The 64,342-nt window shown below is 38.3% G+C and overlaps 2 protein-coding genes, 1 long non-coding RNA gene and 1 pseudogene across 4 annotated transcripts in view; 2 read left to right on the top strand and 2 right to left on the bottom strand.

The window, feature by feature from the left end:
- Window positions 1-2,257, top strand: part of BLNK (B cell linker) — an 84,294-nt gene extending 82,037 nt beyond the window's left edge. For both annotated transcript variants that reach the window (XM_017879915.1, XM_017879924.1), the window contains exon 17: window positions 1,871-2,257. In XM_017879915.1, coding sequence (XP_017735404.1) covers window positions 1,871-1,990 — 120 coding nt within the window. In that variant the 3' untranslated portion in view covers window positions 1,991-2,257. The remainder of the gene's footprint in view (window positions 1-1,870) is intronic.
- A 1,485-nt stretch (window positions 2,258-3,742) lies between these two features.
- LOC108534522 (nucleophosmin pseudogene) lies at window positions 3,743-4,711 on the top strand (annotated as a pseudogene).
- A 22,005-nt stretch (window positions 4,712-26,716) lies between these two features.
- ZNF518A (zinc finger protein 518A) lies at window positions 26,717-36,026 on the bottom strand. Its single transcript, XM_017879902.1, is given in 4 exon segments — window positions 26,717-29,845; window positions 29,848-34,059; window positions 34,062-34,254; window positions 34,406-36,026. Coding segments are annotated over 3 exon segments (4,440 nt in total). The 5' UTR covers window positions 34,129-34,254; window positions 34,406-36,026; the 3' UTR covers window positions 26,717-29,684.
- Window positions 36,027-57,016: 20,990 nt separating this feature from the next.
- The window catches only part of LOC108534528 (uncharacterized), a 9,398-nt gene continuing 2,072 nt past the window's right edge, over window positions 57,017-64,342 (bottom strand). The window contains exons 2-6 of the long non-coding RNA XR_001887000.1: window positions 64,137-64,203; window positions 61,049-62,158; window positions 58,494-58,578; window positions 57,517-57,582; window positions 57,017-57,074 (exon numbers count right to left, since the gene is read on the bottom strand). This is a non-coding gene — a long non-coding RNA (uncharacterized LOC108534528). The remainder of the gene's footprint in view (window positions 57,075-57,516; window positions 57,583-58,493; window positions 58,579-61,048; window positions 62,159-64,136; window positions 64,204-64,342) is intronic.

The following is a 64,342-nucleotide window of genomic DNA, read 5'->3' as shown; positions in this document are numbered from 1 at the left end:
AAAAAAAAAAAAAAAAAAAAAAGGATTATGTCCCCTATACACTGAACATCTGAATGGAAAATTAAAGTGTTGGTTACATGATGTCAATCATGTGGATGTTTTTCTAAAAGTCTGTGTGTATTTGTGTGTATATGGCTAGAAAAAGTAACCAGTTCATTAACTATTTAACTTTTTATGCAGCTATTTTGGCATTGTGTGATACAGCATTGAGTAATTTTACAGTTTTGACAATGGTCTGCTTTATCTTATTGGCCATGAGATGTTGAGTTATCAAATGAGTTGTTTTTCTGTCCACAAATATGCTGAATGTATCTCTCAAATACACTGTATTAATAAAAACAGAAAAAAAGGAGAGTGAAGGGAAGCTGTAACTATGTTATGCCCAATTCTTTTTAAAATTAAATAACAAACATTCTTCAACTTTATTCCCTACTTCAAATGTTTCAACTCAGCTCAACTCTCTACTGTAAACACTTCAATCCCCAAACACCACAACAAAGCAATACTCACAAATATTCAGGGACTAGAGGGACAGAACGAGATATTTGTGTAAGTATAGCAATCCTCTCCTATGCTTTCTAGGTTCAGGACACACTTTTTCCCTTGTAATCCACTTCAAAGAGATTGCGCTATTTCATTTTCTGGCCCTTTAGTCCATACATTTAACTTTCAGCTGCATTTGGTTTAGCAACATATTATGCCAAACAAGCAAACAAGCAGAATGAATGTTTTATGGGATTTATAACGAAAGAATTTCATTGGCAATTGCAAGATGGCTGAATGATTGAATAGGAAGTAAAGAATAAAGACTAAAGGTATTTGAAAGTCCCTGTCTCTTACCTCTCTCCCTGACTGAATATTCAGCTAGCCAATTATCTAAAAGACAACTGGTATTTCATTTGAAAATGTTGGCCAATATTCTGAATATTTTACTTTAGTCGATATGTAGATACTTGGAAGTCATCCAAACAATTAATAAATGCTTAAAATTTTTACTCCAGATGTTTGTCTTTATCTAAAAAATGGAGAAAATAAAATCAGTTGATGGTAACTGCTAAACTCATGGCACTGTTGTAAAACAATCACCACTTTTAAAAAGTGATTCTAAATACATTTAGTGAGTGTGAACTTGTAGCACTTTTGTATACTCGATGCATTTCATTTCATGATCTGTGTTACATTTGTTTTTATCTTTCCTTCAAAACTTTAATTATTTTTCAGAACAAAATTTGTGATAATTTTAAATTAAAACCCATAGACAACAAGGATCAAAATTTGGAAAAATAAGTATGTAAGGAGAGAGCCTAGCATGAAATTTCATTATTCATTAGGCACTAAGTTAACTCTAAGCTTACCAGGAACCAAGTAAAAGTGGAAATATGAAGGTTTCTAAAGCTTTATTTGTTTAAAAAAGAAAACAAGACATAAATTTGTTTAGGAAATGACTGTTCCCTTGTACTAAATTCTAAGGTTAATTTATTACATCAGTTCTTGTATCTGAGACTTGTGCAAAGTAAGAGATGATCTATGTTTTGTAAAGAATGTAGAAAAATACATTGTATGATAGTTTTACATTTCACAGTAAATGAAAAGCAATATATTATGATATTTTATCATAACTCAGTTAAGTAATCTAAGTAGCTATGCTAATTGAGGCTGTCAGTGTGTTTTTCTTCATACTTAATACAGCAAAATCCAAAGTCTGCCACCTTGAAGGTTATAGCCTTTGTTAAACTAGGTTTTTTCATGCATGATGTCAGCTGGGGCGTAATAACTTTTACTAACTTGAGAATGAGAGAAGATGGGAGGAGTGGAGCTCAAAGTTAACACAAATTCCAATGTATAATTCATCTGTGTTTTCCTCCTCTAGTACTTTGGAAGTGTTGCTGAAATCATCAAGAATCATCAACATAGTCCTTTGGTTCTTATTGACAGTCAGAATAACACAAAAGATTCCACCAGACTGAAGTATGCAGTTAAAGTTTCATAAAGGAAAAAAAAAAGATCAACAACATTGCTTCAGACATTTTCCCTAAGTTTCTCCTTTTGAGAAAAAGTCCCAAAACTTCATATTTTGGATTATGAATCATCCAGTAATAAAATGGAAGATGGAGTCAGCTATTGAGTGGTCATCCATTTCTTTTTAAGAAGCTCACATGGACTTGTTCTACCTATTGCCTGACCTGATGAACTGTTAGTATCTGGTGAGGCTGAGTTATCATGCTACTAATATTTTCCAAATAAATATCTTTATTTTAAAAAATAAGTGTAAAGTATATTATCAAAATAAGAAAACAATGCTCTTGCATAGAACAAAGTGGCTAGAAATTTAAACCTCCACAATGATTATTGGTACACTAATGTAGCTGGGCTCACCACTGCCAACGCTTGATAATTAAATCTTGGTTAAAATTTTAATTTGTAGAAAATAAGGTACTACAGGTAATGTATGATATCTGTAAGTATAGGCAAGAAGGATGTAATGGTTCCTTTTTGTGAGCACTCTCAACCATGGGAGATACATATGGATATGAACTTTCTATAAATTCTATAGAATTGTCTAGGATTATGCTGTTAGTTTTGCTTACTAAAGATAATTATACCCTCTTTGATCTGCATGTCTATCAAATAGAACCTAAACGTGATATGAGGTTTGTATTAGTCCATTCTCATGCTACTAATAAAGACATACTTGAGACTGGGTGATATACAAAAAAAAAAAAAAAAAAAAAAAAAGAGGTTTAATGGACTCACAGTTCCACATGGCTGAGGAGGCCTCACAATCATGGCAGAAGGCAAAGAAGGAGCAAAGGCATGTTTGACATGGTGGCTGCACAAGAGAGAATGTGCAAGGGAACTGCCTTTATAAAACCATCAGATCTCATGAGACTTATTCACTATCACAACAACATGGGAAAACCCGCCCCCATGATTCAGTTACCTCCCACCAGGTCCCCCCGCATGGTATTTGGGGATTATGGGAGCTACAATTCAAGATGAGATTTGGGTAAGGACACAGCCAAACCATATCAAGTTTCCAAGTGGAGTGACAGCAAAGCTAGACTAAAAGCCAGTTCCTAGAGAAATAAATATCCCACAAAACAAAGGCAGAAAAGCAGACATTGGTGAACACCAAGGAATAAAAGATACCGTCATGGAGAATCAGGTCCGAGGTCTTAGATCATCCCAGAAATGTATCATACTTTGTCATATATTTCTACTGTGTACTTCAGACAGCACTGAAATGATAAAGCAGCTAATTAAGGCTAATAATTAATTGGGGAACACACTCGGCCACTGCATAAGATAGCAATCTATGGAAGTATTTTGAAAGGCTAGAAGGTAATAATTTCAGAGTAACTCATGACTCAATTGTAAAGATAATTGTATATTTAAATGTCATACTATTACCACCTATGTTATGGATTGAATTGTGGTCCCCCCAAAAAGATATGTTGAAGTCCTAATCCATAAGGCCACGTATCTCAGAATGTGACCTTATTTGGGAATGAGGTCTTTACAGATGTAGTCAAGATGAGGTCAGTAGGGTGGGCCTTAATACAATGGTTGGTGTCCTTATAAAAATAGGAAATTTGGATGCAGGCAGAGAGAAGACTATATGAAGAGAAGAGACACACATGAAGAATACCACTGGTGACTCCGTCCTGTATGGCTGTTCTCTTGAGCAGTGGTTGTTTATCTCTTCTGCTTTCTCTCCCACCTAAATGTGTGCCGCCACCCGATGGAAGATTCGATGGACATGGATATGAGCCCCACGAGGCCCAGAACTATCTTTTCAGTTTTGAACTAAAGGCTGACAATGATTATCACTTTAAGATGGATAATGATGAAAATGAACACCAGTTATCTTTAAGGACGGTCAGTTTAGGGGCTGGTGCAAAGGATGAATTACACATTGTTGAAGCAGAGGCAATGAATTATGAAGGCAGTCCAATTAAAGTAACACTGGCAATTTTGAAAATGTCTGTACAGCCAACGGTTTCCCTTGGGGGCTTTGAAATCACACCACCAGTGCTCTTACTGTTGAAGTGTGGTTCAGGGCCAGTGCATATTAGTGGACAGCACTTAGTAGCTGTGGAGGAAGATGTAGAGTCAGAAGATGAAGAGGAGGAGGATGTGAAACTCTTTAAGGATATCTGGAAAGCAGTCTGCCCCTAGACGTGGTAGCAAGGTTCCAGAGAATAAAAGTAAAACTTGCTGCTGATGAAGATAATGATGATCAGGAAATTGAAGAAAAGCACCAGTGAAGAAATCTATATGAGATACTCCAACCAAAAATGCACAAAAGAGTCAAATTAGAATGGAAAACACTTAAACCCATCGTCAATACCAAGATCAAAAGGACAAGAATCCTTCAAAAAACAGGAGAAAACTCCTAAAATACTAAAAGGGCCTAGTTCTGTAGAAGACATTAAAGCAAAAATGCAAGCAAGTATAGAAAAAAGTGGTTCTCTTCTGAAAGTGGAAGCCAAGTTCATCAATTATGTGAAGAATTGCTTCCGGACAACTGACCAGGAGGCTATTCAAGATCTCTGGAGTGGAGGAAGTCTCTTTAAGAAAATAGTTTAAACAATTTGTTAAAAATTTTCCATCTTATTTTATTTCTGTAACAGTTGATATCTGGCTGTCCTTTCTATAATGCAGAGTGAGAACTCTCCCTAACATGTTTAATAAATGTTGTCCAGGTTCCATTGCCAAGAATGTGTTGTCCAAAATGCCTGTTTAGTTTTTAAAGATGGAACTCCACCCTTTGCTTTGTTTTAAATACATATGGAATGTTGTGATAGGACGTAGTGGTAGCAGTGGTCAGACATGGAAATGGTGGGGAGACAAAAATATACATGTGAACTAAAACTCAGTATTTTAATAAAGTAGCACGGTTTCTATTGAAAAAAATTACTACATGAAGATGAGGGACTGGAGTGATGCATCTATAGGCCTGGGAGCTGCAAAGATTGCCTGCAAACCATCAGACGCTAGGAAGAGGCAAGAACAGACTTCCTTTCAGGTTTTAGAGGGAGCATGGCCCTGATGGCACCTTGATTTTGGACTTCAAGTGTCCGGTACCTGAAGACAATAAATTTCTGGATTTTTAAGCCACCCAGTTTGTTATGGTGGCCATATAAATCTAATAAAATTTATATGCATTTTTTTACATTCAGGTATATAGGGATTTGGGAAATTTTGTATGGAAAGGTTTTTTTTTTCTCCTTTTAGGAAAACCATTGAATCATTTAGAATGTACTAGAAAGGATGAGTCACAATTTAAACTGGGAAACTGGGGTAATTTTTTGGTAAAGCAGAGCATCTGTTTGTAGTATGTGGTATCAGCTCTCTAGTTTCAGTTTTCCTCAGTGTTACATGGAATTATTTTCTATTTAAGTAAATCCTCATTAATTCCCGCTACCACAGCAACCCTGGCTCCATAACAACCTCTTCTGCCTCATTCCTCCTCTCCTCCTCCAAGTGTCCTACTCCAGCTAGGTGATCAGCATAGCCGTTAAGATTATACTAATCCTCAGTTGGTTGATATTCAGTACTGTGTGGTGGATTTCTTGGAGCAGAGGTTGGGAGAACTGAGAGATAGGCCATTCTCTGCTAAGGGCTCTACTTCTCCCCAGCTGGGAGAAATACCCAATCCAACATACCAGTCTTTTCCCTCATCTTGCAGAAGAGTCCACTGAGGGTGATCCTACCTGCTTCTCTAAAGCCCACCTCTGCAGGTGATATTCTTGATGAGATTAGAAAAGTCTTTAAGACGCTGGGCATGGTGACTCATACTGATAATCCCAGCAGTTTGGCAGGCCGAAGCAGGTGGATCACTTGAGGCCAGGAGTTCAAGACCAGCCTGGTCAACACAGTGAAATCCTGTCTCTACTAAAACTAGAAAAAATTAACTGGGCATGGTGGCACTCGCCTATAATTCCAGCTACTACTCAGGAGGCTGAGGCATGAGAATCACTTGAACCCGGGAGGCAGAGGTTGTAGTGAGCCAAGATCATGCCACTGCACTCTGGTCCGGGCCACAAAGTGAGACTCTGTCTCAAAATAAATAAATAAGAAATTTCAAAACACCTGTCTGTGATCTCAGTGTCTCAATGGCTGAAAAACAAATGGTTTTGCATGAAGAAATTTTCAGGCAAGCTCAGAGGTGGAATAGGAGACACTAGTCAAGAAGTACATGTGTAGCAGCTGAAGAAGGAAAAAAAAAAAAACAGTTATTGTTCTCCGTTGCAAAGTAGATTGCAGCTATAGTAGTAGGAAGGCTGTTCAAGGTTGTTCAAAAGGACAATAGACATGAAAAAGCTAGGTCTGTGACCAGCACAAGCCTGAATTGTGTTATCATGAGTTAGCCAGGGCAATGGTTTGGAGACCTTGCACTCTGGGAGCTAAACTACTCTTACCATAGTAGCTGGGACAGTCTTGCCTAAAAGGAAGTCCCAAAGCACAGAATTCAGCGATGTGAGACAAAACCAGCACCACGTGAGACATGTTCTTAAAACAGGGCTGAATTCCTCTCCTTAAAAATGGTCTTAAGACACCATATAACTCAGCTTCTATTTCTAGGTAAGGGTAAACAATGTCTTTCCAGCGATGACTCAAGAGCTAAAGTAAGCTAGTTGTGCCTGATAAACATTACCTTCTAGTCCCCTAACCAAAATCTTCTTTGCAGACATAAAAAATGATCTGTGGATAACTCTTCAAATGAACCCATCTATAAATATTTTAGAACACTTAGTAATTATAATTATGTATTAGGAAGATCTCAAATATTCTCTCTACATCTATGATTCTTAATCTTTTAGTAGTTACAAAATTCTTTGAGAATCTGATGAGAACTATGGGTCTTTGGCCTGAGGAAAAATTCATTTATGTATATACACAGAAACTCACATCAAATATCATGAGATTCCTGGACCTCTGGGGGACTATCCATGGACAAAAGGTCCAAACATCCAAGACTAAGGACTCAACATTTTTCTTAACCTTTGATGCATCAAGATAGACATATTATTCTACTAAATATGTGAATGAGTCTAAAAGTAACTCCTCCATTAGACAAGAAGGAGGATACTGCTGTGGTCTAGGGCAAGTTATTTGGTGTGAGTTGCAATAATTCTAATCCCAGCTTTACCAATAACAGACTGTGTGAACTTGGGAAAGTTATTTGTCTTGTTTCTCCATTTGTAAAATGAAGATAATAATGCAACCTAGGCCAGGTGCAGTGGCTCGCGCCTGTAATCCCAGCACTTTGGGAGGCTGAGGCGGGCGAATCACGAGGTCAAGAGATCAAGACCATCTTGACCGACATGGTGAAACCCCGTCTCTACTACAAATACAAAAATTAGCTGGGCATGGTGGCATGTTACCTGTAATTCCAGCTACTCAGGAGGCTGAGGCAGAAGAATCACTTGAATTCAGGAGGCGAAGGTTGCAGTGAGCCAAGATTGTGCCACTGCACTCCAGCCTGGCAACAGAGAGAGATTCCGTCAAAAACAAACAAAAAAAAAGCAACCTACTTTATGTTATTGTTCGATGGGGATATTAAGAATTGTAAAAGCTGCTCCATTCCAAGATGGCAATAGGAAGAGCTCTAGTCTGCAGCTCCCAGTGTGATCGATGCAGAAGAAGACAGGTGATTTCTGCATTTCCAACTGAGGTACCTGGTTCATCTCACTAGGACTGGTTGGACAGTGGGTGCAGCCCATGGAGGGTGAGCCAAAGCAGGGTGGGGTGTCATCTCACCCGGGAAGTGCAAGGAGTCAGGGGATTTCCCTTTCCTAGCCAAGGGAAGCTGTGACAGACTGTACCAGGAAAATCGGGACACTGCCACCCAAAAACTGCACTTTTCCAATGGTCTTAGCAAACAGAACACCAGGAAATTATATCCGGTACCTAGCTCAGTGGGTCCCATGCCCACAGAGCCTTGCTCACTGCTAGCACAGTAGTCCGAGAGCTAACCGTGAGGTGGCAGCCTGGCTGAGGGAGGGGCATCTGCCATTGCTGAGGCTTGAGTAGGTAAACAAAGCCTACTCAAGCCCGGGAAGCTCAAACTGGGTGGAGCCCACTGCAGCTCAACAAGTCCTGCCTGCCTCTGTAGACTCCACCCCTGGGGGAAGGGCATAGCTGAACAAAAGGCAGTAGAAACTTCTGCAGACTTAAACGTCCCTGTCTGACATCTATGAAGAGAGCGGTTGTTCTCCCAGCATGGCGTTTGAGCTCTGAGAACGGACAGACTGCCTCCTCAAGTGGGTCCCTGACCCCTGTGTAGCCTAACTGGGAGACGCCTCCCATTAGGGGCCGACTGACACCTCATACAGCTGGGTGTCCCTCCAAGATGAAGCTTCCAGAGGAAGGATCAGGCAGCAATATTCGCTGTTCTGCAATATTTGCTGTTTTGCAGCCTCTGCTGGTGATACCCAGGAAAACAGGGTCTGGAGTGGACCTCCAGCAAACTCCAGCAGACCTGCAGCTGAGGGTATTGGGAGAACCCACTCCCAATGTTTAACGTGGGTTCTTTTCTATTTCCTAAGTGTCTTGGCTGGTTTGAGAAATAAAGGGAAAGAGTACAAGAGAGAGAAATTTAAAGCTGGGTGTCCAGGGGAGACATCACGTGTCAGCAAGATCTGTGATGTTCCCCAAGCCGAAAAGCCAGCAAGTTTTTATTAGCGATTTTCAAAAGGGGAGGAAGTGCACGAATAGGGTGCAGAGATCACAGAGATCACATACTTCACAAGGTAATAAAATATCACAAAGCAAGTGGAGGCAGGGCGAGCTCACAGGACCACAGGATGGGGCGAAATTAAAATTGCTAATGAAGTTTTGGGCACGCACTGTCATTGATAACATCTTATCAGGAAACAGGGTTTGAGAGCAGACAACCTGTCTGACCAAAATTTATTAGGCGGGAATTTCCTCATCCTAATAAGCCTGGGAGCACTACAGGAGACTGCGGCTTATTTCATCCCTTCAGCTTCGACCATAAAAGGCAGCACGCCTTAAAGGGGCTGTCTATAAGCCTACCTTCAGGGCGCATTCTCTTTCTCAGATGTTCTTTGCTGAGAAAAGAATTCAGTGATATTTCTCCTATTTGTTTTGAAAGAGGAGAAATATAGCTCTGTTCTGGCCGGCTCACTGGCAGTCAGTTCGAAGTTACCTCTCTTGTTCCCTGAACATCACTGTTAATCCTGTTTTTTTTTTTTAAGATGCCCAGATTTCGTATTGTTCAAACACACATGCTCTACAAACAATTTGTGCAGCTGACACAATCACAGGGTCCTGAGGCGACATTCATCCTCCTCAGTTTACGAAGATGATGGGATTAAGAGATTAAAGTAAAGACAGGCATAGGAAATCACAAGGGTATTGATTGGGGAAGTGATAAGTGTCCATGAAATCTTCATAACTTATGTTCAGAGATTGCAGTAAATACAGGCATAAGAAATTATAGAAGTATTAATTTGGGGAACTAATAAATGTCCATGAAATCTTCACAATTTATGTTCTTCTGCCACGGCTTCAGCTGGTCCCTCTGTTCGGGGTCCCTGACTTCCTGCAACATGACGGGCCTGACTGTTCAAGGAAAACTAACAAACAGAAAGGAATAGCATCAGCATCAACAAAAAGGACGTCCAAACCAAAATCCCATCTGTAGGTCACCATCATCAAAGACCAAAGGTAGATAAAACCACAAAAATGGGGAGAAACCAGAGCAGAAAAGCTGAAAATTCTAAAAGCCAGAGTGCCTCTTCTCCTCCAAAGGATTGCAGCTCCTCTCTTTGCCAGCAACAGAACAAAGCTGGATGGATAATGACTTTGACGAATTGACAGAAGTAAGCTTCAGAAGGTCAGTAATAACAAACTTCTCTGAGCTAAAGGAGGATGTTTGAACCATTTCAAGGAAGCTAAAAACGTTGAAAAAAGATTAGACAAATGGCTAACTAGAATAAACAGTGTAGGGAAGACCTTTAAGGACTTGATGGAGCTGAAAACCATGGCATGAGAACTATGTGATGCATGCACAATCTTCAGCAGCCAATTTGATCAAGTGGAAGAAAGGGTATCAGTGATTGAAGATGAAATTAATGAAAAGAAGTGAGAAGCTTCGAGAAAAAAGAGTAAAAAGAAACAAACAAAGTCTCCAAAGAAATGTGGGACTATGTGAGAAGACCAAACCTACATCTGATTGGTGTACCTGAAAGTGATGGGGAGAATGGAACCAAGCTGGAAAACACTCTTCAGGATATTATCCAGGAGAACTTGCCCAACCTAGCAAGGCAGGCCAACATTCAAATTCAGGAAATACAGAGAACACCACAAAGATATTCCTCAAGAAGAGCAACCCCAAGACACATAATTGTAAGATTCACCAAGGTTGAAATGAAGGAAAAAATGTTAAAGGCAGTCAAAGAGAAAGGTCAGGTTACTCACAAAGGGAAGCCCATCAGACTAACAGCAGATCTCTCAGCAGGAACTCTACAAGCCAGAAGAGAGTGGGGGCTGATATTCAACATTCNAAACAACCCCATCAAAAAGTGGTCAAATGATATGAACAGACACTTTTCAAAAGAAGACATTTATGCAGCCAACAGACACATGAAAAAAATGCTCATCATCACTGGTCATCAGAGAAATACAAATCAAAACCACAGTGAGATACCATCTCACACCAGTGAGAATGGCGATCATTAAAAAGTCAGGAAACAGGCTGGGCACAGTGGCTCATGCTTGTAATCCCAGCACTTTGGGAGGCCGAGATGGGCGGATCACGAGGTCAGGAGATCGAGACCATCCTGGCTAACACAGTGAAACCCCGTCTCTACTAAAAATACAAAAAACAATTAGCCAGGCGTAGTGGCAGGCGCCTGTAGTCCCAGCTACTCAGAAAGTTGAGGCAGGAGAATGGCGTGAGCCCAGGAGGTGGACCTTGTAGTGAGCTGAGATTGCACCACTGCCCTCCAGCCTGGGCGACTGAGACTCCAACTCAAAAAAAAAAAAAAGTCAGGAAACAACCGGTGCTGGAGAGGATGTGGAGAAATAGGAATGCTTTTCAACCATTGTGGAAGACAGTGTGGCAATTCCTCAAGGATCTAGAACTAGAAATAGCATTTGACCCCACAATCCCATTACTGGGTATATACCCAAAGGATTATAAATCATGCTACTCTAAAGACACATGCACACGTATGTTTACTGCAGCACTCTTCACAATAGCAAAGACTTGAAACCAACCCAAATGTCCATCAATGATAGACTGGATTAAGAAAATGTGGCACATATACACCATGGAATACTATGCAGCCATAAAAAGGATGAGTTCATGTCCTTTGTAGGGACATGGATGAAGATGGAAACCATCATTCTGAGCAAACTATTGCAAGGACAGAAATTCTAACACCGCATGTTCTCATTAATAGATGGGAAGTGAACAATAAGAATACTTGCACACAGGCAGGGAACATCACACACTGGGACCTATTGTGGGGTGGGGAGATGGGGGAGGGATAGCATTAGGACAAATACCTAATGCTAATGATGAGTTAATGGGTGCAGCAAACAAACATGGCACACGTATATATATGTAACAAACTGCGTGTTGTGCACACGTACCCTAGAACTTAAAATATAAAAAAGAAAAAAAAAATGAAAAAAAAAAAAAAGCTCAAGGCTGGGTGCAGTGGCTCACACCTGTAATTCTAGCACTTTGGGAGGCCAAGGCAGAGGATCACTTGAATTCAGGAATTTGAGACCAGACTGGGCAACATAACAACACCTCAGCTCTACTAAAAAAAAAAAAAAAAAAAGCCAGGTGCTATGGTTCATGCCTGTATAACCAGCACTTTGGGAAGCCAAGACAGGCAGATCACCTGAGATCAGGAGTTCGAGACCAACCTGGTCAACATGGTGAAACTCTCTCTCTACTAAAAATCAGCCAGGCATGATGGCAGGTGCCTGTAATCTCAGCTACTCAGGAGGCCAAGTCAGGAGAACTGCTTGAATCCAGGAGGCAGAAGTTGCAGTGAGCCGAGATTGTGCCACTGCACTCCAGCCTGAGCTACAGAGCAAGACTCCATGTCAAAAAAAAAAGAAAGAAAGAAAGAAAAAGAGAAAGAAATGAAAGAAAGAAGAAAAAAAAGGGAGGAGGAGGAGGAGGAGGAGAAGAAGGAGAAGAAGAACAAGAAGAAGAAGAAGAAAGAAGAAGAAGAAAGAAGAGAGAGAAGAAGAAGACGAAGAAGAAGCAGGAGGAGGAGGAGAGGAGGAGGAGAGAGGAGGAGGAAGAAGAATTGTAAAAAGTTCAAAAGTGTTATTTTTTCATTCAACCAGTGAACATTTATTGAGCCTGCTGTATGTCTGTCAGTATGTATGTTAGCTTCTGTGTGGAAGTGTTTGTGTTTTCATTCCTCTTAGAAAAAATATCTAGGAGTATAACCCTGGGTCAAAGAGAAAGTACATGTTTATAAGAAACTGCCAAAATGTTTACAAAGTGGATGTACTTTGGATAAACTCTACAGGGACCTCAGCAATGTATGAGAGTTCAGTTTCTTCACACCCTTATCAGTACTTGATATTGTCAGTTTAATTTTAGCCATTCTACTAGCTGTGTAGTAGTATCTTATTGTGGCTTTAATTAGCATTTTTTGATGATTAATGATATTGAGTATCTTTTCATGTGCCCATATATCCTCTTTTTTGAGGAATCTGTTCAAATCCTTTGTCTATTTTAAAAATTAGGTTGTCTTTTCATTAAATGGTAAAAATGTTATATTTTCTAGATACAAGTCCCTTGACAGACATATGTATTGTGAATATTTTATTTTTCTTGCCTGGAGTAAACCCTACTTAACATACAGAATCCATTTTATATATTGCTGGGTTTTTAATGCTAATATATTAAGGATTTTTACATAGACATCCATAGGGAACACTGGTCTGTAGTTTACTTACAATGTCTTCATCAAATTTTAGTATCAGGATAATGCTGGACTCATATCTTCATTTTGTCTTCATTCTTAAAACATGATTTCACTAGACATAGAATTCTAGGATGACTTATTTTTCCCTTCAATATTTTAAAAATATCATTCCACTATCTTCTGAATTGCATATTGTCTGATGTAAGTCTGCAGTAACTCTTATCTTTGTTTCTCAATACATATGTGTACTTTCTTCCTCTGGCTTCTGTTAAATTTTTATCACTTGCTTTCAGAAATGTGATGTTTTTTGTTTTTGTTTTTGTTTTGAGACAGAGACTCACTCTGTTGCCCAGGCTGGAGTGCAGTGTGGCATGATCATGGCTCAGTGCAGCCTCAACCTCGTGGGCTCAAGTATTCTCTCACTGCAGCCACTGAAGTAGCTGGGACTACAGGCATGCACAACTGCACCCAGCTAAGTTGTTTTTATTGTTTTTTGTTTGTTTTGAGACAGAGTCTTGCTCTGTCGCCGAGGCTGGAGTGCAGTGGCACAATCTCAGCTCACTGCAACCTCTGCCTCCTGGGTTCAGGTGATTCTCCTGCCTCAGCCGCCTGAGTAGCTGGGATTACAGGTGCCTGCCACCACACCCAGCTAGTTTTTGTATTTTTAGTAGAGATGGAGTTTCACCATGTTGGCCAGGCTGGTCTCAAACTCCTGACCTCAGGTGATCTGCCTGCCTTGGCTTCCCAGTGTTGGAATTACAGGCATGAGCCATTGTGTCCACCCTTGTTTTGTTTTTTGTAGAGCCAAGGTCTCACTATGTTTCCCAGGTAGTCTGAAACTCCTGGCTCAAGTGATCCTCCCATCTCAGTCTCTCAAAATGCTGGGATTATAGGCACTCAGCCAGAAATATGATCATGATGTGTTTGGGATGGTTTTCTTTATGCTTTTCCTGCTTGGGCTTCAGGTAGCTTCCTGGACCTTTAGGTTTATCATTTTCATAAAATTTCGGGAAAAATTTGTTATTATTGCTTCAAATTTTTTTTCTCCGTTTTCTCCTTTTCTGGGACTCCAATTACATAAATGTTGTACTACTTGATATTGCCCTATAGTGTGGCATTCACGGAAGTGTACAGCTTGGATCTCCCTTCAAGAAAAAATTTATAGGCTGAGTGTAGTGGCTCACATCTATAACAGTGCTTTGGGAAGCCAAGGCAGGGAGGATCACTTGAAGCCAGGAGTCTGAGACCAGCCTGGGCAATGTAGACCCTGTCTCTACAAAAACTTAAAAAATAATAATAACCAGGCAGGGTGCCATGCACCTGAAGTCCTAGCTGCTCAGAAGGCAGAAGGATTGCTTGAGCCCAGGAATTTGAGGTTACAATGATCGCACTGCACTCCAGCCTGAGAGACAGAGTAAGACCTATCTCTAAAAAACAAAAGAAAGGAAGGAGGAAGGAAGGAAGGAAGGAAGGAAGGAAGGAAGGAAGGAAGGAAGGAAGGAAGGAAGGAAGGAAGGGAGGGAGGGAGGGAGGAAGGGAGGGAGGGAGGGAGGACTTGTAATTCAACTGCAAGGAGTGCAATTAGGTTGACAGCCTCTAGCTATTAGGGCTTTCAGAATCTGTCTCAGGATTCAAGCCAAATATAAGGTCTTCCTGAGTACCCTTCAGTCTACATTTTTGATCAACATGGAATTCTTCTAAAAGACAGACTGTGACCTGAAATACCCATTGGGTTGGCTGACTGTATATGAGATGCATGACAATCTGAGACTCTCTATAACCAATGTAGTTTCCACTCACCAACCCCTTTCTTTCCCCAGTTATCAGACCTGCCTTATGGTTTGCAGGCTTTTCTTACTCAATTATCCTCCCTCCCCTTTAAATTTTCCCAAGCATTACTGTCCAATAAACCTCTTGCATTCCAAACTCCATGTCAGCATCTTATCCAGAAGACCCAATTGACAGAGTTAGTACCTAAAGTAGTCCAATAAAGCAGGAAGTAAAGACGAGGTTTTGGGACCAGATTACTCATTACCCAGCAGACAATGAGAACCTATCCTGTGGGTATGTAAGGCATGAATTGCCCCAAGTACAAAGTGGTGGCCCAGATACTAATGTCTTGCAGTGATTTATTTTTATATGTCCCCAGGCTTGATTTACTAGTTTTTATTGCACCTATATTCATAAGGAAACTTTCTTTAGATGTCTTTGTCTTGCCTCATAGAATGAGTTGGGAAGTGTACATTTCTTAGTCAGCTCTGGGAGGTATAACAAAATATTGTCGACTGAGTGGCTCAAACAACAGGCATTTATTTCCCACAGTTATGGAGGCTGGGAAGTTTGAGACCAGGTGGCCAGGATAGATGGGTTCTAGTGAGGCCCCTCTTCCTGCCTTACAAATGGTGACTTCCTGTTGTATCCTCATGGCAGAGAAAAAAAATTTTGGTGTCTCTTCCTCTTCTTATAAGGGCAATAATTCCACTGTGAGGGCTCTATCTTCATGACCTCACCTAAACTTAAGTATCTCCCTAAGGTCCCACATCCTAATACCTTAATTGGAGGTTAAGGCACCAGTATATGCATTTGGGATCTATCTATCTATCTATCTATCTATCTATCTATCTATCTACCTACCTACCTACCTACCTACCTACCTATCTTTCTTCTATCTATCTATCATCTATCTGTCTATCTATCTATGATTTTTTTTGGTAGAGTTTACTAATGGATTCTGAAGTCATCTAAACCTGGGTTTTTCTTACAATTTTGGGGGAATAATTTCAATACCTTACTTGCCATAGGTTTCTTCTGATTGTATATTTCCTCTTGAGCCATTTTTGTAATAGATTTTGTATCTTTCTAGGGATTTGTAAATTTCATCTAGGTCATCTAATTACTGGGCAGTCAATTGTTCATAGCATTCCCTTAGATTCATTTTCATTTTTCAAGAGCAGTAGTATTGTCCACTCTTTCATTCTGATTTTAGTAATTTGAGTCTTCTCTCTTGATTTTCTCAGCCAGTCCAGCTAAACCTTGTCGATTTTGTTGACCTTTGATAAGAACCAAATTTTGGTTTCCCTAATGTTCTCTATTATCTATTCTCAATGCAATTTCCTTCCACCTCGTTTTTATGATTCTCTTCCTTTTGCTTGCTTTGGGTTTAATTTGCTCTTTTTTTCTTGTTCCTTAAGGTATAAAGTTATGTTATTAATTTTAAATCTTTCTTCTTGTTTATTGTGGTAAATATTCATAAAATTTACCATTTTAGCCATTTTTAAGTGTACAGTTCTGTGGCACTAAGTTTTTTTATTTTTTAAATGTACTCACAGACATCAATTTCCCTCTAAGCACTGCTTTAGTCACATCTCACAATATTTGGTAGGTTTTTTCTTTTATTAACCTCAAAAGAGTTTGTTATTTGACTCATTGATTATTTATGAATATTGTTCAATTGCCATATATTTATGAATTGTCAAAATTTTCTTTAAGTTCTAATTTAATTCTATTGTGACTGGAGAACACACTTTGTATCATTCCCATCCTCTCAAATTCATTGAGACTTGTTTTATATGGTATATCCTGGAGAATGTTCCATGTACTTTGGAAAAGAATTATCTATTCTGCTGTTTTGGAGTGGATTTCACAGATACAGTAGATCTAGTTGCTTTTTAGTGCTGTTCAAGTTTTCTATTTCCTTGCCAATCTTTTGTTATTCTATTCATTTATGCAAAGTGGAGTATCAAAGTCCCCAACTATTATTCTTTACTTGTCTACTTCTCCCTTCAATTCTGTCAGTTTTTGCTTCATGGATTTTGTGGTTCTGTTATTTGATGCATATGTGTTTAAAATTATTATAGCTTCCTGATGAGTTGACACTTTTATTATTATAAAATTTCCCTCTTTATATCTAGTAATGTTTTTTGAAAATAAATTTTTGTTGTTTCATCCCCTCAGTCTATGGTATTTTGTTATGGCAGCCCAAAATGACTGAGACAACATGTTTCTCCATTTTTAAAATTTCAACCTATGAATATCTTCGAGTCTAAAGTGTAACTCCTGTAGACAGAATGATTTGTTCAGATTCAAGGGACAAAAACTAGAACTGTCATCTCCACAGAGGGTGCTGGTGAAATCAGCTCTCTCCGTCAGGGGTTGTAAAAAGCCCTGGTTTGTATCAGCTGCCAATTTCCATAATATACAGTTCTCTCTTAGCCTCCATGGGGGCTAGCCACCAAGAGGTTCTAGGACCTCTTGTGGAAACCAAAATTACGGATGTTCAAGTCCCTTATGTAAAAATGGCATACTATTCACATATAACCGACAAATATCCTCCTCTATACTTTGATCTCCAGATTACTTATAATATCTAACACAATGCAAATGTTATCTAAATAGTTGTTATACTGTATTGTTTAGGGAATAAGAAAATAGTCTGTACATGTTCAGACACAACCATCATATGCCTGACTACATTTTTGATCCATGATTGATTGAATCTGCAGATGTAGAACCTACAAACATGGCGAGTTTACTGCATATGAATGTTACTTATCCAGTCTGAAAATTTCTGTCTTTTGATTGGACTGTTTAATTCATTCACATTTAATGTTATATTAACATGGTTGGATTTATGTCTACCAGTGTGCTTTTATTTTTTATATGTCTCATTCTTTTTTTGTTAATTTGTTTCTCCTTTACTGTCTTCTTTAGCTATTTTAAAACAAATTTTAATTCCTTTAATGATGTTTTGAGGAATTTTCTTAGTGGTTGCTCTAGGGCTTCTAATATGCATCTTTATCGGAATCTACTTCAGATAAATACAAACTTAATTCCAGTGAAATATCAAAACTTTACTACTATATGGCTCTATTCCCTCCCCCACCCCATTATTGTTATACACAATAGGTTTACATGTTACAAACCCAAGAATAAATTGTTATACTTATTATATAATTTTTTTGTCTTTTAAAGGTAATTTAAAAAGAACAAGTACGTGTTTATAGTTTTTCATATGAGCCTTCTTATTTACTATTATGACTTTTTTCACTTCCTCCTGTGAATTTGAGTTACTATCTGGTGTCATTTCCTTACTGCAAAATAGCTTTGTTCCCATCTACTTTCCTTGTGTTGTTACAACGTTTCCATTATTGGCCCCAAAATACAATGATATGCATAATGCTTTATTTGATTGCCTTTTAATAAGAGAAAGGAAAATGAAGATGCAATGATATTCTCTTTTATACTTAATTACTTTTATGTAATGTCTCTTTTTTCCTGTGAATTCAAATTATTGTCTGGTGTCATTTGCTTTCAGTTTTAAAACTTTTAGTATTTGCTGAAAGGTAGGTTTGCAACCAATGAATTCTCATTTTGCTTATTTGAAATATCCATTTTGCTTTCAATTTTGAAAGACAGTTTTGTTTCTCTTTCAAAACTTTGAATATGTTATCCACTTCTCTTTAGCCTCCTTGGTTTTGCTGAGAAGTCAACTATTAATCTTATTGGGGATTCCACGCATCATTTTTCTCATGATAATTTCAAGATTTTTTTTTCTGTCTTTCAACATTCTGACGATAACATGTCTACTTATGAATCTCTGCATTTATCCTACTTGGAGTATGTTGAACTTCTGGAAATATGTTTTTCACCAAACTTGGGAAGTTTCTAGTCATTATTTCTTTGACTACTTAAAAAAAATTTCATTACACGTATGTTGCCCTTAATGGTGTCCCACATTATACGTGTCTCTGTGTGAGTTACTAAGATATCATTTGCACACCATATAATTCACACATATAAAATGTATACTTCAATGGTTTCTTAGTAAATTCCCAGAATTACACAACTATCACAATTTTAGAACATTTTTATCACTCCCTGTCCTTTAGCAGTCCCCTATGTATTTCCTTTAAATGCTTTTAGCTCTAAGCAACCACTACTAATCTACTTTCATTCTTTCTAAATGCGCCTGCTGTTGACATTTCATATGAATGAACTCATATGTTTTTGTTACTGGCTTCCTTCACCTAACCTAATGTTTCCAACATTCATCCAAGTTGTAGCATAAATTACTACTTCATTTATTTTTTTATGATTGAATAATATTCAATTGTACATATATATCACATTTATTTGTATATTCATCAGTTGATGGACTTTGGGTTATTTCCACTTTACGCCACTATGAATAATACTGCTACGAACCTCCTTGTATAAATTTTTGTGTGAACACCTGTTCTAAATTATTTGGGGTATACACTTAGGAGAAGCAGCTCTGGGCCACAGGGTAACATTACATTTAACCTATTGAGAAAGTCCCATACTGTTTTCTGAGATGATTGTACCATTTTGCTTTCCCAACAGTGTATGAGGGTTCCAAACTCTTCCTGGCCTCATCACCTGGGTTTTTATTTTCTCAACACCCATCCAAGAGGGTATAAAGTGGTATCTCACGTGATCTTGGTTTTCATTTCCCTAATAACTAATGATGTTGAGCATCTTTTCAGGTGCTTTTTGGCCATCTGCATGTCCTCTTTAGAGAAATGCTATTCAGATCTTTTGCCCACTTTAAATTGGGTTACATGTCTTCTAAGTTGTAAGGGTTCATTATTCTAAATTAAAATGCATAATCAGATGTATGACATACAATATTTCTTCCCAATCTGTGGGTTGTCTTCACTTTCTTGATGATATCCATTAAAGCAATAATTTTTTTCAAATTTCAATGAAGTTAAATTTATCTATAATGTGGTGTCAGTGAAAACAGCAGAGTAAAGACTTTGAAACTCTGCCCTAACATAAAAGCAATTAAAAGTCTGGCAAAGAAACTGTCAGAATCAACTTTTTTGGAACTTTAGAAACTAATCAAAAGCTTTCAGCATCCCAGGAAATGCTTACCCAAGAAAAATGGCTGAATCTCAGAACAACAGCTTTGTGGTATTTTAAGTTACTCTAGTCTCATTCTCCACTCCTTACCTCAGCAACAGCCCTGAAAATAACAGCCCTCATTCCCAGTACTAGAGGAAGAACAGACTTCAATCACAAAACACTTTAACTATTTATACTGACCTGTCTGGTGGCTCCCTGGAAGACCAGCTCAGAAGGCCTGTCTTTATTTTGCCTAACTTGGAGTTGGTCCAGAGCTAAAGTTGCTAACTAGGGGTAATGTTTAAAATATTAGCAGGCAAATGCTTTAATTGCTGATGCCTGGGGTGACAGACAACAACTGGGACAGGCAATAGAATAACCAAAAAGCTTGGAAGAAAAGCCTGGGAAATGAGATGTCCACAGGGACTTTGGAAAGCTTTAACATATTCCTGAGAATTTAGAAGGTCACACTCATGCCCAGGGCCGTATGTGTGCTAAGAAAAGATGTGAGAAGGCCCTAAACTCTCACAATGGCCACTCTGGAGGCTGAAGGTGAAGGCAGAGTTGTAAGCCACCTGGCTGAATGTTGAAGATGTGTCACGAAAACACACAAGTCCCTTAGCAAACACTGGAAGATTTATTCATTCCAAGAGTTTATCTCTGTCTACTTATTAGTTGACCATTAAACTCACAGAACAAAGACTTTCATGGCCACAAATGGCAAAGAATACAAGCATTACAAAATCAGTTCAGAAAAGTCACTAGACAACAAGTACAAAATGCGGTAAGAATAACAAACCTGAGAGATCGGAGGGGAGAATCTGATTTTCAGTTGCCACATTACAAAATTCACACTTTTAAATTATTCAACAACAAAAAAATGAGATATGTAAAGAGGAAAGTATGACCCATACATAGAGAAACAAGCAATAAACAGAAATTATCCCTAAGGCATCGTACATTTTGAACAAAGACTTCAACTCAGTTATCTTAAATATGTTCAACGAACTAAAACAAACCATGTTTAAAGAACTGAAGAGAAATACAGCTCAACCAGAAAGAGAACATCAACAAAGAGACAGAAATTATTAAAAGAACCAAATTGAAATTCTACAGTTGAAAAGCACAGTAACTGAAAAATAAAAATTCACCAAAAGGGCTCAACAGTAGATGTAAGCAGGCAAAACAAAGAATCTGTGAACTCTAAGACTGATCAGTTGGCATACAGTCTGAGAAATAGAAATGAAACCAAAAAATGAACAGAGCCTGAAAGACCTGTAAGATACCATCAAGAATACCAGCATATGGCCAAACACAGTGGCTCACACCTGTAATCACAGTGTTTTGGGAGACCAAGGTAGGAGGATCCCTGGAGGCCAAGAGTTCAAGATCAGACTGGGCAATAAGCAAGATTCTATCTGTACAAAATTTTTTTTTAAAAGTTAGCTGGGCTATTTGGGAGGTTGTGGTGGAAGGAATGCTTGAGCCTAGGAGTTCAATGTTGCAGTGAGCTATGACTGTACCACTGCACTCCAGCCTGGGCAACAGAGCAAGAACCTGCCTTTCTAAAATAAACAGTAACAATACCGGCATACGCATAAGATGAGTCTCAGAAAGAGAGAAAAAAGATAATTCATCAGGAAGAATATCTGAATAACTGAAAACCTCCCAAATTTAATGAAATAAAAAAGAAATTTAATGAAAAACATTCATCTACCATTCTACAAAGCTCCAGAACCTCCAAGTAACATAAACTCAAAGATATGGACACTGGCACATTATAATCAAACTGCTGAAAGACAAGGACAGAAAGAGAATCTTGAAAGCAGCAAGAGAGAAAGAAGTGAGTCATCACATCCAAAGGACCTCAGGAGAATTAACAGCTGATTTCTCATTAGAAATCACGGATGCCAGAAGGCAATGGAATGACATATTAACAGTGTTGAATGGAAAATTAAAAAAAAAAAAAAAAAACTATCAACCAAAATTCTATATCCAGCAAAGCTATTCTTTTAAAAGAAAATTAAGATATTCATAGACAGACAAAACTGAGTTTGATGCTAGCAGAATTGCTCTACAAGAAAAAAAAAAAGCTAAACGGAGTATCAAGCTAAAATCAAAGAACCCTAGACAGTAACTCGAACCCACACGAACGAAAAAAACAAAAACAAAACAAAACAAAAAAACAACACTGGAAAGACAAATATATTCACCAGCACAAATAAACATAAAAGAGTCTTTTAACTTGGAACACAAATGCTTTATTTAAGGGTGCATCTCAATTCCCATGTGGTGAGCAAAAAATAAAATAAAGGAGCAGATCCTGGCACACCATTCCCATTGGCCAAGTGGTTGAACCCTGCATCCAAGACCCAGTGAGCAGCCAAGTGAGGTGCAACCTCTGGGCCTCTCACTCTGACTCCAACAGAATAAGCACGTTGCCCTTGTGCATGGGGCTTTTTACATGGCAGATTTTGGAGCAGCAAGACAATGTATATCTGTTTGTAACTCTTGTTCTTCCCTCCTATCTGATTTTTAAAACTGCATAATTATAAAACTATGTTGATGGACACATAATTATTATAAAGATGTAGTTTGTGACAATAACAGCATGGGCAGAATGAAAAGTATATAGAGCAAATTTTTCACTATTGAAATTAACTTGAAATTAATCTGAAACAGATAAAACAGACTACTTTTACAATCTCCTGTAATAAAATGCTGTCTTTTAAAACAAATTATCTATTGCATTTTTTTTTTGTTTTGTTTTGGTGTAATAGCTAAGAAAGCTTTGCCTAGAGAATGATCACAAATATTTGTTTATATTTTTTGTAAGAGTTTTACAGTTTTTGCTTGTATTTAGGTCTATGATCCACTTTGAGTTCATTTTTGTATACATAGTGTGAGGAACATTTTTTCTTCAAACTTATTTTTCTGTTTCACGTTGCATGTCTTCTATTAATCTATCTGCAGGTTTGCTGATTCTATCTTCTGCCAGCTCAAATCTAGTATTGAGCCTTTCTAGTAACTTTTTAAATTGTAGTTATCGTACTTTTCAACTTCAGAATTTTCATTTAGTTCTTAAAAAAAAGTTCTCTATGTTCTCTACTTGGTGAGACATTAGAATACTTTCCTTAATTCTTTACACCTGGCTTTCTTTAGTTCTTTGGGTTTATTTATTTATTTATTTTGAGGTGGAGTCTCACTGTCTACCAGGCTGGAGAGCAATGGCACGATCTTGGCTCACTGCAACCTCTGTCTCCTGGATTCAAGCAATTCTCCTGCCTCAGCCTCCTGAGTAGCTGGGACTACAGGCACCCAACACCATGCCTGGCTAATTTATTTTTAGTAGAGGTGGGGTTTCATCATTTTGGCCAGGTTGGTCTCAAACTCCTGGCCTCAAGCGATCCACCCACCTCAGCCTCCCAAACTGCTGGCATTACAGGCATGAATCACTGCACCCAGCCTCTGATCACATAACAGCTGTTTAGCATTTATCCTAAATTTGGTATCCCTCAAAACAACTTTGTATTTCCTACATTTCTCTGTCATATGGGACACATACTTTTCTGTTTCTTTGCATATCTCAATTTTTGTGTTGAAACTGGACATTTTAGGTAACATAGGATCTCTGCACACTGACACACTGATCATCTTCCCTTTAGTGACTTGGCTTGACTAATTAATGTATGGCTTGAAGACTGCTTTCACTACTTAGGGAGTTTACAAGTTTGCCCTGCATTTGGCCAGGAACTTGTAGTTTAGAAGTTCTCTCTGGTCACTCCTCTGAGATGACAGCCTTCAGTATGCACACAGTCTTCCTGATGACAAGGAATGTCTGTAGTTTTATCTAGGTTGTCTCTTTCCCTGATTTTTTTTTTTTTTTTTAGACAGTCTCACTCTGTCGCCCAGCCTGGAGTGCAGTGATGCAATCTCAGCTCACTGCAAGCTCCGCCTCCCGGGTTCACGCCATCCTCCTGCCTCAGCCTCCCATGTAGCTGGGACTACAGATGCATGCTGCCACGCCCGGCTAATTTTTTGTATTTTTAGTAGAGACGGGGTTTCACTGTGTTAGCCAGGATGGTCTCGATCTCCTGACTTTGTGAGCCGCCCATCTCGGCCTCCCAAAGTGCTGGGATTACAGGCGTGAGCCACCGTGCCTGGCCTCCCTGATCCGTTCTTGAAGCTTCTGGTTATCTGTTGGTATGACCTGGCAACTGTTTAACCTCCACTGTTACTGACTGCTCAACCTCCACTGTTACTGACTGCTCTACTGTTTTCTACAATACTCTAAAGTCTGTTACAAATAAAGTCAGGTCCTGTGAGAGTTAATTTTCAGTGTCAACTTGAATGGATTAAGGAACACCTAGAGAACTGGTGAACCATTATTTCTGGGTGTGTCTGTCAGAGTGTTTTCAGAGACTGGCATGTGAGCCATTAGACTGAATGGGGAAGATGTGCCCTCAATGTGACTGAGGCACAATCCAAACAGCTAGGAGCCTGGCCTGGACAGAAGGAAGAGAAAAAACTAATTCTCTTTCCCCGAATCTTCTCCTCTCAACCCCAACCGCATACCCCAGGAGCTGAGACAGCTTTATTCTCATGCCCTTGGACATCAGAACTCCAGGCTTTCAGGCACTTGGATTCAGGGACTTACACCCATCGCCCCTTGGTTCTCAGGACTTCTACGTCAGTCTGAGAGTTACACCATCAGTTTTCCTGGTTCTGAAGCTTCTGGACTTGGACTGAGTCATGCTACCACCATCACTAGGTCTCTAGCTAGCAGACAGCCTAGTGTGGGACTTCTCAGCCTCCATAATTACATAACCCAATTCCCTCAAGACAAGACCTCTTACACTGGTTCTGTATCTCTGAAAAACCCTAATTCAGGCCTCTTGTAATGGTGTGTAGTCAGTTTTTGAAGCTCACTCCAACCCTCCACTGAACAGAACCTCTGTACCTTTATGCTGTGGAACAGTTTGAGAGAATGGGAAATCAGCTCCTCAATGAATGCCCAAACCACAATCCTCCCTGTAGAACAGTTCTGTTGCAGGAAGAGGGGAATAGGGGTAGGGGTGGGGGACAAAGCTGTAAAAATGTAATCTGCCAAGTGGGTATATTTAGTCTTCCACTCAGAAATACTATGTATCTCCCAGTTACATCTTACAGGTTTGGTTTGGTGTCTGGTTTTTTTGTTGTTGTTGTTTTGCTTGCTGTTGTTTTTTGGCAGGCTCGTATTACTTTGTGCCTCTTATTATACACAGGTCTTATCAGCTGGGTGTGGTGGCTCACGCCTATAATCCCAGCACTTTGGGAGGCCAAGGCAGGTGGATCACTTGAGGTCAGGAGTTCGACACCAGCCTAGCCAACATGGTGAAACCCCATCTCTGCTAAAAATATGAAAATTAGCTGGGCATCGTGGTGGGCACCTATAATCCCAGCTACAGGAGCGGCACTTGAACCCGGGAGGCGGAGTCTGCAGTGAGCCAAGACTGTGCCACTGCACTCCAGCCTGGGCAAGAGTGAGACTCCAGCTCAAAAAACAAATAAATGGGTCTTCTTTTATTGTTTCCCAGTTGATTACTGTTAATTGTTAAGGAACGGTAATTTTCAGTGTACTCCTTTAAACTTTCAAGATATTAAAAGCATGTCATCTACAATTATGTTGGTCTCTCTCCCAAATTTAACTTTCATTTTGCTTTCCTATTCTTTGATATTAGCAATAGCTTATCATGTAATTGACGATAGCACGCAACATTTCACTCCTTAATTGAAAGACGTATTTTAAAAGCTGCCACAAAAACATAACCCTCACTTTTGGTTTAAGCACTTTAAAGTATATGGAAAAATTCTTATTTTAACACGTTAGAAATGTCTTCACTAAGTATTCAAAATGAGCACATTCTTGGCATCTCCTAAAATCATGACTTCTAAAATTGATGTACATTATATTTTTTCCACACTATTTACTTGAAAGTTTCCACTCTTGTAACAATTATTCTCTTTTCAAACAGAAAAGATTCCTAAATTTGGAGGCATTAACAGAAGCTTTGTTAAACTAGTCAAAAAGCACCTCAAAGATGACTTCATGAAATACTTCCTCCAAGATACTAATTACTTCTCAATTCTCCACTTATTGAGCGAGGCATACATAAATTAATAAACATCAAACTCAACCATTTCAACTCTCCATTATAGGGGAAATTTTCCACTAATGCCATACTCTGCGAACTAGCAACAACCAGCACCCTGAAAAATCCCCCCAGTAAGTTTTGCTAGATGAGATCCCTAATGGGTCAAGGTAAATATGCTGACAGCAAGGATCCTAAGAAGATGCTAAGACAAAGAACAGAGCGAATGTCCCAAATGGCTCTGTTAAGAAAGTTAAGGAAGGAAGTAGATGTCAATGGTGAAAAGGAATCTTATTTTTTAAAAATCAAGATAAGTTGTATGGAATTAATATATAATATTCTGTTTTTAATTCACCTCCATTTTCTCCCATCCCAAGAACTTCTATTACTTTTTCTTAACAGCTATTTCAAATCACTATATCTAAGTCCTTTTCCCAACGAACCTGCACATAATTTCTCACAGCATTTCTGCTCTCATTTTTAATCCCTTCGTAAGTTGCATTACTCTTAGCACACAAATGACCTATTTTACCCACTAACCACTGTCATTACATTTACAGTCTCTTCATTTTTATACAAATACATCTACCCTAGAAACTTTATATACATACATTTTAGTTCGTACACTTTGTAGCCCTTTTACACAGGTGGAGTACATCACCAAACTTATCAAGCTTGTGTTTTTTAATAAAAATCCCACTCTGAAAGCAGACTTTAGGGAATTCAAGCAACAGTTGGTAAACTATGCCTGGTAGCCCAAATTCAGCCCACTTCCTGTTTTTGTAAATTGTTTATTAAAACATAGCCACACTAATTAATTTATATATTGTCTACAGTTGTTTCTGCGTTGTGAGAATTGAGTAGTTAAGGACAGAAACTAGAAGGCCTACGAAGTTTAAGTTATTTATCTGACCCTTTATTGAAAAAATTTGCTAGCCCCTCAATGAAAACATTTTTCATTAAAAAATGTATTACATTTCAATTCGTATTACTGAATACTTAGCAAGATAAATTCTTTGAAAAGTGAATGCTTTTTAAGTAGATGCCAAATAGTGAGAGACGCATTTCAGTGGAGATGGACAAATTGGAAAAAATAAAACAAATTCCTGACCCAGAATTTCAACTGCAAAACTAAAACTAACTCTTCAATTGTAATAAGAACCTTGAACTACTGAATATATTTTGGAAAGTCCTCTTTGAAAAGCCACAAAAAAATAAAGGATACAGGATTTTGTTTTGGATTTTCTGCAATGGCAAAAATGAAGCTCTAAGCAGGTTTGCCTCCCTCAGAATAACCCTAAGTTAACAAAATCAGAAAAAGTTCCAACTAGAATATCTGGAGCATGAAGCTTAAATGGCTGTTAAAACTTTAAGGCAAGAAGTACATATCTCGACATTATTTTCCTGATAGGGCTATTCTGAAATGTAATTTTATAGTGCTGCGAATATTAGCAGGGAAGTTCCTTCTCTCTCCTCTCTATTTACAGCAAATGATGCCACTGTAACAAACAGAGCATTTTATGTATGTAACAATCAGAGCATTTTATTTTTATTGCCGTTAGGGCACTGAAGACTATAAGCCTCTCTATGGCTTACCTTGCCAGCATAACCATAGTAAAATTATGGTATCTGTTACCTTTCTTAAACAATATATCATCTATGATTTGGGGAAGAAAAAAAATCCCACACTTTATCTTGTACAGTTAACTAGCATTGAAAAAACACATACACTTTAAAATCTGTATTTCCTAGTTAGGGAATAAAATGTCCATTAGATTTTAGCACAGTAAAAAAATTCTTGTGTAAACACAAACTTAAGATAAATTTAATTGAAAATGCTCATTACAGAAATTAACAATGCTTACCATTCTTTAAACACCATATACATTATTAATATATACTGTATATTTCCAATTAACTCCATTCTTAGGCTCAATTTAAGAAACACAATTGTAACATTTTATACAAAAAAATACTTCACTAAGAAAGTAGACAAACTGCACAAAACAGTACAAGTATAATGTGCATAGCAAGATAGCTTGAAGCATTCTATGTATGGCTTTCTTTAAAATAAAACTATTAGGGGAATGGGCCCATTTGGGACCTACTGTTACAGTTGACATATGTAAACGGTTTCACATCTTTTTTAGGCACTTGCTAACAATAGTGTTCAATCCCTGAAAAACGAATTTACCTCAAAAACAAAATCTACATCTGAAATAAAAACCAAGAAAATAACATGGGTAAAGTCTTATATATTCCTTTTAAAGTAAACAACCAGTTTTATTAGTGCATGCACAGAACTAAACTGAAAGAAAATAAACTTATGCCAAAATTTCTGTGCAAAATTTACATAAAAGGTACAAAATATGTACAGATTTAATTTGATATATACAGAAAAGAAGCCCTGAAGTTTTCATCAATCAATGAAAATGTCATTAACACTTGTAACAATGTAACAAAAAATCATGTAGCACGTAATTTTGTAATACAAGAACTCCATCATCCAAAGATCCAACAAAATTTGATTCAAACTTACAAGGTGAAAAATCTAAATCTATGATTCTGTTGTCATCATGAAAACATCCATTTTAAAACTCTGTTGGGCATGTCCCTTAGGAATCTATCCCAAGGTTTTATGCACTGCCTCTGGGTCCACTGTTGATGCTTCCTTTTTCAAATGCCAACAATCTGTATATATGTTTTGGGTTGTCAGTCACACTGAGAAGGAGCTAACCGAAATGGTTTGTCCTAATTTGGACATGTTCAAATAATAAAGTAAATACAGACAAAAATACATTGTTTTGGTAAAAAATTTTAACTTTCAAGAAAAGCCACTTCCTTGGAAGTGCTCCTATGTTCCATTCTTTTTAAAGGGATGGGAACCAAGAAGAAAAAATGGCCATTTGTTTATGGTGGACAAACAACTTAAATGAGATAAGCATAGTTCTGTGCCAGGGGATCATCAGAGAACATAATCAAATTCACAACTATGTTCAAGTTCTTTAACCAAACTTTCAATGAGACAAAAAGTTTAAATTCTTCTCTTGAAGCTGCCCATCTACTGAAATGTTTGACATAGTCATTTAGAAAAAGAAAATCACCTTGGGAGAGTGTTCCCAATCTCTGATATGTGACAGAGTTCAACTGGAAAACAAATTTACTTGCCAAAAACTCTTCAAGCATTATATGAGGTGTAACTGTAGTGAGTTAAATGTATTTTCAAGGAGCCTAATATCCTTCAAAATAACTATATTTAGCAGACATAGACTAACTTCTTTACCCAAATTCTCTCAAAGTATCTTCACAAATGTGAGAAACTCCTTCAGTTCTATGACGAAAGAGCTCTCCATCTCCAGAGGAGCTACACTTAGATGCATAAGGCTGGTGGAAGAAGAGAGGGAATGGGGGTGTCAGCCATTACCCTCTACTAAGAGTCACTAAAGAACTAAAGTGGGAAAATTGTTTTATCAAAATTTTCTTTAGCCCTAACTTCCCAAGAACACGTTTAAAAAATTAAATCAAGGTACTTCTGTGCTGATTAGTTTCTTTCAAAACTTCTGAGTGCAGGGATAGCAGTTTCAAATATCATACATACAACTTTTACTCTTCCACAGAAATATAATCAACTTTTTAAATGTTCAATTTCAGGTACTATACTGAAGTAGAAAATGTCTGCATTACGGTAATTCAACCCATTGTTTTCTCCTAAGGTAATTTTACTTCTCTTTTCCTTGGTAATTATGGTCAACTATTCTAACATGTTCCAATCCCGAGTAGCTTCCATTAAATGTCTCTGCCCATGACCAGCCCAAGTATCCTGATTGTCAAATACTCTACCACAAAACCAACAGTTAAATTTAGCCTTCAAAATATTTTCAGAGGTAGTCTTCACAATCTGGTAATTGTTTTGCTTGTCTTTTTGAGTGTTAATTTTAGCACAAATCTTTCTTTCACAGAACTAACAGGTTTAAATGTTTTGTGCCTCTTGGAAAAATCATCATAAGTTGTTTTAGGAGGGTTATAACAAACTGGTTTCAGTAAAGCATTTATAGTTCTTTTTGACAATGAAACCTTAAGTACACGTCCATTAAATTTAGCAATAGTTTTCATTACACTTACTACTTCTGGTGCATCTGCATCAGGATGATTCAAAACTACAACTGGTTGGTTCCTCCTAGGACATTTCACAAGCTGTTTAGAACTAAAAGGGAAAAGCCGCAAAGTTCTGACGGAATCTTTTGAAAGCCTAGGTCTGCTAAATCCAAATGTTTCACGGACATCTTCAGGTTTTGCCTTTTCTTTACACTTCCTATGCAATGTTGCTTTTCTTCTTGGAGGTTCTTGGTAACTATCCCTACACTTTCGTTTACAGTTTCTGTTTTTAGATACAAAGGCAGTTTCAGAATCTTTACTTCCATGAGTTTTTGTTTTTGAAAAAACTTTTTTGGAAGTCTTTTTTCTATTGAAGTTCCTCTCAACTGTACAATTTGTTTTACACCTTAATACTCTCGACTCTGAACAGTCACTGACACATATTGGTTCCGCAGAAGATTCTGGGCATGTTGCAGTAGAAGTTATCACAATTTCATTTGCTGGCATTAAGTCATCTAGTAAGAAGGGTAAGGCATCTCTAGAAGATTCTGGCTCTTTCTGCTCTCCTATAATCTGATTAGATGGTACATTGTCTTTTTGCAATGAGGATGCAGAGTTGCTTACTGACAGATTATTAGCAGCAGTCACATTTAAAACAGGGTTAAAAATTTTCAGCAATATTCTTTGTGGTGTTCCTTCAGGTTTCTTTGGCTGTATATTTTGATAAGTACTATTTTGGACTAATTTGGGCTTAAGCAGCTCAGTTTTATTTGGCATCACACACTTTAAAAAAACAGCTTGTTTGCCATCAGGCAAGAAGGTATAAAGAGGTGGTTTTGGAAAAATCTCATTCTGCTGTTTTACTGAATCAGAGATATTTAACTTAGTGCTCTGTTGCTCAGATAGCACGTTAGGAATAAGAACAGCTTTCACAGAACTTGTTGGTTTCAAAATGTAAGGGCCTTTTAATGGCAAAGTATTTTCTGAGCTACTTTTCATGCTCAAACAACTGCCAATGCTGGAACAAAGTCCAGGTGTAAGACAATTATTGTTTGGTTCTACCTTCAAAATAGGTGTTTTGCAAGGCTCCTTAGTCACAGTTGCATGAGCTTGGGCACCCTCGGTTTTGACAGCGGAAACACCTTCAAGTTTCCCATTATTAAGTGTTAAAATCATCCCAGGTTTCTTGTTGACAACAAGGGAAGCAGGGATACCTTGTGAATTAACCAATGGAAGTGCATTTCCGGGAATAACCGGTAGCCCAGGCTTGTTAGTAATGTTCAATGGTATTAAAAATCCTTTCGAAGTCTGAACAATTATAGTTTTTTTTTGTTCTGAATTTAAAAGTGGACTCTGCATATAAAAAGAACCTAAATTTTGTGTGGTGGCTCGTAGTTTGTCTTTTACAAGCTGCTGTGTTATTATTGCATCTGACTGAGTCTTAAGTAATGTGCCAAAACCTGAAATTCTAGGCATCTTCTCTGAATCTCTCACATCTTGTGGCATTGATGGCACTTGTTTTTCTTTTCCAAATTTCAAATTCAAATCATTTGTAGGCACATTCATACCCACACTGCCAGGTGGAACTGGGAAGATGCCTTGCACTTTGAAATCTTTCGAAGATTCAACAATTTTGCTTTCTCCCTCATGTTTTTGAAATGACTGGTCACAATGAAGTGGTAGGCCTTTATTTGGAGTGTTACTAGAGTCTTGTTTTACATCAGGTTTTATTTTCAATACATCCTGAAGCAATTGGTTTACTTCAGGTGGCAGAAATTCTGATGCCTGTTGGCTCTGGAGAGAGAAAACAGATGTGATTCTAGGCATCATAGGTGAATCGACATTAGAAAAGTCATCCCATTTAGATTTTTCAGTCGCACACTCTAAATTTTGATTTTCATTACTGTACAGGTTTTGTCCATCAATGTTTTGTCCTTTTTCTAAAACATACTGTTCTTCAATTTCAGATTTTGTTTTTAAAGTTCCATCTTTATCATTTAAAAGGCTAATAGATGCTAACAGGCTATCTGGTTTTGAGGTCTCCTGCCTCACTAGTGATAAAAATGATTCACTAATTGGTTGTTGGACAACTGTTTTGCTGGATGAACATTCTCTTTGAGGGTTTTCATACACTGCTGTTCCTGAAAACCTACGACGTTTATTAGAATTATTCACTTTTGAGTAATTATGAAAAGGTAATGATCCTTGGTTGGAGGATTCAACAGGTAGCTCAGAGTTGACATAATTAATGCAATAATTATGCATATCTCCACTGCTGTATGCATTTGGTTTGGCAACACAGTTGACTTTATCTGGACTTTTAATGGTGGTACCTAATACCTCGGGGTAACTCTGAGTGAGATGATTTCCCCAGAAGTCAACATTATCTCTTGTTTCAAATTTTGTGGTCAAATTCACTGATGATGTAACCAATTCTGACATTGTTGACAAAGAAGACACACTTTTCTCATTATCCATTGTTTGAAGCTTATTATTCCTTTGAGATATCAAAGTCATTTCTTTTTCTGAACTTGCTTTCCCTGAAAGTATAGAAGATGAACACGAAAATGGAGTAGCTGCTTTCATATAAACTGTGTCATTTAACTCAGTTGTTACTCCTGTCAAAAATCCATTAGTGTCCAAAGTCTGGGGCTGCAAATTAGCAGTACTGTCCTTTGCAGCACCTGAGTGTGAGTCTGGTGAACATGTATTTTGTTTGATAGGCACCAATTTTAATACAATATGCTGTTTTCCATCCATCATCCTGAAGCCCATAAACTTAGCACTATAGTTAGGGGGAACTGCTATTTTATTATTTTTCAGCATTAACAGTGTAGGTCCTAGTACAGCAGTCTTCACGAAACCTGAACTAGCATTTGGTCCCTCTTCAGCTCTATTACCTTGCCCAGTGGACACAGGGGTTGGCTTCTCTGACTCTGATTCAGGGGCTTTATCATTACTCTCACAGTGTAGTCCTTCATCCTTTTCTTCACTTAAATGCTCTTGAACAACATGGCTCTGGTCTTCAGATTTCGTCTGTGTTTTGTTCAGTTTTTGAAGCACTTGCGTGTTCTTTTCTATAATTCTATCACTTCCACTGTTAATTTTCTTACGTTTCCAGAATGTCTTCCTTGATGCACCTATTTTATATCTTTTCAGTATTAGCTTAAGTCCTGCTGAAGTCTTTGCCATTTTTTTTTCATATTTGTCTTTTTCCAGTTTTTCTTTTGCATATAAATGTTCTTTGTGCAAAGTTATAACATGTCTTACAAGGTGTTCTCTCTTGGTGGCACCATAGCTACAATATTGACAAGTGAAGGGAAAAGTACCAGAATGAATATGAAGGTGCTTCTGAAGCTCTCCTTTGGTAAAACATACATGATGACATTTACCACACTTATAATGAATTTCGTTATGTCTATGAATGTGCTGAACAAATGTGCCAACATCCTGGGTGGAGAACTTACACTTTTCACATTGAAAATTACCATTAACACAATGCGTGGATGTGAAATGCTTTGTCAAGTTCAGTAAAGTATATACACTCTCATTGTTACAAATGTCACATTTTACTAAAGTGCTTCTATGGGTTCGTCTGTGTTGTTTAAATACCTGAAAGTCATTTGCTGAAAAGCTACACATTTCACAAGGATATGAAGGTAATTCGCCATGGTGCCACATTTGAAAGTGTTTCTGCAAATCATTTGGACTATATCGAGTGTTGTCTCGGCATTTTAAACAGCTGAAATTGAGTATTTTTGCAGACATTTTTATACCCTCTTCTTCAGCTCTCTCAGACTTATGAAGCAATGTACACTCCTCTACACAGCTTACAGTCTTTATACTGATAGATTTTCTTGCAGTCTGCTGTTTACTCTGAAATAATTTTCTGTATTTGTCAACTTCATGTTTCAATAGGACTTCATTTGGAATATTTATTTTTGGCAAATGAATTTTCACATTTTTTAGTTCATAATGAATACTTTCTGAAATTTTTGGTTTAAGCACTGATCTATCAACTATCTCATTTTCACATCATAATCTTTTTTTAAAGTAGTTTGTTTTTCATCACAAAATAACTCTTTCTGTTCAGATGGCATGATTTAACCAAAAAAGTCCCAATTTCTTTTTTTCTGAAAACTCTTGAAGTTATCTGTAATTTAAACAGGAAACGATACTGTGTAGAGACATCTTCAAAATACAGGATTTTTCCCACAATAACTCACCTAAAATTAAACAAAGAATTGAAATTCTCATCATAAAAAATAATAGTAAATTTTGTATCTGTAAGTTCATTTTGGCACAAAGTAGGAATGTTAATCAAAAACACAAATTAAATATACAAAAGACTTGTTAAGTATTTTAAGAACAGCTTACCAAGAAGTAATAGTTTGAAGTAAAAATAACACTAATCTGGAAGTCAGGAAATGCAAGCTCTAGTTCCAGCTCTGCTGTGTGACCTTGGGAAAGCTTCAACTTCTCTGGACCTCAGTTTCCTCATCTAAAGAAAACCACAGTTGGATAAGTACGCTCAAGCGCTAAGATTTTATATTAAGGTGATAACACAGTTTTAAACAAGACTTTAAAATCTCAGAATCCTAAAAGTTCCAATTACACACATGTGGTTTATCCATATACTATTAACTTTTTCATTTGCTTAGTTGATCTAATAGCTATTCCCTGTGAGAATCCCAACAGACTTCTCTCCAGATTTTCTACTTCCTTAGCTCCTCAGAGATAATCTACAGTTAAAACAAAAGCTTCATTCATCTAACAGAAACAACCAAAGACAGTATCTGCTTATCATTACTAACAGGTTAGCAAACAAACAAACAAAAAGAACAAAGAGGAAGAAATTTAAAAGAACAGCAGCACCATTTTCCTGGTGTAGTCCTAAAGTTTATCTACTTACTACCTTTCTGGTTCCCTACCATTTTGCTATGTGGATTTATATCCCTAGAACTCTAGCCAGATGACAGCAAGGAAAAGCCCTTGGCAGATTAGAACATACCCATCACTACCTACCTGCATTAATTCAAGCACTTACTGGTCATGTTACTTTAGACAAGTCTCAACCTCTGTGTCTTAGTTCCTTCATCTGTAAAATGGGGGAAAAAATTAGTACTTCCCCTATGTCTTTCACAATGTTGTTGTGAATATAAAATGAGAAAATACATGTAAAAATATCCTTAAAAGTGCTATATAAATCATAGCTACCACTATTACTCTATGTGATTATCATGTGTGGGACATAATATATTGTTGAGACAGGAATCTGAATACTGAAGGTTCAGTCATTAAAATATCAAATTGCATTATTAGAAAAATTACATGTTTTTAATTTTGTGCTATATATATATGAATAGACAAAATCAGATAAGCTAAACAAAACATAGTATAAATCACATTAAGCTCCCCTTCCATAATGTCTATCCAAAGGTCTCAGCTTTAAACTTCAATTAATCTAAATACCTATGAACTTTAGTGTTTTAGAAATCCTTTACTGAGGGAATGATTAAAAGTTGAATTACTTACATATTAAGAGATCTATAATAAATTAATCAGAAGGATACCAATTATTGAATTGTTTTACATGCCACGACTAATACAGTAAAATGTGAATCTAGAATGGGACGTTTGTCATAAAACTTTAGTATTACAAAGAAAAAGTAATACAAGATGAAGGCCTTATGAAGGGTTTTTAGGGCCCTAAAACAAGAAAAGCTGAAAAAGTAACTGGAACTGTCAGGAAACCAGGAGAAAAGGCTGAGAAGAATTATCTGACTGCTATTCTTAAACAAAGATGGGGCTTACAGATGATTTCAGAATGACTAGCAAAGCAGAGCACTTGCCTTTCTAGGAGAATGAACTAGACACTAATTACCAGTAAGAGAAGGCTCTACAATCCAACAGTCAGGTTTTAACTCACTGCTTTGTTAAGAGAAAAGAAAAGAAAAAAAGAAAAGAAAGAAGAAAGGAAGGAAGGAAAAAAAAGAAAGAAAAGAAAGGAAGGAAGGAGGGAGGGAGGGAGGAGAAAGAAAGGAAGGAAAGAAGGAAAGGAAAGGAAGAAAGAAAGAGAGAGAGAAAGAGAAAGAAAAGAATGATGACAGGGTCTCACTCTGTCGCTCAGGCTGCAGTGCAGTGGCGCCATCACGGCTCACTGCAGGCTTGACCTCCCAGGCTCAGGTGATCCTCCCACCTCAGCCTCCTGACGAGCAGCAGGGATTACAGGCATGCGCCACCATACCCAACTAATGTTCTGCATTTTTTGTAGAGATGAGGTTTCACCATGTTGCCCAGGCTAGGTGTAGAAAGAATTGTATGAGTTTATTAAAAAGAAAGTAGTATTACTAAATCAAGTGTTCAGTTCTCCTTCAGGGACTAGGGCAAGAGTGGGGAAATGGAATATATGTAGAGGTAGGAAATCAAACTGTCTAATCTTGTAAGATACTCTAATATGTAACTCAGGAGTCAAAATGGTTGTGAAATAAAACATAACAGCTTTGGCTTCCTTCTCTAATAATGTCTCACTTAGACTTTGAGAATAGGATTATTAAAATGTAATACACACTTTTTCTGTTTGAGTATCAAAAAATTTTAAGATGCCTAGCAGATGGAAACTCAGTATTTACACTGCTTATGTCCTATTTCACATTTGACACCTCTTCTGTGCTACTGGAGTTTTCATGTGTTTTCACTAGTTTCAACTTCAAATACAAGAGGTTCAAAAGCTTCACTGGGAACATTTTTGTAAGTCAAAAAAATGGCATAACAATAAGGATAAAAGAGACCATCTTATTAGGAAATCCACTTAGCTCTTACTTAAGCTTGGTAACTGTTAAATAAAGTTGAATGTCAATCTTTTTCGTATTCAATGGCATATACAATATAGCACTAGAGGAGTTTGTGTATTTTAGGTAGTTTGGGGTTATTTGCCCTCAAATTTTAAGTTTCTCTGGAGAGTCTATTATATGTCTTCAATTATGTTCAATTTGTTGCATGGGGAAGCAATCTGTGATGGTTAATTTTAGGTATCAACTTGACTGGATTAAGGAACACCTAGAAAACCGGTAAAACATTACTTCTGGGTTTGTCTGTGAGGGTGTTTCCAGAGACCAGGATGTGAGTCAGTAGATTGAGTGTGGCAGATTTGCCTCAGTGTGGGTGGGCACCATCCAATCGGCCAGGGGCCTTGGCAGAACAAAAAAGGAGAGAAAAGGATTTCCCCTGCCTCTCTCTTGGAGCAAGGATACTCTCTTCCTCCTGCCCTTGGACATCAGAACTCCAGGCTCTCTAACCTTAGGACTCCAGGACTCAGACCAGCAGCCCCGCTTTGGTCAGGCCTTTAGCCTCAGACTGAGAATTGGACCATCGGCTTCCCTGGTTCTGAGGCTTTTGGACTTGGACTGAATCACACTACCAGCATCCCAGGGTCTCTAGTTTGCAGACAACCTGTTACAGGATTTCTCAGCCTCCATAACCGCATGAGTCAATTCCCTTAATAAATCCCCTCTCATGTATTTTTATATCTATCAATCCATATACACTCAATGCTGCATAATTATGTTTTAGTCAACAATGAACCAAATAAACGTGGTCTCAAGAGATTATAATACTGTAATACTGTAATTTTGCTGCATCTTTTCTACATTTAGATACACAAATACTCATCATTGTGTTACATTTGCATACACTATTCAGTACAGTCACATGCTATACAGGTAGCCTAGAAGCAAAAGGCTATACCACATAGCCTAAGTGTGTAACAGGTTCACCATCTAGGCTTTTGTAAGTACACTCTGATGTTCACACAATGACAAAATAACCTCATGACTCATTTCTCAGAACATATTCCCATCGTTAAACAAGGTATGACTGTGTATGTATCTTATTGGTTCTGTGTCTCTGGAGAATTCTGACTAATACACAAACATGATATCTGACAGTAATTTATACAAAGGTTGCCACGTATGGACAAAACATGTTGCGAACATCTCAACATAAAAAAAGAAAAATTTTATTACAATTGTAATCCTCCAACCTATGAGCTAATGTTCTTTTTACTACAGTCCAATCTCTACCCACCAACAAAGACTGCTGGTTTTATTTATTTATTTATTTATTTATTTATTTATTTTGAGACAGTGTCTCGCTGTCGCCCAGACTGAAGTGCAGTGGTGTGATCTCAGCTCACTGCAGCCTCAACCTCCCGGTCTCAAGTAATCCTCCCACCTCAGCCTCCCAGGTAACAGGGACTATAGGTATACACCATCACAGTACACTAATTTTTGTATTTTTCTGCATAGATGAGGTTTTGCCATGTTGCCCAGGCTGGTCTTGAACTTCTGAGCTCAAGTGATCCACTCGCCTTGGCCTCCCAAAGTGCTGAGATTCTAGGTGTGTGCCACGACGTCCAGCCCAGATTACTGGTTTTAAATGTGCTAAACTACTGTCTTCTATATATTTATTATTACAGCATAAGACTTGACCAACATCTCAATAAGTCTTGAAATAATACAATTTTGTAAAAGTATTACAATAATCTGTAGTTTCCTATAAGAACATGGCAACTGAAAACATCTGACTTCCTCCTCCTCCTAACTGCCTAATGAAACAACCAAACAATATAACGTAAAAACTCCTACAAAATGGCTAGGAACTAGAAAAACATTCCATATACATACAGCAAGGTGTCTGATAGGAAATGGTCTGGTGAGAGGGGAGTAAAAACAAATGCCTACCCACTGCCAACCACCATTTTTAAAGAGGGAGTTCACGAGGAACATTCATCCAATCAATATTTAATGAGGATCTGCCCATTATGCCCCAAGTAAAGAAGTGAGAGATATAATTCTGACTACTCCTACCCCTAAACATACCTTGGAAGATAAAGTGAGGCCTGAGTGAAAAAAAGCTGGAACACTTTGGGTGACAGAAGGCTCAGGCTGAGGTACAAGGAAGAAGGAAATTAATCCGGAACTTCAAGCTAGGTCCAGAGGCCAGAGTAGGGGATTGTTAGCACCAACTGTCAGGAGAGATGCAAAGAGGACATTATTTCTGAACAAAGATGAATCTTCCTACACCCATGGCTATCTTCCTCTGCTCAAGAGCCCTGTCCTTTTGCCACATAACTGAATTATCTCTACACTGTCAGAAAAATAAATGAGGTTAAATCTCAACTTCCCCTTCTCCTAACAAAAACACTGAGAAAATCTTGGTGTATTCTCTAGGAATTCATCTTAACCACCAATGCCAACAAAAAAAGGTAAGTAGGCAGAAACATCACTGGATACAGCAGCTCTAAAAAGAGAAAATAATCTGAACCCTCTGAGAAACCTCTCCCCTGTTCTCCCATCCAGCTGTGACCATAATGAAAGTTATTGCAGTAAGGCCAGGAGTAAGTGGCTCACGCCTGTAATCCCAACACTTCGGGAGGCCAAGGAGGGCAGATCACCTGAGGTCAGGAGTTTGAGACCAGCCTGGCCAACATGGTGAAACCCTATCTCTACTAAAAACACAAAAATTAGTCAGGCATGGTGATGGGTGCCTGTAATCCCAGGTTCTCAGGAGGCTGAGGCTCAAGAATCACTTGAACCTAGGAGGCAGAGGTGGAGACTGCAGTGAGCCGACATCACGCCACTGCACTCCAGGCTGGGTGACAGAATGAGACTCTGTCACAAAAAAAAAAAAACAAAACAAAAAACAAAAAGAAAGCTACTGCAATTAAAAGAAAAGAGAAAACTTAAAAAAAAATCAGATAATAACTAACATATTGAAAAAAAGAGCACATTGAGGGCCGGGCGCGGTGGCTCAAGCCTGTAATCCCAGCACTTTGGGAGGCCGAGACGGGCGGATCACGAGCTCAGGAGATGAAGACCACCCTGGCTAACCCGGTGAAACCCCGTCTCTACTAAAAAAAAATACAAAAAACTAGCCGGGCAAGGTGGTGGGCGCCTGTAGTCCTAGCCACCTGGGAGGCTGAGGCAGGAAGGCAGGAGAATGGCGTAAACCCGGGAGGCGGAGCTTGCAGTGAGCTGAGATCCGGCCACTGCACTCCAGCCTGGGCGACAGAGCGAGACACCATCTCAAAAAAAAAAGAGCGTATTGACTGTCATAAAAGAGAGAACAAAGTAGATGCGCCAGGAATAATGATTTTGAAAATGAGAAAAAATTGTACCTAGGTTTTTGTTTGTTTTCAATAAGACCTAAATTTTTTTTTTGAGACGGAGTCTTGCTCTGTCGCTCAGGCTGGAGTGCAGTGGCCGGATCTCAGCTCACTGCAAGCTCCGCCTCCCGGGTTCACGCTATTCTCCTGCCTCAGCCTCCAGAGTAGCTGGGACTACAGGCGCCCGCCACCTCGCCCGGCTAGTTTTCTTTTGTATTTTTCAGTAGAGACAGGGTTTCACCGTGTTAGCCAGGATGGTCTCGAGCTCCTGACCTCGTGATCCGCCCGTCTCGGCCTCCCAAAGTGCTGGGATTACAGGCTTGAGCCACCGCGCCCGATTTTTAAAATCAAAGGCTCTCCAAATACCAGGCAAGATTACAAGGTAGAAGGAGAATATAAAGCTCAGAATCTACAACTTATTCTTGTAAAATTTCTAGCTTAAAAGATAAAATGAAACGCTATCCAAAAGGTGGTGATAGTCACCTAAAAAAAGGGATTTTTCATCAGCAACACCACCTTTAATCAGATATCAATTTTTTAATTTATTTTTATTTTTATTTTTTTTGAGACTGAGCCTTGCTCTGTGGCCCAAGCTGGAGTGCAGTGGCGCAGTCTCGGCTCACTGCAAGCTCCACCTCCCAGGTTCACGCCATTCTCCTGCCTCAGCCTCCCAAGTAGCTGGGACTACAGACACCCACCACCACGCCCGGCTAATTTTTTTTTTGTATTTTTAGCAGAGATGGGGTTTCACCATGTTAGCCAGGATGGTCTCAATCTCCTGAACTCATGATCCACCTGCCTTGGCCTCCCAAAGTGCTGGGATCACAGGTGTGAGCCGCCACACCCAGCCCAAACACCAATATTAATCAGACATTTTATTCACAACTCTAAACTCGAGAAGAAAATGGAATAATATTTATATAAAGTTCTGAGATAACCCAAGATTAATTTCACATCCAGAAAAGTTCCCATATGTGAGGGAAAAGCACAATTTTAGATATGCAAAGATTCAGAAAATATACTACATATGTACTCTTTAAGGAAAAAAGTTTTGAGTAAATACTTCAGCAAATTCAAATTTAAATCACAAAGAAAACTCAAAAAAACTAATATAGAAGAAATATCTGTGAACAATATAACCTACAACACAGAAATGAATATAAACATTGTTATTAATATAGTTAAGAAAGCAGAAAAGACTGGAGAAAAAGAACACTTGCGACAACAAATATTTAGAATCCCTTACAGCAAAATTCACAACGGAAAACAGAAGAGGAAACAATAGCAACAAACTTTTGGATACTGAAAAGCACATAAATGACCTTGCAGACAGTTGGGAAAGCTAGCAACTAACACATTTTACATTCTGAATCTTTACGAGGCCTAAGAACTGGCAGCACCAAGCAACTATGAAATGGGAGGAAGGAGTGAGGGGGAGGCTAAAACAGAAATTTGGAGAAAGCTGGTTGACTTTTAGTTAGATGCTAAGATTCTCTTCCTCACTCTATCAAGCTATCAGTTACTGTTGCTTCCCCACTACGGAAGTCTAGAGGCTTACTCTCTACAGTGGGTAAAACAGAATCTTTGTTTTCGGGGAGACCAGGCACAGGTGAGAGAGTAGGCACTACACCAAAACCAAGAGGATTAAATCACCACATACATGAGACACAAACCCTCACCTCATATCCCCTTTTTTTTTTCTGCTTCTAGGTTGGCTCCTAGGCGACAACAGTGCTCCTTAAACTATGGTCTGCTGATGGTCCATAAGCCATCTGTCACCAGTCCATGACAAGGTAAGTACCGAAACCGAAAATAAACATTTATAACCTATTACACAAATTTTCAGAGTTAGGGTTATTATCTGTTAAATCTAATAATAAAAATACATACTTGTGTTTTATATGTCTTCATTTTTAAAATTTCATTATTCTGGCAATTTATTTTTATTATGCTTTAAAACTATCAGCTGTAATAGACTGAGAGGCAAAAGGAAAAAAAAAAAATCAGACCAGGCGCGGTGGCTCACGCCTGTAATCCCAGCACTCTGGGAGGCAAAGGCAGACAGATCATGAGGTCAGGAGATCGAGACCATCCTGGCTAACATGGTGAAACCCCGTCTCTACTAAAAATACAAAAAATTAGCCAGGCGTGGTGGCGGGCTCCTGTAGCCCTAGCTACTTGGGAGGCTGAGGCAGGAGAATGGTGTGAACCCAGGAGGCGGAGCTTGCAGTGAGCTGAGATTGCATCACTGCACTCCAGGCTGGGTGACAGAGTGAGACTGTCTCAAAAAGAAAAAAAAGGAAAAAAAATCCTGGAGCTTCACCAGTTGGAGAAGCACTGGGCCAGATTCTGGTGCCTGGCCCAGTCCAAAGAGCTCCCCACAGTGGGAATCAAAACCTTGTGTTACAAACCCTTCTATGGGTTCAGACTGGGCTTTCCAGGAGCTTCTGAGACACAAGCAGACAGCCAAGGATTACCGGATAGCTGAGAAAACCCTCTAATATTAGTTCAAGATCCAGACCAAATAAATTTTAAAAAGTAATTTGTTAGAAACTGAGACTATGTATTAAGACAATTTTTTTTTTTTTTAGACGGAGTTTCACTCTTGTTGCCCAGGCTGGAGTGCAATGGCACGATCTTGGCTCACTGCAACCTCTGCCTCCCGGGTTCAAGCAATTCTCCTGCCTCAGCCTCCCTAGGAGCTGGGATTACAGGCATGGGCCACCACGCTCAGCTAATTTCGTATTTTTAGTAGAGACGGGGTTTCTCCATGTTGGTCAGGCTGGTCTCGAACTCCCGACCTCAGGTGATCCACCCGCCTCAGCCTCCTAAAGTGCTGGGATTACAGGTGTGAGCCACTGTGCCCGGCCAAGACAATACATTTTTAAAAATTCATTGCTTTCCAGGGATATAAGAAATAAGAGCAGGATGCCACAAAAAGGGAACATCAAAAGAACAAAAAGAACTCTAAGAAATAAGAAAACATAAAGAAGCAAAAAGGGGCAATGGAAGGGCTGTAAGGTAAAGGTGAAATAACTTCTCAGAAAAAAACAAACACAGAGATGAAAAACAGGAGAAACAAGGTAAGAAAGTTAGAGGAGCAATCTAGGAGGTCTAACATTTGACTAACAGGAGGGCAGGAAGAGAGTACAAAGAAAAAGAGGAAGGAAATCATCAATAAAATAACTTTTTAAAGTACTGAGCTGTAGGAAAGCAGTTTCCTGGATGAAAATGTCCACCAAATGGACATTTTCAGGTGCTCAGTGTAAAGTACGAAGGCATATCATTGCAAAGATTCATAACAGTAGAGGCAAAATCCAGTTTCTAAAAAGAAACAAAAAAGGTCAGAAAACAAATCAGAAATCAAATAACAACAATAACAAAAATAACAGATGGACAAAGACAAAGGGGCAATACCTTCGAATTCTGGCATAAAGTTTCAACCGAGAATTTTACATTTTGCCAAGGGTCTAAGTAAAAGGGTAAAATGAAGACATGCAAAATCTCAAAATTTACCTGCCAGACATCCTCCCCCAAGTTGTTACTATAAGATATACTCCACCAAAATGAAAGAATAAACCAAGAGAGAGAAAGACATGAAATATATGCATTGTGGGATCAAATGGAAGAGACAGAAGTAAATAATATCCCCAAGATGATGGTAAAGGGAAATACCAGGATAACAAACAGTTGGACCACAGATCACATGCTCCTGTCAGTCCAAAGACAAGACATCTTGGACACCAAAAGACACACTGAGGACTTCCATCGCCAAAAACATCACTGACACTGTACCATCTTTTCAACCATTGGACAGAATCCCCAGGTGAGCCTGGCCCAGATTCTTATCTGTATTTGGCTTGTATTGACATAAACTCATCATATTCCTGCTTTTCCCTCCATACCTTTATATCCAGATCAACTGCATGGTGAGCTTAGAAACCGAAATTACAGAGCAGCCTCTCTCAGACATCCACTATCTGGTCTATACTCTGGGCCTGCCAGATTCTCTGATTACAGTGAGCCCTAAGGTTGCTAGGATTCACTCATGACTTACCTAGACTTCCCCAAAAGCGGCTCTGGTAAATTCTAGGGAAGCTAAAACCAGACTGTGATCTAGGTATGCTGTTACCTTAACTTCTCCTGGGAGCCTTCATCTACTAGCGGCACTGTTACCCTTTCACTGTACAGCCAGATTTAGGCTTGCTACCAAATTTTCAAAACTAAACAATTTGGTGTTTATAGTCATCAAAATACCAAAAGTTAGAATGGTAGTTTCATACTGGTTAGGAGCAGAGAGGAGGATATGACCAGAGAGAATACAATGAGGGTAGAGGAAAGGAGCTTCTGTTTCTCAAACAGTTGGTATGCAGATATTTATCTTTAAACCATATACACAGTGTGCATTTTGTACATAAACACATTTCATAATAAAAATAAAAACAAGTTACAAACTGGGCAAAAGACCCAAAGAAGAAAGTCACAGAGGAATATAAGTGAAAACATGCCCAACTTCACTAGAATTCAAAACAAAAAATGAGAAAACTTCTGCCAATCAGACTGCAAAAGATGTTACATATTTGTAATACCTAGTGTTGGTCAGTGAGGGAAAAAAGGCACAATGATATACTAATGATGGAGATAAAACTGGCATGACCTTTATAAAGAACAGTTTGCAATACATACATAAAAAGTCTGGGGGAAAAGGCATACAACTTTTGATTCACTTCTAGAAATGCATCCTAAAGCTAATAATCAGAAATATTATTTGTGCTATTGTTTATAAAATCACAAAATTAAAAATAAGTGTCCACCAATAAATAATGATTAAATCAAGTATGGTATTTTAAGGGAATATTATGCAACCTAAAAATCAATACTGTAAACTCACATTTATTAACATGATGATATGTAACATACCTTAAGTGAAGAAAAAATTAACAATAGACATAATAGAGTTTAATTTGTTCAAATGCTGATAGATGGATACAGAATGGATAAACAAATGTGTAAAAAGTAAAAAGTCAAGAAGAACACACATACAAAAATGTTCCTAGTGATCACTGGTTACTCTTAGGTCAGTGTTTCATAAAATGCTGTCTTAGATCACCAGGGCCTCCACACTGGCATACTACCTTATGATAGCACAAGCAAACAACTTACATTTGGATGTTGTGAAAACAGCAATCTTTTTGCCTCTAGACTGCAATTTTATGAAACTTTATGAAATAAAGTGGCATGAAGCCATGATAATTTTGAAATTCTCAAACAAAGCAAGTGACTTCTGTGGTAAACCAACTGAGTTTTTCTTGAACAAACTCAAAATTATATACTTGCTGCCAATATAAAATAGGAGAATGTTGACACTAAAGATGAAGAAGAGATCAAAACAATATAGGTATCATTCAATTCTGTGTTCCCCATATCAACACACACATACCCACTCATATCAGTGCAGAGAACACTTTAACACCAGCGTCAAAGTTAATGGTAAACACTCAAGAAAATGATGAATTATGTTACTAAATTTCACTCATGTTATATAAATTCATGCTGTGCTTTTAGTTTGTTTAACAATTAATTTGTGAGGAATGAGGCTACCTAAAAAGTAATGGGAATTAATACAACCAGAATAGCAGTTATGTATGCAGTGTTGTTACATAAATAAAAAGATGTGGTTGGGAGCAGTGGCTGACACCTGTAATCCCAACACTTTGGGAGGCCAAGGTGGGAAGATCACCTGAGATCAGGAGTTCAAGACCAGCCTGACCAACATGGTGAAACCCCATCTCTACTAAAAATACAAAAATCAGCTGGGTGTGGTGGCCCATGCCTGTAATCCCAGCTACTCGGGAGGCTGAGACAGGAGAATCGCTTGAACCCAGGAGATGGAGGTTGCTGAGATCGTGCCACTGCATTCCAGTGTGGGCAACAGAGCGGGACTCCATCTCAACAAAAAAATAAAAAAATAAAAAGATATGTGTATTTTATATAAAAACAAACGATATTCAACTCACAATATGGTTCCTGATCTTGATACTGTTAAAAGAAATACTAAAAATTTTAACACCCACTTAATTTTGCCTATATATTTCTTTCTGTATGCTATACAAAGAAATGAAGAGCAACTATAATGAGCTATTTTTGCAATATGCAGCATATTAATAAAGTGCTGAATTTCATCTGACAAAATGTTATTTAGACTTTTTTTTCTTTTTTTGCTATCTATAACAGTTTTGGCAGTGGTATTACAGAGGGTTCGTAAAATGGATTGCAGCACTTACCACTATTTCATCTGCTCTGAAACAGTTCACTAACCAAACTACTGACCACAGTTTAATTTTTGTTCTTTCCTTAAAATTATACAGACTGCACCAAGAACACCATATGGAACTAGTAACACTTCAGCTTTTTAGACCTTACACCCTTTGCAAGTTCTTCTATGGTTTCTGGGCTCTTTAGACTTTCTACTGCTTGAGTCACTTTGGTAATTTATATTTTCCTTGATAATACTCAATTTTGTATACTCACAAAAACCTCACTTTTAAGAATATCCTACCCCCTAAAAAGCGTAACATATAAATATATATATACCAGTATCACTTAAATGCCCAGGAATAGGAAAATTATAAAATAACGGAACATCCACATGAAATTATACAGAAAGAAGTATGTGTACTGAATTGACTTCAAACAATATTTATTCTATGTAATTTTTTTTTTTAAATTTTGAAAAGAAGATGTAGGCTGTGCATGGTGACTCATGCCTATAATCCTAGCACTTTGGGAAGCCAAGGTGGGTGGATGGTTTGAGTTCAGGAGTTCAAGACCAGCCTGGGAAACATGGCGAAACCCCATTTCTACAAAAAATACAAAAATTAGCTAAGCGTGGTGGCATGCGCCTGTAGTCCCAGCTATTTGGGAGGCTGAGGTGGAAGCATTGCTTGAGCTTGGGAGGTCAAGGCTGCAGTGAGCCATGATCATGCCACTGCACTCCAGCCTAGGTGACAGAGCGAGACCCTGTCTAAAAAAACAACAACGAAGGAAGCTGCAGACTGAGGCACAGAATACATTTTTAAAGTAGGAGAAATGATCCTCATTTTCATGTCATTTTCATGCTAAGAAGAAAGATCTTATAAGCATACGTGTATATAAGCACAGATCTGCAGAAGGGTATCCTCCAAACTACTGACAATAGTTTAATTTTTTTTTTAAGAAATGACAGCATGGCATAGCAAAAAACAAACCAGAAAACCAAATCAATAGGAGAAAAATAATCAGCTCTCCTAAGAACCCTGACTGAAACCAAGAGGGCAATGTCACCACCACAAGCCTTTATGAGGTCTGCCTATATATTCCTACTCCTGAATTCCAGGAAATTCTGTATCCTTAAAATAATTTCCGCTTTCAACATAAGCTAGCTCACATTGGTTTCTACTGCTTGTAATCAAAGGCTTCTTACTTAATACAAAAAGTTGACATATCAATGATGACTGTGTTTACTTCATAGAAAGGTAGGTTTTGTGAGAACCCTTTAAAGAGTAGCAGGACTTAAACATGTAAGAAAGGAGCAAAGGCAATCTAAACCAGAAGAACAGAAGAAAGAAACAATGAAAGAAAACTATTTTTCTCCCAAGGTACCACAGGGTCTAGATCAAAAAGAGAATGCACGATGGGGAGGTTAAGTGAGAACAGACTACAGAGGACAGATCTGAATTGGAAATGAAAGATTAACAGAAGCAATTGTCAATTTATGAACAGAAAAAAGTTATAAAAGATGTACATTAGAAATATTAGAAGGGTACTAGAAAGCAAGATAAACTGGAGAAAGAGTAAAAATAGAAATGAGGAAATTAAATGACTAGAGTGACAACCCAAATAAAAAGTGAGGAGCCAAGGAACTAGTAACGTTAACACACATAGGTCAGAAATCACAGGTGGGCACAGTGGCTCACCCCTGTTATCCCAGCACTTTGCGGGGCCAAGGCGGGCGGATCACCTGAGGTTAGGAGTTCAAGAACAGCCTGGTCAACATGGTGAAACCCCATCTGTACTAAAAATACAGACGGGCATGGTTGTGGGTACCTGTAATCCTGCAGGAGGCTGAGACACGAGAATCACTTGAACCCAGGCGGCAGAGGTTGGCAGTGAGCCAACTGCCAACTGCACTCCAGCCCAAGTGACAGTGAGATTCTGTTGCAATAAAAAAAAAAAAAGAAAAAAAAATAGAAATCACACATTGGGTCCAGAAAGACTTTTAAAAGATAATTCCCAAAGTATAATGCCAAAGATAAGGAAGATATGAAGAGTTCATCAAAAGGCAACATTCCTAGAGAGTTATATTTGCTTTCTACGATAATTAAGTCAAAGGCATTCTACAGAGTCTAAAAAGGAAGAATCTATGTGCTACTTAACTATATTCAAGTTGCTTAAAAACCAAAGAAAACTAGAAAACTCTAGTTTTAGCTTAGCTATATTCGTGACTCAGCATGTAGCTCTGTAAGTTGTCTCATCACATAAAAAACTACTGCATTCCTTAAGTCATTCAATCCTTTTTCTGCAGATAAATACAGGTAAAACAGTCATATGAATGAATACATTAGTGGTGATAAAACCAAAGCAGCATGTACAGTAAAAGCTTACTGAAAAATATAAGGTTCTGCTAAAAGAAGTCTAGAAACACACACACACACACACACACATCCCCCTAAGAATATTACTTTCAAAGCAGAATCTATTTTAGTACCCTCAAAATAACTATTATCTATTCATTACTTGAAACAAACATCTTGGGCTTACCTTTTTATGTACCTGTTTTAAGTTTTCCGAAAGTTTACCTGCAAGACTAATGCCTATCACATTTTAAGAGAGTGCAAGAAATGGTTTTATACAGTTCACATACATAACCAAATCCAGCTCTTTCCAAATCACTGTGGTTTAATGAACAACTTAAACATGGAAAAAGAAATGTAGGCTGGGCACGGTGGCTCAGGCCTATAATCCGAGCACATTGGGAGGCAGAGGCGGGAGAACTGCTTGAGTCCAGGAGTTCAAGACCAGCCTGAGCAATACAGTGAGATCTCATCTCTACAAAAGCATTTTAAAAATTAGGCAAGTGTGGTGGCATGTGCCTGTATTCCCAGCTACTCAGGAGGCTGAGGTAGGAGGATCACTTAAACCTGGGTGGCAGAGGTTGCAGCAAGCCAAGCACCACTGCATTCCAGCCCAAAAGAGCTAGACCATGTCCCCCCCACCAAAAAAAAAAAAAAAAAGAAAGAAAAGAAAAAAAAAAAGAAAGAAAGAAAAAAAAAGAAATGTAGGGTTAAATATGCAAAACTAATTAAATACAGATCTAGAAATGTTCAAAATTCTAGTGTATCTGTGGGTCACATACCATTCTGGTATGCAGTTGATACTGGTATACAATTATAAAGGAGTTTAAAATTAAAAATTAAAATACAGAACCAGTTCTTGGTTCAGGTAAACCTTAGTCTTTATTACTCCCTGAAACTATGACTTCTCACTGTGCCCAATATAAAAGATGCTTACCCACACATACACCTTTATTGACCTTTGTTCTGTTCATATAATTTTCGGTCACCAGGCATGGCATCTCTTTCCCTCTATCTAAATTCAATACTATTCAAACTTCCTTTCAAATTCTGCTTCCTATAGGGACATGTAACCTTCTACAATACACACTAAATCTCTCCTTTCTCTGAATATCCACTTAAAGAGTAGCCAGTGCTCACCATTTATTACAAACTGCTTTATACTATTACATAATTTCATTATTTAAGTTTTACCTCCCCAGATAATTTATAAGCTTCCTAAATGCAAGTTTTACTTAATATTTCTCGTTTTTCCCTCACAAAAACCAGAAGACTGGGTAAACAGGTACCTAACCCATATATTTTTAAGCGATTCATTCTCTCATTTTCAAATCAAATATGACTACGATTTTAGATTAAATCAATTTATAGCAAACTTCAAAGAGCATGTAAACTTTTTTGCTGCAATAATTTGGAACTTGGTTTAAAACACACTGAGTCAGAAACCACTCCCACAACCCCCCATCTTTTTTTTCACTCTGTCTCCTAGGCTGAAGTGCAATGGCATAATTATGGCTCACTACAGCCTCGCCCTCCTGGGCTCAATTGATTCTCCCACCTCAGTCTCCCAAGTAGCTGGGACTACAGGTGTGCACCACTATGCCAAGCTAATTTGTCCAATTTCTTTTTTTTTTTTTTTTTTAGAGATGGGGTTTCACCATGTTGCCCAGGTTGGTCTTGAACTCCTGGTCTCAAGCAATTTGCCCACCTCAGCCTCCCAAAGTGCTGAGACTACAGACATGAGCCACCACACTCTGGCAGAAATCACCTTTTTAATAGGTAGGAATTGGGAGAAAAATCTGAACTAATTTGTCCAAAGTGACATAAGCACCATTGAATTCAGTATAGGAAAGGGATTATTTTCATCTCTTGCTCTTTTCTTCTGTTTGTCATTTCGCTGTGACAGTGATTTAGAATAGGCAGATTTTGATTTGGAATACACGAGGGGAGGGAAGAAAATCAAAAGACGTACTGCTGTTTGCTGGGAGAACATGTTATCACGTGATCCATTCCTGCTCAGCTTCACTAAATAATATAAATGGTTTAATTTTTCTCTAGGTCTATACAGCACCTGCCTCCATGATTAGAAACTGCATGTCCACATCTTAGTATGTAGCACTAAAATCCACACACTTTCACGAGCCAGAAATCAAGATTCATCCTTGATTCCTCCATCCCTTACTCCCCACATTAACCCATAAGCAACCCCGGTCAACTCTATCTCAAAACCAGATCTTGGGCCGGGTGAGGTGGTTCACACCTATCCTAGCACTTTGTGAGGCTGAGACAGGTGGGTCACCTGAGGTTGCAAGTTTGAGACCAGCCTGACCAACATGGAGAAACCCCGCCTCTACTAAAAACACAAAAGTAGCCAGGTGTGGTGGTGCATGCCTGTAATCCCAGCTACTCGGGAGGTTGAGGCAGGACAATCTCTTGAACCTGGGAGGTGGAGGTTGCGGTGAGCCAAGATCGCGCCATTGCACTCCAGCCTGGGCAATAAGAGCAAAACTCCATCTCGAAAAAACAGAAACAAAAACCAAAAAAGAAACAATAGCTCTTGTATTTCCCTTCTTCTCTTCCTGTCCACTGTCATCATCTTAGTCCAGGCCACCATCATTTCTAACATGAATGAAAATAGTCCTCACAACTGGCATCCATGCTTCCACCTTGTCTACCACCCTCCTCTGAGTCCACTCTCCACACAGGAGCTAATGTTCTTCTTAAAATAAAATAGATCACAAAGCTCCCCTGCTTAAAGCTCCTTGGTGGTTTCCCAAGTGTCTTACTCTCTTCTGGCTGCTGTAACAGAGTACCATAGACTGGGTGACTTATTTCTCACAATTCTGAAGGCTAGAAAGTCTAAGATCAAGGCACTGGCGATTTGGTGTCTGGGGAGGGCCTACTTCCTGGTTCACAGAGGGCCATCTTCTCACTGTGTCCTCACATGACAAAATAGAGCTCTCTGGGGTCTCTTTTATAAGAGTACTAATTCCATTCTTAAGGGCTCTGCCCTCATGACCTAATCACCTCTTAAAAAGGCCCCACTTCCAAATGCCATCACACTGAAGAATAGGTTTCAATATATCAATCTGAGGATGGCAAAGGGGGACATAAACATTCAGTCTATAGCGACAAGGCACTTAAAATTGAAACCCTTTACAAAGGCCTGCAAGAAACAGCAGTATCTGGTCTTGGGCCTTTTTCTTCAACTTCATCTCACATCACTCTCCTCACTGTACATATACTCCAACAAGCTGCCACAGATTCTCAGCTCCTCAAATATTCTTCCTATCCTTCCTATCTCAGGCCTTTGCATCAGCTGTTTCCTACTTGAAATGTGCTTTCTTCCATTCTTCAAAAGGCTAGATCCTTCTCATCTTTTAGGTCTCAGGTCAAATGTCACCACCCCAGAAGGGCCCTTCCCTATAAACCATCCCCTCCTCAAAAAAAAAAAAAAAAAAAAATTATTTGCCACTTTATCCTTTTGTATTTTTTTTTTGTAACACTTACATCTTACATCTCTGGCAATATTTTATTTGCCAATTTCTTTTCTATCTATCTCTACCACTGGAATATAAGCTGCATAAGGATGAGAACTACATCTGTAATGTTCTTTACTGTATCACCAGCATGTGGGATGGTACCAGGCTTATAGCTAGCACCACATCTACATTCTAAGCATTGGGAATATGGCAGTAAACAAAAAAGACAAAAATCCCTCCCCTCACGGAGATAACATTTTACTGATTATTTAGGTAATAAGCAAAGCAAGTAAATTATAATGTATATTCAAAGGCAACAACTGCTACAGAGAAAAATAAAGCAAAGATAGAAAGGCAGAATCAGTGCTATAATTTTAAATATTAAGTCAGGGAGCCCTCACTTGAAAAGGTCTTTTTGGAGTCAAGATCTTAAGGAGCTGAGAAAGCCAACAATCCAAGAAAAGAAAACAGTAAGTGCCATGACCCTGAGTGTGCAATGTGCCTAACACATTTGGGGAACAGCAAGAAAATCAGTATGACCACAACAGAAAGCATTAGAGGGAAAGCTAGAAGATGAGGTCAGAGAAGTAACAAGGGGACAGAAACAGGCCCTGATAGAAACTATAAAGGCTTTGGTTTTATTCTGAATCAGAGAGGAAGCTACTGGAGCATTGTGGGCAGAGAATTACCATGAGTTGAATTACTTCTATCACTTGGGCTGCCATGCTAAGAACAGAGTATTCAGGAGGGATTAAGAGAAAAGACAAAGAATATACAGTGCAATTATCCGAGTAAGAGTTGATGGTGGTTTGGTTGGTTTAATGAGGCATGGTAAGATTGAATATATTTTGAAGTTAGCACCTACAAGATATCCTGACATGCTTTCTCTGAAAGCGACATGTCAAGGATAACTCTAGAAGTTCTGACAGCAATGGAAAGAACTGAATTGCTATTTACCGAGATATAAAAGATTGTTAAAGTAGTAGGAAAGTATACCAAAAGTTCCATTTTAGGCATGTAACATTTGAGATGTCTATTTGACATCCAAGAGGAAAGGTGGACTATGTGGCTGGATATAGACTACACAGGGCTAGGTGGATGATGAAATTTGGGGAGTTATCGGTGTGCGTATATGTACATATGTACTTTCAAGTACCTGGAGCAGGATGAAATCACCGGGAAAATAAACAAAAAGAGCAGTCCAAGGCCTGAGCCTTAAGATTCTATAACACATTCAACAGAAAGAGATTAAAAAGAACCAGCAAGTGAGACAGGAAAGAAAAGACCAGTAAGACTTAAGGTAAATCAAAGCAAAATGAAGAAAATGTTTCCTGGATAAGGGATTGAACAACTCTGTCAAGTAAGAAGATGACTAACTAGACTTAATGTGAAGATCACTGGTACCATGGATTAGAAGAGTTTCAGTGGAGTTATAGAGGAGAAAGGCTGACAAGCTTGGATGTAAGGCAAAATGGGAAGAGAGGAAGTAGTGATGTAGTGCAGACAACTCTTTCAAGGAGTTTTACGATAAAGGAGTTGTTTTGTTTTGTTTAATTTTATTTCTTGTGTTTTAAAGGTGGGAGAAATTACAGTATGACTGCATGCTTATTAAAATAATCTAGTAAAAATAAAAAAATTGATGATGGAGGATAGGAAAGAAACGCAGCAGCGAAGTCCTTCAGGTTAGAAGGGACGAAATCTAGTGAACGAGTTGAAGAGGTGAACTTAGAAAGGAGCAAACATGATCCATCTATAGTAACTAGAGGGGAGGATAAATAAAGATGCTAGCAGGTGCGCAGATGTGACTGAGAGAGTCTGTGGAATGAAATGACAGCCTGCGGGCCAAATCTGGCCTGCTGCCTGTTTCTGTAAATTAAGTTTCATTGGAATACAGCCACACTCACTCATTTACATATTGCCTATGGCTTCTTTTGTGTTACAATAGTTGCACCAGAAACCATATGGCCCACAAAGCCTAAAATATTTACTATCTGGCCATTTACAGAAAAAGCTTGCCAACCTTGGAATAATCCAACTGGATTAATCCAACTGTTACTGAGTTGAGAGTCAGATGCGAGGCTATGAGGAAAGAAGGTAGGCAAGGACATAGGAAACTACAGCATTTAATGAGACAATGACCCAACAATAAGTTTTACATCATTCCTAGTTTCTGGAGCTCAAAATGAACATTCTATGAGCAATCAATCATCACTTTAATTTTGTTCCTTATCTTTAAAAACATTTTTTTTTAAATAGAGATGGGGTCTCACTATGTTGCCCTGGCTGGTCTCAAACTCCTGGGTTCAAGCAATCCTCCCAGCTCAGCTGCTCAATGTGCTGGGACTACAGGCATGAGCCACCTCCCCAGCCTTTAAATGTTTTTACATCTATTGCTACATTCATTTCAAACTGGCTTTATTGATAAGGAATAGGGTATGGTTTTGACTATTACTAAGAGATCTCTCAAAAAGGGAAAGGTAAGAAGAAATGTTATATATATTTGTTTCTTCTTACCTTTCCCTTTTTGAGAAAGGTTATACATACATATTTATAAATTGGCATTTCAAGTTATTTGCTATTTTAAAAAATCTTCAAGACAGATGAATATAATAAAGGTTTTCACCATAATGAATAATTTTACAGTATTCCATCATACTTTATATTTCAGCGTACAAAAATGAAATTATATGAAAAGAAATATACACATTTTTTCAAAGAAATCTCCATCTTAGTAGAAAGCCAAAATTTCTGCTTGGTTTTCCAAAGGCCTCATATAAAGATTTACCTTAAACAGTCACCTTATTTTCTACTACCTCATTTCCAAAGAACACATACTGTTATAGTGAAACCAATCTCCACTCCAACCTGGATCAGACTATAATCATTTTTAACTCCATCCTCTCTTCAGTTATTCTCTGTGCCTATCAAAGCCACATTCATAACTAGAAATACATTTAAAGTTATATATTCTTCACAAAATCTTCCTAAATGGGTCAACCTGCTCACTTCCTTCCCATCAAAATTGACTTAAAATACAATTGTGCATTCATGTATCTGTTTTTTCTGTTGTGTTTGCTATATATTAATATGAACTCTTTAACTAGAAGACAAGGAATTCTTATTCTCACGTTATTACTTAGATGCCAAGCACCACAGTCATAATTCTCAACACATGCTTGTTGATCTGTGCACCAGAAATAAAAAAAAAATAAGTCATATATCCACCATCCACTCAGTCTAGTACATATAATCCTTGCCTATCCATGCAGTTGCACATACTCATACATAATGGACACTTAAAAAATGTCTGTAGGTTGAATGAAAGTGGATTGAACATATGCACAAATGATGAATAAATAAAGGGAACCTTTTATAAGGTATAGGAAAGTGGCAAACTACAGAAGGATGTGACTGATCAATCTGAAACTTTAGACCTTAAATTCATAAGGGCCATATATTCATCAGAACACTTTCTGCTCCAATTCAAACCAATTTATACATAGAATTCTGGCACAAGGACTGAGAAGGACACCAGGATAGCTCACAAAATCAAAAGTAGGTACCACTTACCATGTTCCCTGAGACTGAAAGTGGCACTACCACCATCCATCTCCCATCTCCTTATGGCATCACTTTCTCCCACTACACAGATGTGCTTTTCATACACGTGGTAAAGAATGTCACCAGCACCTTCCCAGATCAACAATTTCAGAGAAAAGGTACTACCTTTGTCCTAGCATTCGCCTATAAACTTTGAAAAAGGATTCTGACTGGTTCTGCATGAGTAACAGCAATCACTGTTGCAATAGGGATGACCAAGCTCAGGTTATAAGACAGTAAGACTGACGGAGAGCCCACCAACCACTCAGAATAGGGGAGGAGTGGTTCCCTAAATGAAGTGATACTGAGTTGACAAAAACAATATATGATATGTCTTCTACCAGCTACAGCCTTCAACAAACCAATTTTAATCAGGAGTTGACGATAAGCTTACTACATTTTGAAATTATTTGACTTTCCTCATGAAATGACACCTATGTGAAGCCCACTTAATTTTCTGAAACTTCACATCATGTACCTTCATTCTAATATTCTGACACTTGTTTCATGCAGCCATACCAGTCACAGCTTTAAATTTTTAGTCAGACTTTGCTCACAACTTTTCAAGATAAATTAATACAAATCATTTTGGTCAGTCATCACATAGCAGTCTCTTATTTACTTTACTACAACTAAAGCTTTCATTCTTCATTACATTACTTTTTCTGAGTAGTTTGGTTCAAATAGTACAAACTGAATATTCCTTAACCAAAATGCTTGGAAGTAGGCCGGGAGCAGTGGCTCATGCCTGTAATTCAGTGGCTCACCCCTGTAATCCCAGCGCTTTGGGAGGCCGAGGCAGACAGATCACTCGAGGTCAGGAGTTTGAGACCAGCCTGCCCAACATGGCGAAGACTCGTCTCTACTAAAAATACAAAAAAAAATTAGCCAGACATAGTGGCATGCTCCTGTAGTCCCAGCTACTCGGGAGGCTGAGGCAGAAGAATTGCTTGCACCCGGGAGGCAGAGGTTGCCGTCAGCCGAGAAGATCACGCCACTGCACTCCAGCCTGGGTGGCAGAGTGAGACTCCATCTCAAAAAAACAAAACAAAACAAAAAAGCTTAGAACTAGAAGTGTTTCAGATTTCAGATTTTTGAGGATTTTGGAATATTTACACTACTTACTGGCTGAATATCCAAAATCCAAAATGTTCCAATGATGATTTCCTTTGAGCTTCATGTCAGCACTAAAAAAGTTTCAGATTTTGGAGTATTTTGAATTTCAGGTCTTCAGATTTGGGATGCTCAACCTTTAGGAAAATTCTTAGCATTCAGAATTACTTTATCTCTTCAGGAATAACACAGTACCCATGTGAATCTCATGGGAGGAAGTCAAACAAATGTTATACAGGAAAAAGTTACTTAATGACATAAATGATAACGTGGTATCCTCAACTCAGCTCTACGGCTCTCTACTCAATGTACATTATTTTCTGACAAAATAAAAATTCATGCCTTTGTAAAAAAATGGCCCTGAACAGAAATCCATTTGCTGGTGAAGTTCAGAGAAGAACACAGTTATGATAATTAAACCAATAATATAAGGTGGTATACTATACAATAGCTATTTCAGTAGTTAAATAAATAATCTTATTCCTAACTTATGGTTATACTTATGTGTATACTTACTGCATTTAGAGGAATTTTATGATACTGTAGTATCCAAGAATCTTAGGATTTCAAAGATCCCAGGACCTATCCAACACAAACAGTAAGAGACATCTGTGTTTCGAGGGTAGAAAAAACATGTTTTTTTACACGGGTACAATATTTTCCACTACATTTCCAAAGTTTTCCTTATAACACCATAGATTTGTTGGCATATTTTTCCTCCTTTTTTCTCTACACCCAGACATTCACGATTGTCTTCAAGAAACTAATCATAACACGATAGTGATTCCCAAGTCCCGTTCCTGATTCATAATGAAGATGCTATTAGTCACAATATAAACATATATGAGATAACTTTTCTTTAGATACATTGCTTTGCACTTACTAGACCACAACCACACTCTTCTGGCCATTCATACAGCTTTGAAACATCTATCTGCCACCTTTATCTCCACTGTTCATTACCCAGAAGCCTTTAATGCCACCTTTCTATTTAGAAGGATGATACAGTTAAAGTTGTATTTGGATCTCTAATAAAATGTTAAGCAATAAACTATGAAACCAAAAATTACCTTTTTTGCTTATATTAAAATGAAAACCCATGTTTAAGTATTTTATTTTGGCCAAAAAATAAAATACAACTGTAACTTACATAACTTATGAAAACTCATGTATACGTAAACTACAGGTTGAGGGTCTATTATCCGAAATGCTTCGGAACAGAAGGGTTTCATTCTTTTTTTCTTTTTCTTTTTTAGGATTTTAGAATATTTGCATTATACCAGTTGAGCACCTCAAATCCAAAAGTTCAAAATCCAAAATGTTCCAAAGAGCATTTCCTTTGACCATCATGTCAGCACTCAAAGAATTTTGCATTTTGGATTTTTGGATTTGGGATACTTAACCTGTATTTTATTTTATTTAGTCCAATATTAAAACATACTAACTTACTACTTAATAGACTATATACTCCAGTAGTTCAATCTTTACCATACCTCTTTCTTCAGGAACAAAAGGCACACAATTTAACACTTGCACAATGTCACAATCAGGAACAGTGATCAAAAGAAGAGATGATATCTGGAAATGAAGACCAAGATTTTAAAACTTTTGACTACAAAAACTGTTCAATTACACGTCACATTCAACTTAAGGTGTATAAAGAAATCTAAAAACACACACACACACACACAAAAAACTAAGAAAACCTCTCTACACTTAAGCATATATCATTGATGCCCAGTGATAACATGTCATAAATTTGCAAAAGTCACAATCTGAAGCCTAGAATCAATCTGACTCAGTATCTTCATTTACTACAAGAAAAAGAAAATGAGCCTTGCCCAAAGTCACAAAACTAGAACTAATATCTGGATCTGATTCCAACTCAGTTATCCTACAACCACAATACTAACCCTTAACACTCATTTCTGGTATCTAATACGCCATGAAAACTGCTCACCATGAGACGCCAATACCCCATACAGAATTGAAATACTCACAGCCTACACACCTGGGACCAGACAATAAACAAAAATTTCAAGACTGTTTTAAAACCTTTTCTTCTGCTTATAGCACTTTGCCACAAAACCTTCAGTAGCATACCTGAAGGAATGTCGGCAAGATTAAAGTCTCCTATCACTAAAAAAAAAAAAAAGTTGTATTAAGTGCTCTAAAGTATGCAATGTCAGAACGCCTCAATGAGAACAATTCTAAACAACTATATACAGAAAAGCAAACAATAAAAATAAACTTAAAGGGCATTTAAAGTATATCTCGAAGTCAAATTATAGATTTAGGCTAAAGTACAGTCCCTCTGTAATGTTTCAAAATACAGAAACTTCTGGGATTACAGCATACTATTACCAGAGAGACTAGAACAGAATCCGAAGTGTGACCATGGCAAAAAACTGAAGCATTTAAAAGTTCATACATTATCAATGCACATAGTGGGTGTTCATTGTGGTCACTGTCTTTTGTCCTTCCATAAAACCAGATATAAAACGTTTTAAGTGGTCATTATACTTATTTTCACTGCAACGAACAGGAAACATTTGGTTGTGTAACATACCTACATTTTATTCTCCTCCCCCTTTTGTTGGCAATTTTCTGTATCTAGGGATGATCTAATTTATAGTTTTATAGCAAAATCAACATTGTTTACTATGCTTACCTTCCCCAGGAAATCCCAATACCCTCAAAGTGTTAAAAGAACGCAATGTCTCTTTATAAATTTCAGAAAAGAGAATTTTGCTGAAAGGTAGTGAATGCATTTCTATAAATTTGCAGTTAAACTCTGAAAATGTTAGGAAATTCCACTGAATCAATTTAAATGTTTTAAATTAAATCTGAGGATACCAACCTTAGAGTATACTCAAATCAGACCCCTTGCTGCAGAAAAAGCAATTCAATAATTACCAGTAACTAGATCTAACATGCACATTTTCAAGTTAATAGAATTCCTATCCTGACAGTTTGGTGTCTTCATGTTTTATCACTGTGACAACTGTACAAATTCCAACATTCTTATGAATTCCTTGAACGTTGACTTTATTTTTCTAGGGTTGTTTTAGACGTTTGACAACATACTCAACAATGTTTGCACTCAAACAGCTCATATACACTACTTGCTATCAAATTTAAACCTAAAAAGAACACTGAGTCTTAACTGTTGTATTCTAAACTTTAAAGCTACATCTGTTTGATCGGTCCGCTTAAGAGTTAAAACATTTTTCCTTATATACATTCACTCCATATACTTTTCAATTACCACAGCCACCTAGGAAGAGACTGTCTACTTGACAAAGAGGACACCATGTAAAGAATAGAGGCAAAATGAACCCTACATGTGAGAAAGCCAGTTACAAAGAAATCCATCTGCCACTGGGTGTGGTTAGGGTCTGCGGGGAAGAGCACCTTTGGCCAACTCTGGAGAAGGGCGAGCGCTTCAGGGAGCTGGGCATCTCTGCAAGAAATGGCCCCCAATGACCATAGGCTGGGCCAGCAATGGGGACGCCGTCGAGTCGGGCCCGCGACCTATAGCTCGAGGGGTGCGGTCTGCGGGGTGCCCTTGCTGTCTCCACCAACCAGGAAACCCGCCGAGTGAGTGCTTCGAGCGCCGCGCGCCCAGCTTCGCCCCAAACACCGCGCCCGATCCGCCCCTTCCTCCGGGGTTCGGCTGCCCCGCGGCGGAGCGCGGAGGCACACCGTTCCCTACTCCCACCCAGCTCCTAGAATGTAGGAGAGTGTAGAGTTCAAAAAACCCGGACGTAAAACAACCCCAGGTTTAGAAAGTAAGGGTTAGCTCTAGCAGCCTGCAAAAGCGCTCGGCAAAAAAACCCCGACTTCTCCAGAAAAACTTTGCGGCAAGTTAGGCGGAAGCGCTGAATGGCCGGGACTATTTAACTTGCGCTTCCTCTCACAAGAGGCGGATCCCTGGACCTGTTTGGGGGACCCTGACGGTCCACAAACTCGCCGTTTGCCTGTTGGTTGGCCCTCTAGAAGTTCCGGCATCCTAAAAAGTCTGGGCAGTCCCGCTCACAGGGAGTACCTGTCGTAGTCCCCATTGCCTGCGAGTCCCTGATGGCGGCCATTACACTTCCATCCGGGTATTGCTGAAAAGCTGATCGCAGCGCTACCAGGAGCGCACGCTACGGCGGAGGGATCTGCGCTGCACCTGGGACAAGCGGAAGAGAACGGAAGCCGGCAGGGTCCGCGCTCGGTCTGACGAGACTAGGCCATGGAGCTGGGTTCGCCGCTGACCTTTCCACGTAGGGCGCTGCCCGGGCGCCCACCACTCCAGTGACTCACTACCACCTCTTTGCTCACCAGCAGCTGCTGATCCTACTGCCAGTGAAATGGCAGACAAACGTCCACTTTGTGCTCTTCAGAGCAGACACCAGGAGCAGGGACTGTATGCACTTCGCAAGCCTTTGCTGACTGGGAATGGTCTCCACCCTGAGATTTTAACCAGTTCCGGTTTAGCAAATGGCGCCTCCCCACCCCTTGCTTCTGGCACACAGGTTTTAGCAACCATTGTAGCCCATGTCAAGGAAAGAAGCTGTCGCCAGTAGTTCTAGAAGACGTACTGAACTTCAAACATGTACATATTGAATAATTGATCAAAAACTGTCTTTACAATGAGAGAGGCTCGCATCCCCCTCAAACGAATACTTCCTCTACCTCACAACAGGGCTGGACAGTTAATATGGTTGGCTTTACCCCAAAGGCCAGTATGGCTCCTCTTCTGTTCTTTATAAATCCAACCTATTAATTGATACCTCACTTTCTACATAATTCTACATAAATTATCTTCCTTTTAAAATGTGGGAGGGAATAAGTAGCGGCAAACGTTCAAGCAACAACAAAATACCTTGGCGCAGAAGGATATACCAATAAATTAAAAGCAAAACTATGATCTGATTTTTCATTTTTTTTTTATTCCATGTTTTCTTAAGTAGCATGTATGGCATTGACAATTTTCTAAAACTTTAAAATGTGTGTGATACATAATTGTCTCAGAGTAGGCTTTTGAAAATGTCAACCTGTAGCCAAATGCAAGATTTTCTCCATCCTTTAATAAAAAGCACACTGAGAAATCCTCACTTTGTCTTTAGGAAGCCTTCTTTATTATTGTGTTTATTGGGCTGCACAATTCCACCTAGAAAAGGCAAATGAGCGGAAATTCACAGTAGTCATACTCACGCTTGTGTAAAACACACAAGGAGAAAACTTCTGTAAATACCAAAGGGGATGCCATTGTGGAATGATGAACATGTTTACAAAGTGGATTTTACGCTGCATCGTACATCCCCCGTCTCTCTTCAGGTCCTCATTTCCGTGCAAGCCAGACATGCACACACATCACAGCAGAAAGAGAGAACAAGATTTTTCTTTTAATGACAAAAAACGATGTTAGTTTGGAAAAATGGGTAGAGTTGTTTATTCTGTGTTTTGATGTAGTTTTGTTTTCAGATTAGGATATTGCATCCCCCCCAACAGTATTCACATTATAACTTTATTTTACTTCTACGTATACATTCACCTACAAAATCTTGCAAACCTGCATTTATGTTACAGAAGAATTGGAGAAAGTTAAAATAAATTGTTAGTCAGACTTACCTTATCTCTTCCCCTTTCTCCTCCACCATTCATCTCACCTCTTCCACCATTCATGTGACCTTTTTTCTTGCTAACCTCTATGTTCAAAACCTGAAAGTTATCTCTTGATCTCCTTTCAGGTTTTGAACATATTGGTTAGCAAGAAAAAAAAAAAAACAGTGAGGGAGGAAAGGAAAGGAAAGAGGAGAGTGAATCAAGAAGGAAGGGAAGATGATTAAAAGGGAGAAAAAGAAAAAGGGAGAGGGCTAAATCATAGCTTAGGAAAGGATTCTGGAATACTTTTTTACTTGAGAAGGATAGTTAGTGGGGATAGGGCATTTGATTAATGCTTTAAATATTTGATCCCTCCGAAGACCTTACTACTGTTTACTAGGTGATAGCATTTAACCTCTGAGTTTCTCAGAGCTGTGCAACGTGTAACTAATATGTTATATATTGTTTGATAGATTGGAGAGAGTACTCAATGCCATTGCACCAAGAGTGTAATGGAAATGATAAAAGTGACGATGGTGGTGATAGTAATGAAGTTTCCATCTTGATTACAAACCTCTTTCTGCTTTTCAATATACAACTGATGCCAGGTGCAGTGGCTTGTGCCTAAAATCCCAGCGATTCAGGAGATTGAGGTGGAAGGATAAAAAAATATATACATACAATTCATGGACACTGTCATAAAGCAGCTCACTTTAAGACAGTGAAATTTTCTCCTAAAAATAATATATAAATGGAAATACATCTCTCTCTAAGGATTCTCACCTGTAAATCATACCAACAAACTTGTATTTGTTCTTACAACAATGTAAACATACTTTTAAGACATAGATAAGTTGGTACCTCATAAGCACTGTGATAACAAAAGATTAAATGATATTAATTTGGATAATAAGAGTCTCTTAAAATGCCTCTCTTCTTTTGCTGATCTATGAACTCAAGCCCAGGTTCTCTACCCCAACAATATAATCAAGTGCAACCAGAATTGGGAAAAAAAAAAAAAAAAAAAAAGAGAGAGATAGGAAGAGTCTGGGTGATACAACATACAGTGGTTACACATCTTGGTCAAAGATATTATGGCTTAATTACTTGTGGCAATCTATCATACAAGTGTTAGTTGGTCTTTAAGTATTATTCTTCTCAATGTTCTTTTCAATTTTGTTATTTAATATTTATTAAGCAGACATTTTCTTGACTACCTATTATGTGCAAGAAACTGCTAGCAATAAATAAGACATGATTCCTCATGGAGTACCATCAATTCGATGGAATTTTCTTGAATATTTAAAAGATTTTATGATCCAACAAAGCAATTCTAAAGATGAGATTTCAGATCCTGTAACACAGGATGAGAAAGATTTTTCTTTAGGTTGGCATCCTGACAGTTTCCTCTCAATTCACACTTCTTAGATGACCAAGACATTTTATTAAGTTTTATGAGTCCCTCTTTCTTAGTTCTTTTCATGGATACTATATTCACCATAAAGAACATTAAAAATGAACTGTATAAACTATATTGGTCTTACCTAAGTATTTTAGGGTACCTCTCCCCACCTCCAATCACATCAAATTCTTCCTAATACTCTCCGCATCCTGAGGGAACGATAATAGATAGTACAGTTAATTCAAGTCTTAGAAAAAGAAAAAAGAATTCAGTGGAATACTTGTTAATTACATTTAAGAACAAACCTGGTACATATATATGTTATATATACTCCTTTATTTCTCTTGT

The sequence above is a fragment of the Rhinopithecus bieti genome, unplaced genomic scaffold (genome assembly GCF_001698545.2).
Source record: "Rhinopithecus bieti isolate Rb0 unplaced genomic scaffold, ASM169854v2 scaffold_425, whole genome shotgun sequence".
NCBI classification, from domain to species: Eukaryota; Metazoa; Chordata; class Mammalia; order Primates; family Cercopithecidae; genus Rhinopithecus; species Rhinopithecus bieti.
Note: the sequence above shows the minus strand (reverse complement) of the source record. Positions and strands in the feature narration are given on the sequence as shown.